This window comes from Cucumis melo, chromosome 11 (genome assembly GCF_025177605.1).
Source record: "Cucumis melo cultivar AY chromosome 11, USDA_Cmelo_AY_1.0, whole genome shotgun sequence".
NCBI lineage: Eukaryota > Viridiplantae > Streptophyta > Magnoliopsida > Cucurbitales > Cucurbitaceae > Cucumis > Cucumis melo.
This window is the reverse complement of record NC_066867.1, coordinates 32297318-32355678: the sequence shown is the minus strand read 5'-3', so window position 1 is coordinate 32355678 and position 58361 is coordinate 32297318. Positions and strand designations below refer to the sequence as shown.

Here is a 58361-nt window from a genome sequence, read left to right as displayed (position 1 = left end):
AATATTTTTAAATGATTGAAATTTGACAAAATCTATATTTTATTATGGATTGACTCGCATCACTAATAGATTTTTTTTACTTAATATGGTCTATTAATAGATTTCTATTACTCAATATAATCTATTACTAATAGAATCCAAAAATTGGTTTTAAATTTTGTTATATTTGTCATTGTCCTTTTTAAGAGCATCGGTTGGTTGGAGTCGTGTTTTTCGATCAAACTAAAATTAAATTCATTATAGTCATGGACGTTAGTGTTCAAATTGACTTTGACCATGAAGGAGTACAAACCCGTTGGTTAGTTGATCAGTTAATTTAAGACTTTGAAATTTAAAAAAAATGTTGTCATTTTGGATTTTTTTCAAACCATCACCAACCAAACCCATCCTCATCTCCAACCGATAACTTTTGGTTTGGTTGATTTTAATCTATTAGCTCGATTTTTGGGTCTATCGCGCTCACTTTTATTCCCAAAATTATAGGAACTATTACGAGTTTTTGTTGAACAATAAAGGACAACAGTTTAACTCGCTATATCATAAGGGCTAATTTTGTAATCTAATTTAGTGGGTGTTTGGCCTATGGACTTCATAGTGGGCGTCAATTAACTAATTGTTATAGTGTTCACTCGCAATTATTTAGAAATTTCATTTTCCTTTCTTTTTCACATTCAATAATGAACTCCATCATCAACTCTGTATCATGAACGACCATCATATTAACCCCCAACTTCATAACTCAACTCAACTGGGTTATTGTTAAGTAGTTAAGTGTGGAACTTTAATTGGCTCGTCGACTGTGTACACTTTTTTTATAGCAGTAAAAATGTGGTCTTCTAAATTGAGAAACCAAATGAAAATTAAACTCAAAACTTAAGAAAAATCGTTTTTATCCCCTAAAGTTAGACAAGTTTTTTTTTTTTTTTTTTCCTTTAGTGTGGTGAGGGTTGAACCTCCATATATCTCTTAGGAATAGAGTGCATGCCAAAATCACCAAACTCACCTTGTTTTAATAGGAAAAAGTTAAACCCAAAATTTAAGGGGAAAAAAAGAACAAAGAATCCCACACTTATGATGGTAGAAAGGAAGGATGAAATTACAAAAGGGGACGGTGAGATGCACACTTTGTGTTTGTTTGTGATGGTAAATATTTTGTAGCTATAGTTATTCGACACGTCGCTATCACTCAATCATTCTCAATTTTAAAGTTATCACTTTTCATTACTACTTAATCTAAATTCTCAACATTAGTATTAGTGAATCGTCCGAAATCACCTTTTTACTTTTACCTTTTCTAACTGGTCACCTAACATATAAGAAATTCGAGGGAATAGCTTTAATTGATTGTTCTCGATTGAGGTTGACTCATTTTTATTGTACATTCAAATTATCGATTATTCGAGTTCTCTTTCTTTTATGTAATTTCATTATCATGAGGATTGAGATTGTTTGTATTTTTTTTTTCAAATCATATGATCCTTTGAATTTGGTTCACCACATTCGTTTGTGTTTTCCAAACCATGTAATCTTTCTTAATGCTTTAAAAATTTTAAGAGGTGAGCCTAATTGATAAAGATTTGATTCCTTATAAATATCAAAATCAATCATTACAAGCTTTTTACTTCCTTTAAATCTCAAGAAGAATGGATGCTTTGTAAAGTTTGGAAAAAGAAAAAAAAAGGGTCTTCTTTAGCGACGAGAATCCTCTAAGAATGCCCAAAACAATCAATAGTTTGGATGTGCTAATCGTGAAAGATGAAACCTTTTGAAGGTTAATTAATTTTGATAAATTTTCATCCATTTGTAGGGTCTTAATAATACATGCTTATAATGTCAAAAAGATCATACTTCAACGTAATCATTCTCTTCCGACTTTAAAAACGTTAAAGATTTTTAAATTTTAAATATTTTGAATCTAATAATAACTTTGCATGTTTAACTATTTTTAAAATCAACAAATATGATAAACATAAAATTAAATCTAGATCACGAAATTATAAGTTCAATGAACATCATAACTTTCGAATAAGTCAATGACCTATTATAGATCTAAAATAAAAAAGTTTAAAGTTTTGTTAGATAGAAAATTAAAAGTTCAAAGACTTATTAGACACTTTTTAAAGTTAAAAAACGAGATACAAAATTAAAAGTTCATACATTTATTTTATAAAGTACAATGAATTATAACACGAACGTGAACGTTGGATGTAGAACTAAACTTGAAATTTAGCCATCGAACTAAACTTGAAATTTAGCCATCGTAATAAAAATTACATCCTTCTATTCTATGTAAGTGGCTTTTCTCCCTATAGATCCCATAGAAGTTAGTCTTAGCCACATTACTAATATATATATATATATATATATATATATATATTTTTTCCTTCTTTATAAAGTATATTTGCAAAAGAATGTGTTGCAAAAAAGTTATGATTGTGACAATTGATTCTCATAGAATTACATATCAATGGGTTGGTTTTTATTATTATATTAAGATTCCAAAACAATATGAATTAATCTCAACCACTGAAATTTTTACAAAAATTCTCTAAGAACTCTCTTTCTTTTGCTCTTTTTCCTTTCATCCAAGTGGGTTGAAGTATTGTTATGGAATCAAATCAATAAAATTTCCCCTTAAAAGTACAAATCATCCAATCTCTCTTTACTCATTCAATTTACTCATTCACTACATTTTCTTTAAACTAAAATGCATTATAATGGTTTACTTGTAGCCAACAAACCTATCAATTAATTGAAAGCTTTGTCACAATGCACTTACTATCAAATTTTGGATCATACTTAAATGGTGTGGAAATTGTTTTTCACTATGTTGATAAAAATAGAAGCATTTAAAAAATAACTAGGAAGATTTTTTTTTCTTCAAAAAAACAAAATAAAATAGAACCTTTGTATAGAAAAATAAAAGAATATACAAAGATCATACAAATGACCAAAAAAATAGAATTAAGGGTATTCTTTTTTCTATTTAAAAATAATTCGTTTAGAGGTTGATGATAAAACTTTTTAAAAATAAATTAATAGGATTACTTTAGAAACTAGCGTGAAGAACAAGCATTTTAAGTGTTTAAACATAATTCACTTGATTCTATATTTTTTTTGACTCGTTTATTGAGTACAACTAGGGTGGAGAACGAACCTTCAATCTCTAAGAAAGAATGTTGTGCCAATTAACGTTGAGTTGAGTTTACTTTAGTACTTGATTAAAGGTATTAAGTAATAAATGGATATGATATGAATATATATATATATATATATATATTTACAAGATATTTAGAGCAAAGGGATGGAGTTGTAAATGCATATACATGATGAATAATACTGTACAAGTTGAAACTGAACTTGCAAAGATCAACATAAGGATTGACCTAAAGCTGTGGTGTAATTTTGAGCTGTTTCTAAGGTCATTTATTCACAAGGAAATTTCTAACATTCACTAAACCAATTTCCTCAAGAACATGACTTTATCAACCCCAAGTTGTAAAGAAACTTTTCTGATCTAGATCGAAAGAGATTACCGAGCGAAAATCTACTGCTTTCTGGCGATGGAGATTTCATGCAGAATTCGTCGTCTTTGACACACAGTACTGTGAGACCGATCTCTTTTCGAACTGCTTCAATCATCTCACTCTTCACTGGATTCCCAGATGCATCAGTTACATAGAACACATTAACAGCTTGAGTACCTCGTGTGGTAACTTCAGCTCGAGTGACTGAAAGACCGTTTTCTCTAAAGATTCGAGTTACATCAGAAAGAAGTCCAGCCCTGTCCTCGCTGCAAAGTTCTAATCTTATACCCTGAGAATTTAGGAGAACACAATCACATAAGACTTGAATCGATAATACAAATCTTATTCAAGAAATGTAAATCAACATCGTTTATCACCTCGGATGTTCGTCTTCGAATGGCAGCCTCTAAGCAATGGATTACTCTTTGCCTCTCTGCTTCAGAACTAATAGGACTTCCATCCATATGACGGATATAATACTCCTGCTTAACAAATGCATAGTCAATTGATTTCCGGCTTCACGCATAGGATAATTAAATGAAACTAAGTTACATCAAATGGATCATGGAGGAGCTGCACGAGCCATGAATAGATTAGAAGTTACCTGAGAAGCCTCTGGTCCTTCAGCAATGACCGTAGCATGGTACACAACATACTGCATGTCTGTTAGTGTGCAAACTGTATCAAACAGCAACTTTGGGCGGTCGGGAGACCTCAAGTTCACAACGGTATATCCCTTATCAGCACAATTCTCGACAGTCACAAGGGGTTTTCTCCGCTCACTTGTCGAGCCACAGTCCAAATCATCTTGATCGTAATCGCGGTCTGCATACATCATTTGGTGCAGCCTCCTTTCCTTGTGAGTAGAACCCACCGAAACAGCAGTGTTGGCACTCCTCTTATCTCGATCCCCCTTTAATACGAAGAGGAGAAGCTGTTTTATCTTACCAAGCCGATCAGGATCACTGATTGATAACCCAGTAGCCTCGTCGGTGATGTAGACAACAGAAGCCATTCTTGAATTATGAGTCCAAACTTCTGCAGCTACCACATTGCATTTGAGGTCTGCTAGAACAGCAAAAACCTCAGAGAGCAAACCAGGCCTATCTCTTCCAGTCAATTCAATGGTTGTATGTTCCTCGGCAGCTTGAACACCAACCGATCTCCTCAATGACCTGAAGCTCCGAGCCCTTGGCCCAAGAGACTGCAGGAAGAAAATTCATTCATAAGCACAAATATAACATCTTATACAATCTCAGGACATGCAAATTTCTCAAATCAACCAACATAAAAACTGTCAAGCAAATTCTTACTAATAATGCTTATTTGATCACACATTATGTTAATTTTTCAAATAAAAATTACAATTAAATGATAAGTTAGCCAAAATCAACAAATTCAGCAACAAGCATACATATTATATGCAAATCAAAAGCAGGAAATTCTGAGGCTGTAGAAAGAAAGAGAACCAGAGAGTAAAATCAAACTGAATTCCTATGGAAAGCTAATCTAGAATCAGAACCACCCTTTTCCTAATTTCCATATTTCCTTATAATTCCAATTCAAACAGAAACAAAGGAAGCCTTTGAAATTCACCTGTTGAATGCGCTCAGCAACATCATTTTCAGAGAGCTTATTCCCATGTTGATCCGTTACATGAAACACTGAAGAACAAAGAGAGAGGGAAAAAAATTAATGAACAAAATGCTCACAAAATCGGAGACCCTTTATTTCAATTCACTAAACTTAAATAAAAAATCCAGTTTCATGGGAAGACATAGAATCTTAGCTCACCATCCATAAACCATTCGCCGTCAGAAGAAATGTAAGCTCGTCTAATTATGAGATTCAAATCATTAAGAACCTGAACCACTTCCAGTAAACTCCCTCGCTTATTAGCACTATCAACCTGAAAAATTTCACAACTCAATTCCAATTAGAACAAAAACCCAAAACCCATCTTGAAAATAAGAATTGAAGTAGAAAAAAAAAAGACCTTAATCAGAGTAGCTTTTCTGCTGGAATCATTATCAATGGTAACCCTGGAAAACAAAACCCATTAAAGAAAAGAAACAGAGTAAACAAAACCCATAATGAAAATCGAAGATTAAAGAGAAAAAGAGACCTGGGAGGGTTCATACGATTGACGAGCTTCTCGAACTCGTCGTCGAGAGGGAGAGAAAGGGACCAACAATCCATAAGAAGAAGAAGAAGAAGAAGAAGAAGAAGAGGGAAGTAGTGGAGATTTGTGAGTGAGTTTTTTTTAGGGAAAAAAGAAATGGATGTCTCCTCCGAGTTTCTCTGAGATACCTTTGGCTTTGGGAATTCTGATTTCCAAGTTGCCTTCTCTCTCTCTTTCTGTGGTTTGAAACTGACCTTTTCTCCTCTCTCCACTGTCTCTTGGTGCCTCTTCAGAGCTCTCTCAATTGTTTTTTCTTTTTCTTTTTTCCTTATTTTCCTTTCTTTCTTATTTTTCTATATATACACATACCCATATATGTAAAGTTTGGTTGGATCCACGACTATAACTCAATTCATATATAAGCATCTTAGTAAAAGATCTATAACTTCACTACTTTGACTTTTTAGTTGTGGAGTGATGTTGGATCAATTGAGTTATGTTCATATTTATGTCTAACATTTGGTTAACTCAACTAATATAGACGTTAAGATATCTAATTTTCGTTGTTTAGTAACTATGTTAGTATTGAATGTAGTCACCCATTAATTTTAGGGTATATAATATATCTACGATTGTTAAATATTTGACCAAAAACTTGTTTCTACTTCCAAACTATTTTATGAGGTTTAACAAATCATAAATAGTAAATGTTAACCTTCTTGAAATTGTAGGAACAAATTTGTAGTTTACCCTATTTTATTTTAGGTCTATCTAAGTCAACCAACTCGATTCCATAATTCCCTTAGTCAACTTGTAACTTTTATTTATTTATTTATTGTAAAGGTGATGGAGTTTTTATTTTTTTTTCCGTGAAAAGGTGATAAAAAATTGAACTCATCCACCTTTTTATCTCATTACATACGATTTTGTACATCTTTTTACTCATGTAACATAAAAGTTTCAAGACCAAAACATCATAAAATATGAAAAATAAACCGTAGTTTAAATTTTAAAGGTACATTTAGTTGATAATTTGAAGTATCATAAATAAATAAATAAATAAATGATAATAATAATAATAATAATATGATGTATCTTAAAATTCTAAACAAACTATAGTTTTAACCCAAAACCCAAAATAACATGTTATACTAAATTAAACTTAATATTTTTGTTTTAAAAAATTAAAATATGTATTAGGTAATATATTATAAATTATATAACATTACAAACTATAAATAAATTAAAAATAATTTGTTACCAATTAATATTTAGGGGTCAACTACAAACATTTCAATTTTTTAAACTAAAATCTAATCTTTAAATTTGCTTCCAAACATGAATACTCTTACTTTTATTTCATCTAATTTTCTTCCATAATAATTACCTTAATATTTAGAACATATTTTAGTTTAGTAATCCTTACTAGATTTTTTTTCTAACAAAGAAAATCTCTAAATCGATGTTTAGATAAAAGTAAAAGTAAAAAAAAAAAAAAAAAAAAAAAAAACAATAAATATTCCAAAAAGATGTTGGTACTACTCGTAGGGCATGGGGTATCTTTTTAAAAGAATAACTTAACATATAATATATATATATATATATATATATATATATATATATATATATATATATATATATATTAAAAAAAGAAAAAAAAAAAAAGAAAACTAAATATGTGAATTTCATGTACGGTACGGGCAGCACTGTCTTCGGCTGGGGCCCGCACCCACTTTTGCCACTTGGCACTTTGGTCGTCTTCTTCTTCTTCTTCTTCTTCTTCCTCTTCCTCTTCCTCTTCCTCTTCTTCACTTTTACTTTTAACCCTTTTCTTTTCTCTCTTTATTATTATTTGGAAGGTTTTTTGTTTTCTTGGGATGGGGGTGATGGTTCACGAGAATGAGAAGTAGTGTATAATATGAAGTTAAAAATATTGGATATGTGTGTGTTTGTGTTGTCTCTATTTATAAAACATAGAATAAGGTTTGATGTGTAGTCCATATTTAAATTGATAAACTTCACATGTTAATTGTAGCTTCCTCGACTTCTCAACATCATGCTTCCCCAAATTTCATCTTTATACTAAATCCCTTTTCTCTTTCTTTTTGTTTCTTCTTTTTGGAGTTTTTAAGGACACATAGGCCTTACAATTGGTACTACCCTACTACTACTACTACTTCTTCTTCTTCTTCTTCTTCTTCTTTTACTTCAAACTCCCACTTGTATTTAATCCAAACATAGATGTTTAAACCTAATTTTAGTTTATTGTTTCAATGCTTAAATTTGTGTACTTCTTCTTTTCTTTTCCTAGAACAAAACTAACAAAAATTATTATTATTTTTAAATTGAAACTAAGTGGAATAAGTATAAATAATGTTTGTGTGTATATATATATATATATATATATATATATATATATATATATATATATATATATATATATATATATATATAAAGTTAAAAGTTTTAGATTTTACTCCCAAAAGAACCTAACGTTTGTATTATTAATTTCGAAATATAATTATGAAGTTCTTTTTAAAACATCTCTAATGGTGAATGCATACCCTAAATGTATCGTATGAAAATGTAGTGAGATTAGGTTGTCTATTGAGATACCTTTGTGACAAATAAACAAAAAAAGAAACCTTCTTGTTGTCCTTTGAGGTAGGGCACCTCATTGTGCTGTAAGATAAAGCATTTGTCCTTTTATTTTCTAGCCTCTAAATTTTAATTTTGCAGCTACAATAATATATATAAAAAACTTAGATATCAATATCTTCATATACAAATCTTGGAATATGCTTTAACTTACGAAGGTGAGTGGTCATATAGTGAAGTATTTTTCTATCGGGTGCAGAGTCTCAAGAACATGTGAGATTGCACTAAAGTGGACTAAAAATCTTTGTGCCTATATCTATGCTCTCTTAATTAATAAACGCATAATATTTAATTATTCCTACTCATAAGTTATCTTGTTATGAATGCATCTTGTTTGACTTTGTGTATGCATTATGCGTTAGATTCACTTCAAATCTTTGTCGTTTTTCTATTATTTTGTAACCGACACAAATCAACCCAACCATTAGATTTTGCTAACGATATAACTTCAAAACAAGCCCGTTAAATTTAACAAACTTTCTATTATTTTTTTCTACGTATAAAAACTATGCATGCATGCATCACTTTTAATTATCCATTGTGTTAATCCTAATTATTGATGCATACATAAATGATTATCAAATAATGTATTATAAAGTTTTATACATGATATTGAAGATATGGAGTGGAGGGGAAAACCTAAAAGTATAAATTAAAATTTTTGTATATAGTAGTTATTATATGTGTGTATATATATTGAAAAGCAGAAGTGGTTTAGAAGAATTAGGATAGTTGTTTGACCACTTGGAGAATACAGCCAAGCTTTGTTTTTGAAGCTTTTGATCCTCTCATTTTTCTATGATGATTGTGATAAGATTCCTTCCTTTTCCTCTTCTCTTTTTTTGTGTTCTCTTACATATATGGTCTAACTAAACTACATACCTTTAAAAAAACAAATTCATTTTCTTTTTCCAACTTTCAATTTAAATAAATTCATCCAAATGAACAATAACCTTTACATAATTCTACATCAAATAAGTTGAAACCATTTTCTGTTTAAGTTATTTAGGTGCATGTTTGGAAATAATTTTTTAAAAATTGTTGATTAAACAATAACTTAAAATCCACTTAAATATGTTTTAATTTAACACTTTTCAACATGGTTTTTATGCTATTAAAATTTATTTGATTGATTAAAAATATTCTATGAGAAATTTTGAAAATGAGAAAAAAAAAGTGCTTTTAATTATTTAACACATAACACACTAAACCTTCTTTAGTGATTTTTTTCCCCTCAAATTACCTACCATAAAAAAAATATTGATTTTTGGAAATAGGTTACAAAATTGTAACAATAATAATAATTTTTAAAAAAAAGTGTGTGAGAAAGAGTATTATTAAATTTATACATTTGGGTTGATAAATGAATATATATATATATATATATATATATATATATATATATATATATTATAAATTGATTAATAATGACATTTCTTGCAAATAATATGGATGAAATTTTAATTTCACCAAGAGATAACTAGAATTGTAGTGAACAACAAACTAATGACATCTTAAACAATGTAATAATAATAATAATAATAATAATAAATATACTATTTATTTTTCTGTTTTTTTTAAGAATACAATATTAAGAGAAGAAAAATACGAACCTAAGAGATTTTTGGTAATAAATTTATTGTAAAGTATGTCATTTGGTGAGTTTTTACTCTTTGAATGTTATATTTGGTAGTTTGTTCTTTTTCTACGTTTTCATGTTTGAATATTACATCATTTTTCTTCGGTTACTTTGGGAATTTTTTACGGTTAAATTTGGGGGTTTTCTTTTTCACTTACTTACTTTCCATCTCTAGCTTTATTATTACGAGAATTCTTTTATTAAATTTAGGATTTCAAAAAAAAAAAAAAAAAAAGGAAAAACCCATTTTTTTTCCTTAAACTAAAATTTTGAAATTGAAATAAAAAAAAAAATATATATTTTTAAAATGATAAAACAATAAAAATTTCTAAAGTTTAAAAAACTTAACCATAAAATAAGCCCTAAATCAAGCAACATCAAAACATAGCCAAAACAAATTACCAAAAATGGCCTCGAAACTGAAAACCCCACCAAAGTAGTCTTAATTTTTCTTTTTGATTGTAGCTATTTTTCTTGAAATTTTTAATTTAATCTTCTAACAAAAAGTTTGGTTTGAATAGAGAGATTAGTCTTAATACAAATAGTGTTAAAATTTAAAAACGTGATCTAAGTCCATTAGTCATCTAATTCCATAATTAGATTCTGATCACTTTAATACGTCAAAACAAAAACTTTAGACTTAATTTTAAGGCCGGAAATAAAAATTGATTTAAAATATCATTTTCTTTCCAAATTTGATCATATATATATTTATATACATAAAAAAAAAAAAAAAAAAAAGAAGAAGAAGAAGAAGAAGAAGAGATTTAAAAAATAATTGGTGTGTTGGTAGTGAAGGTGGCTTTTCTATGTGTATCCGAGTCAGCCCCACGTATTCATGTGTGTGTTTAAAGAAATCCACTCTTTTTAAATGGAAACCAATGTGACAAATTCCATCATTCTATATTATTACAAATATCCTATAGTTTTTTTTTTTAAATATCAAATAAATATTCCAATTGTTTGTTTATTTATTTATAATTACTTTTCGTGTTGGCTCTCATTGTTCTTTAGATTGAATATTATCAAGAAACAAATATATAAATGTGGAACCCAATTTGATTGAAATAGAGTCAAAAAGTTGAATTCTAATTTGGAGAAATTTTGGCCACTAATACTCAAGCTTTGCTCCATTGGGTCCTCTTATGTATAGATAGGATGAAAAAGTTTGCAAAGATTCTACCATTATATGAAACATTTATACATTCACTTATATCATCACTCAAACATTAAATTAATAATATTATGAAAATTTAGCCATCCAAATACTCTTTTTTCTTTAAAAAAAAAAAAATTACTTATGCTCTGATTTTCATTTGATTTTATTATTTTAATTCTTGAATTTTGAGTTTGATTTGATTTTGATTCGTCTATAATAAAATATTACAAATTTACTGTTTTGTTTCAATTTGGGTCTTTAGATTTCAACGATTGGATTTTAAACCTGAATTTTTCACTAAATATTTATCACTTCAGTCTTTGGTGTTAATGTCTGTTGATCAATTTAAAAGAATTATTCTTTTATTATGAATAGATATCCAAGTTAAAAAAACATTAAAATCAAATCGTGAAAATGTGTATTTAGTGAGAATAAAAAGAGATAAAAAAAAGTGTAAATATTAAAACTTGAAAAGAAAAATATAGCAAACAAAAGTCGATATGTATAACTAATCAAGTAGCTAGGGTTTACTTGATTATAACTTTTTGATAGAATATCATTATAAACATATAATCGTGGTGAGTTTCCTTCCCTTGAGATAATGTTTCTTTGGGTTCACCAATCAATCTCTCGAATACCCATTTGGATTTAATAAGCTATGATATCATATTTGATAGTTTGAGGTTTCAACTCAAAACCAAATAAAAATGAGATGAGAGAAATTACTCATCTATCTTATAAGAAAAGTGATTCTCATTTGTTTTTTCAATGTATAATTCTCAACATCCTATTTATATATATTTAAATTAATTTGTTAAAAAAAAAAAAAGATGAGTGGAACATATGAAATAATTCCAATACTAAAGTTTTTGGAGAATATTCCATGATAGAGTGTTTGTGAAATGGCATTGGTCAACCCATCGAATCCATATATACTTAGGAGATTATTATTTATTTGTTTTGTTAGGAAGAAATTTGATAAGTTTCATAGCCATTTTATTTAATTTTATTAAGAAATAAAAGGGCTTCCAAAGAATAAAACCTTTTTGTTTACCTCATCTTAACTCACTCAGGATTAATATTACTTTGTTAACTCAAATTATCTGATTAAATAAATTGAATTTTTATAATCTCTAACCTTTCGTAAATGAAATTATTTAGGCTTAAAAGTCAAATTTTGCTTTAATTCTTTATTTTATAAAATTGACATTTGACCAATTTTTTTACATGTTCTAGAGAAACAATGCATGTATAAAATTAATTATAATGCAATGTTTAAATTGATTTGTTTTTCATGATATTGATCAAACAAAAGAATGTAAATTAATATCCTTACAAAAATTTAAAACTTAATTAAGTTTATACAATCAATCTGTTTTTTTTTTTTTTGTTTTTTTTGTTTTTCTTTTTAATTAAGTTCTTATGAGTGTTTTCTAATTATTATTTTCGATTTTAACCTATCGTTTTCATATGCTTTTTTTCATTCCCTTTTAAGTTCTATAATTTATTTTGTTTTTTTTCTTCTTTTTCCATTTTTCTTATCTTGTTTGGAGATTTCTTCACAACACTTTTGAAATTTGTTTTATTTTTATAATTATACTTTTAAATATTCTATTATTTTCTCTCTAATTTGACCTATTAACACCATATAGAAAAGAATTTTGTAGAAAAATTTCCTAACGATCCACCTAATTAATATTAAAATACAACGTGTCTATCACATTAGATATGTCTTATGTAAAATCGTCGTATATAATAACAATTAATCCGTCAATCTATACTATTCAATTCATATATTTTCGTTTTTGTTTTCTTTTTCAATTACGAATATCTCCTATTTTCGTTCTTTTCGTGTGGGACCTAAATAAAATTTGGCATATCTCCATCAATATAAACAACTACAATATTCTTCCTTCTCCCATGGAAAAAAAAAAAACGTATAGAATATTAACAAAACTTCGATATAATATAATACCATATACGGAAGGATTTTCATTAGGTGTAGAGAACCGTTACTGACAACAATCAATAAGTGAAATCTTCTTTACAGGTAACATCTCTAACTGCTTAATTATAACAGACAGTGCGACTGTCTAGATTTTCTATTCACTGGTTTTCTCTTTCACTTCCCGCGTGGGATCCATGTCATATCCAACGAATCTCCACCAAACTTAAAATACAAAATTTGAAAATTGAAATTTATTTTAGAAAAATAGTAAATAAAAAGATGAAAAAAAAAATAAAAAGGGTAATAAATGAGAGGTTGGGAAGGGGAGGGGGGGTGAGGGAAGGGCACATGGGGTGGGAGCAGCATGGCATTGTGCTCTGCCCAAACTGTCTCATTCCTTTTCACAGGAGATTCACATGCCACACCCCCACAACCAAGTGGCCTTTTTTTTTTTTCTTTTTTTTTTTCCTTTAACATTTTTTTTAAAAAATTATTAAATTGGTATGAAATTTAAAGTTAAATAATGTGCATATTTAGTTTCAATATTATTTTAATACATGTTGAGTGAGTTAGGAACTGTTTCCTTGTGATCATCTTATGTGAAAGTGTTTGCTACAATTTTTGGACTTTAGAACAACCCAACCCAACCCAACCCAACCCAACCCACCACATCTTCTCTTCTTCTTTCTCCTCATTCATTAGTGGATTTGCTTTGTTGTTATCTCATGATGTAATTTGGTTGTGATTTTGTTTCCTTTTAAATAAATTGTCTAACAACATTTTGTCCCGTGCTAAATTCATTTTATTGATTTAGTCATAAAGTTAAAAAAGAAAGAGAGAAAGAAAGAGATTTTCTTTTTGGAAATGTGTGTTTTTAAAATATAATTTAAGAAAAGGAAATAGAAAAAAAAAAAAAATAAAGGAAGCAAAAGGATTGATAGTGAAAGGCATTGATGGACCGGTCCGATCCGAAAGAATTCCAATCTTTGATTGTGTGGTCCAATGATCAACTAGATTTTGGTATTTGGACCACTCTTACAACATATCTGAATCACTAAATTAGGTCCACTTCGATCCACTACATTTTTCGTTCCATTGCTTCATCCACATGTTTCAATTTTCCTAATTTATGAGTCTACGTTACTCGATAATAACTAAAAAAGAAAAATTCATTAGTGCTATACATATCAATACTAATTAGATGAATATACAATTTAACTTATATAAGTACAGAGCGTGAAGTATATGTTAAAGTGGTTTTGGTTTTCATTCATATACTTTCCATAGTTTCATTATTCAATTCAAAAGTTTAAGATGAAATGTTATGGTAAAATTAATCATATTAAGTACTTCCATACTCTAGCAAATTTGTGAAAATTAATATTTATTAGAAAGTATTTTGTCAAGGTAAATGTTATACTGGACAAACATTTCGATCAAATTTGATTTTTAGATAGCCAATTTAAAAAAAGATTATACTTTGATGGTCGAAAACTATTTCTATATATATAAAAAAATATCACCAATAGACTATAATTTTTTTCAATATTCATGAAAGAAAATGTGAAAATAAAAATTCAAAATTTAAATAAGAACGTACGTTAAAATTTTGATTACATTGAACATGAAACTCTTATAATACAATCTAGCTTCCAAAAATATTGGAAAGGGAATCAAAACAGAGGGACCTAATTTCATGAACAGAGAAATACTCTTCAGATTCATGAATCTTTGTGATCTTTTGCGTTCTTAAATTATATAAGAACAAATTATTTTGATCAAATAAAAATAAGATCTCCCCATTCTCACAAATTTTAATAATTTTAATAAACCACCCCTTCCATAATATATTATCTAAATAAGACAGCGGCATACATGTTGATACGTCGACCACAAACCATAATGTCCATAAGTTATTCGCTGATGCAGATCTTTGCAACTTCCACACTTCAATTTGTTTTTTGACTTCGTCCATGATAGATACATAAATCTCGTTGTTAAAAGCACCAACAATAGCAAAATTAGCTAACTTTGGAAGGTCAATAATTCTAAAACTTTCTTCTTCAACATCCAAACAAAGCATCCTAGTTTTTTGGTCTTCGTGTAGGCAAATCCAATAGAGTACTCCATCCAAATATACACCATCTTGATCGATATACAAAATAGGCAAATAACTAACATTCCTCCATTCATTTCTTTTTTTTAAAGTTAAAATTTCAAGGCAGCAAATATTTTCCTCTAAGAAAATTCTTGCTAACTTGTATTGGTTGGATTTAATACCGAACCCTAATCCAAATCCGAAGCACAAACATTCTTCGTATCTTGGAAGTGTAACATACTCGTTTGTCATCGGATTTATTACAGTAGCAACATTCGACCCACTATAATATTTTTTTCCCTCGATAATACACAACAATCCATTACATGAATTTGTGATTCGAATATGGGAATTACAGATAGGAAAATCGAATTTAAATGAAGACAAAAGATTCATGCCTCGAGAGGATTTGTGATGATCAAAGTCGACACAGTCCATACGAAGTTGACGAGGCTGCCACGTGATGAACAAAGTAGAAGAAGAAATTGTATAGTTCAAAATTAAACAATTCCAAGCTTTACAAACCTGCCTTAAGAGGGAGAAATTTACCATGGAAACTTTGGAGAAAATTTCCTCAATTATATGAGATGGAAGCTTGGAGTTTATGCTCATTGTTTCTTCGGTTCTTAATGCCAAATGAGATCGAAGTTGAGAATTTGAGATTGGCCTCTGCCTATTTATAATTAAACAAAACCTTTTCCATATTCCTTACGGAAAAGGGAAAGTTAATATAATTACATTTTACGTAATGTTGCATAATTACGTAATATAAAAACGTAGTATAATAGCATATAATCCTAAATTTTACATAACACTATGGTATAATCCATGGGAAATTGGATCTATCTGCGATCCTCTTCTTGCTTTGTTTATTGGATTAACAATGGCAACCAGACCTGCTTGATAAGCAAACCCAATCAAACAAATTCTTCCCGTAGCGCCGCGGCCTGCAATCGGAATTTTGTGAAGAAGAAAGCAAACCCATTTGCTGTTGTTGATGTTCATCCACTTTTTTGCCTTCATAAACAATGGTAACCTCGCAAAATTCTGGTGCTTTCTTTTTCACTATCTCTCCTGTCCTCATTCTCTTCCCTAATAGCCTATTAACAAATCCCACATATCATATGAGAATTCGGAAAGAATTTTCTTTTTTGTACGGACAACCCAATAGCAGCAACGTAGTACGAACTATAGGGATGTTGTTTCAACCATATTACCAAACAGTCAAGAATGTGATACTACTAGTTGGTTGAAACGAGTAGTGCGCTCGGGCTCGGGACATGCATCCCTTACATAACAGTGGTCTGTAACATCAATCAAATTTTAGTTTTTATTTGTTTTTTAAGATTGAATCGCATTTTTAAAAATGGGTCATCCGTACAAAAATCTTAAAAACTCAAAATGAATTAAAAAAGAAGAGATCCAAACCTAGTGGAAAGAGGTGTTTTGGTCCCCATAACCAAATTTGTGATATTGAGCACTGGAATTAGTCGAAGGATTGCTTTGGTTGTTGTATTGCTCTCTAAAAGCAATGTGTCTACTTTTACCTGAGACAATATGGGGACAAATTAGTATCTCTATTTTGTGTTTTTCGGGCAAGTTTAGGAGGACTCCAAAATGGTCATGAAACCACTCTGAAAATCAGTTTTGTTCCTTCCAAATCAATTTTAATACTATGAAAAATGAATTTACATTTTGAGTGATGAGTTATGTTTGAGTGATTAAAACGTATGATATTGTTTTGACAGGAGAGTCGGAGGAACTGATCTAATAACACCTTGGCATCAGTGCATAAGCGGATGTATTTCTCCAACAAATTTCTCCTTCTATTGTTTTCTTCATTGATATACACTCTTAATTGTTCTCGGGTCAGTTGGCTTCTTGCTAATCTTCCAACTGAAACCAAAATTTAAAAAAATGCTGCAACTCAGACAAATTCATGAACATAGATGAATATCAAACCAATGAATATGCTAACTTTCTCGTGATCATATCTTTTTTCTCGTGTGTCTGAAGAGATTCTCCATTGTGTAAACAAGGCGAGGATCACATTAGATTCAACACATTTTGCTCTTAGTGTTCTTTCCATCATCTAAAGAATGATTCATTCCTACAATCTAGACTTGAGTTTGACTCTTTTGGAAAGAAAAAGATAGTCAAAAGAGGCAAAAGGAACAAAATAATGGCATTTCACTATGACCCGTATTCATCAAACATCATCTGTAGGCATATTATAGAAGAAAAATAACCTAGAAAAGTTGTTGATGACTGATCTGCGAATCTTTGATTATGATCTGAAAGATGGAAAAAAAAAAGGAAAGAAAGGTATAAATCTTGATTACCTGGTGTAGGGATGTAGGTGAGAAGAGGAAAAACATGGACGAGAAAGACACAACAACCTGGTGAGACGACATGATTAAGGGCCCATTTAAGCACATCTATATCATCTTTACCCACGGCGACGTAGACGTCAGTTGCAGCACCGTCTCTGCTACTAATAATAGTCTTACTTTCCTCTCCGATCTCAACGATTTCTGGCGACATGATCCTTGCACTGAAACATTGCAGTTGCAACTCTGTTGGTCTCCCTTGAAAGTCCTCTTCCATTCTTAGCTCTCTCTCTTTCTCTTTTGCTATAACAATGAGAACTGATATGAGAATGAAAATGACAAGAATGTGTTTTAGTGGGGTGAAAGTATACAAAAGAGAAAAAAGAGAGAAAAAGAGGATAGATTCTCTTGTATCATGGGCCTGCAACTTCATTGTTATGTCAACATTTGTTTTTTTCCCCTTGTTGTATGTCTTTGGTTAAGTCAAATAGATGAGATGAAAAAACCAAAGAAATTCTTCTGATTTGCTTCTCTCAAAGTGAAAAGTGTGACCCTTATTTCCTTAGCTTTAACCACATGAATAAAGAACTCTTATCAGTTTGATTTTTCTGTTTCCCTCTCACTTTTTTCATCCTTTGTAAATTATATACTGATCTCTTTTATTTCTTTCTTTCTTTCTAAACTGACCAACAACTTTTAGAGTAACAAAGATAAAGGAAAATTAAAAAAAAACATTAAACAAATACATTTATGTCTCCAATACCAAAGAAGAGAGAGAGAGAGAGAGAGAGAGAGAGGGAGCAAGAATTTAAAAGTGGGTCCTTGTCAAAATAGCCTAAAACAATTAATCTTTTACATGTCCATCCTTATGTGGGGTCCTATATAGAATATTATGAAGGGGTGGCAAATACAGCCACCGATAATTCTTCCTAATGTTGCAAAGTCTTTCCAACTTCTCTTCACTTTTCTTCAAAACAACAAGATAAGCCTCATCTAAAAGCACGTAAAATATGACTGTGGTAGGTGTTGAAGATTTTGATTAAAGTGTGGATTAGATACATCAGTAGGCTGCTGATTAATACAAAAGCAGATGTGAATGTTACAGAGTGAACCTCTTTGAACAATGAAATAAAATGAATAAATAAAGTGAAAAGTGGCTTGCTTTGATAATGGTTCTACGAACCATGATGTTTGGTAATGGACAATTGAATAAATTCTATCTATAGCTAATGCTTCCTGACGTTATATTTGTACTCCAACTGCTTCCATCTACTTGCCTCTGCTGCTTGACCACCACCATTTCTTCGGTAATCTGTTTCTAATTTCCTCGTAATCTTGATGTTAGATTGTCTTGAATCTGTTATCTGATGTTACATTATTTACGATTTTGACCTTAGGGTTTAGAGAATTGCAGTATATAATTTGAGATCTGACATCCTGTAGCCAATACAATATGTTCAGATTATCTTTTGCTTAGGTTTTTCGCTCATCTTTTAATATCGATTTCTTTACACCTGAAATAGACTATAAGCACATGTATGTTTGTACATTTATCCAACCTCCAAAGACTCCATCCATTTCTTCTTGGTAGCGAGCTCGTAAGAAGAGGGGATAACATTAAGGTTGTTGAACTCTTCTTTCCTGTCAAGGTAATAGCTATGGTTATGAACTTTTGCAAAAAAAGGGTAGTGTATTACTTATCATTTCACTAGTTTTTATGGACAAATCCAATCCAATTGTCTCCTCAAAATCATGTTGGTTGGAGAAAAGTAGGAACTTTTTTTTTGGTCATCATGTTAGCTAGTTTAGTTTCTTTGTAACAAGCACGTTCTGAAGAGACATCTATGTTTGTTGTTTGTTGTTTGTTTCCTTTTTTCCTTTTCTTCTTCTTTCTTGTGGCTTTCTGCAAGTTGCAGAGTAGAATCTTGAGTGCAAGATTGTGCTTTGTGGAATCTATGAAGTCTCACATAGACCAACAAAAGTGCGGTGTAACAATTAAGATCATGCCTTGGAAAGTTGGCTAGAAGATGCTACTACCAAAATGGTAAAGATAACGATCAATCCAATCGGTGAACAAACTGCGATAAGGAAAAGGAATGAAAGAAAGAAAGATGATGTCATTTTCCCACCATGAAATGTCACTATTCTCCATTTGTCGATTATCAAAAGGCACTCATAATATAACAGTACCAGACCTATGGCTTCAACCTTCAAGGCTCATTACAAGCTGATTTAGATGGAAAATGAAGCTTGTAAATTTTCCATTCTACTGCAAAGAAGATGTCGTAAAATAATGACGAGTTGCTAAAGTGAGCATGGGTCGGCAGAACCGTAATTGATATGTACTATTCTTTGAGATAGGAGGTTCAGATTTTTGTCATAACGATGAGTTAGAAGAAACTATAATATGTTATTACACCGTTAGTATGTTAGACTTCCGCCATAAATATATATTGTCACTTTGCATTTTAGCTGTGTGAATTCAATTCAATCTGACACTGAACAAATCCTAGACTTTTCAAGCCATATGTAAGATTTTCAAAAGATTTATTTTATTTCCATCACTTTCAATGTCCCACCACGTAGCTTTAAGCCTTTGACACTCGTGGAAAGTGGAGAAGTGCCTTATTAAACACCTCCAATGGATTTAGTGGAGTCAATCAATTTTGAAACATTCTTATTGATTTCCCTCTAAAATTTATAAATTCAGAGCATAAACTCAAACCCCAAATAGCCAAACAGCAAATATGTACAGAAATCAAAAGGCAAGAGCAATTCTTCTTACTGCTACCAAACTGTTGATGATTCTATTATGTGCTGGCTGGATTTCTCTCTGGCTCTTAAAACCAACAGATCTTTGGACAAAAAAATGGCATCTTGCTGAAAATAGTGCCCGAGCCTCTCTATTTGGATATTATGGTATGAAATTTGCATGTTTTTCATATTCATCTTCCTTGCAGATACAACTCCTGCTATCCGTTATATAATTGATATGAATTTCATGTTTTTCAGGTCTCAACTTTGTAGTCTATACTTTTCCTGTTATTGTTCTTGTTATCATTGGACTAGTTTACTTAAATAACAAACCCTCCAATCCACAAACTTTCAGGAAAGTTCAACTTGGTTGAAGTTCATTTGAACAGTTCAAAATTTCTATCGGACCTTTTGATCTTTTTCTTGAATCCTTACTCTTTTTTTTTTTGTTTTTTTGGCTACAGACAAACAAAGTTCTCAACTTTTTCGAATGCTCTCTCAAACCCACTTGTTGTGAACAATTATTTGGGTATTTTATCTGGAATTGAGCTTCTGGGTATTGCTTTATTTCTCCTCTTCCTGGCTTGGACATTCTATGCTAGAATTTCTAAAGATTTCAGAAAGTTGCTACCTGTTGAATCACTCAACTTGAAGATGTGAGTCTTTTTTGAAGAACAAACTATTGAATGTTTTATTTTTATCAAAATGGATTGAATTATTGTCCATTTTGATGATTTTCAGATGGGAACTCAAGTATTTAAGAATAGCCACAAGGTTTGGCTTGCTAGCAGAGGCTTGTTTGGGTCTACTTCTTCTGCCTATCTTGAGAGGGTTGGCTCCATTTCAGCTAATTGGCATTCAATTTGAAGCTTCAGTGAAATATCATGTTTGGCTTGGAACTGCAATGGTGTTATTTGGCACCTTCCATGGCATAAGCACCTTGTTCATCTGGGGGATCAGCAACAATATTCAAGATCAGGTAGCTCTCCTTTGCTTTTGTTGTTACTAATTCTATTACTTTATAGACAATGTCAATGATACCATTTGAATTCTGGTTTGTTGGAACAAGGTGTGGAAATGGCAAAACACCGGCCGGATTTACATTGCCGGGGAGATTACTTTGATTACAGGATTAGTGATTTGGATCACTTCCTTGCCTCAGATAAGGAGGAGAAAGTTTGAGATCTTCTACTATACACACCATTTGTACATTGTTTTTTTTGTATTCTTCTTGTTTCATGCTGGAGATAGACATTTTTACATGGTGTTTCCTGGATTGTTTCTCTTTGGCATTGATAAGATCCTCCGAATCATTCAATCGAGAATTGAAACTTGTGTCGTGTCTGCTCAAATCCTCCCATGCAAAGCTGTGGAGCTAACTCTGCCAAAAGATCGAAGTATATATTTCTTCATCCATCTCTTTCTTTCCTTTTCAGATTTATGAAACAAAAAGTAATAGTTGTTTGAATGGCTAAGTTTGTTTGCTACGGCAGGGCTGAAGTATAAACCAACTAGTGTTGTGTATGTGAAGATACCAAGGATTTCTAGATTTCAATGGCATGCTTTCAGCTTGATTTCCAGCTCGAATGTTGATGATGAAACAATGTCGATTGTTGTTAAATGTGATAAGTCATGGACAAGGTCTTTATATGACGTGATAAGCACAGAGCGAGAGGGAGAATCAGATCAGTTGAAGTGCATCTCCATTGCAATTGAGGGCCCTTATGGACCTTCCTCCATGGACTTCCTAAGGTTTACATACACAAAAAGTGTTTCGGTTCAAATGTACATGATTAATGTTTCGGATACTCGTTTCAAATCGTGCATAATCCAAACACCTAACTAATTTCATGCAGATATGATCACTTGCTTCTAATTGCTGGTGGAATTGGAATAACCCCTTTTTTGAGCATTTTACAAGAGATCAATTCTATGCAAAACAGTAGTCGATTCAAATGCCCTGCAAGAATACAACTTATACATGTCATGAAGAACTCCCAAGACATTTCGCTACTCAACTCGATCTTACCTTTACTACTGAACCATTCGAACAAGAAAATGAATTTGCAGCTTAAAGTATTTGTGACACAAGAAGTACAGTCTGGTGCAACTGTTGTAGAATTGCTAAACAAGTTCTCTCAAATGCAAACCATACAATCAAGCACTAAATGTTCAAGCTATGCAGCACAAGGACTTGAAAGCTTCAACTGGATGGCTGCAATTACTGGATTAACATCTATCGTGTTCCTCATCACCTTGATCATCTTCAACCATATTGTCATTCCAACCAAGACAGCCTCTAAAAAGACGAAAGATAGAACTCCATCTTGGATCTCAGATCTACTTCTGATGTCTTCCTTTACTTTAGCTATCTTATCTGGTGCAGTCGTTGGGATTGTTTTAAGATGGCGAAGATTGAAGAAAGAAAATCTAGCACTCATCCAAACCAAAACCGGAACACAAAATGCAATTCCAAGTTCAGTAGTAAGAGGAAGTAGACAGGAAGAACATGAAATATACTACGGAGGAAGGCCTAACTTCAAAGGTATGGATGGTATCTCTTATAAAAACTCATTTTAAGCACATTGGGAATTTGCATATCCAAAACAATATATGGTTGTAATTTGTTTGGGATTGAACAGAGATATTTTCAAATATCAAACACGAAGACGAGGGAACTGAAATCGGCGTGATCAGCTGTGGACCGGAGGCGATGAACGTGTCTGTAGCATCAACATGTAAGCAAATTTCACAAGGTTTAAGGAAAGACTCAAAGAAAAAGAAACCACAATTCATTTTCCATTCCCTCAACTTTACACTTTGATGGAGAGTAGCCAAAGTAGAAGACAGAATGAAGCTGCAGCCCAACAGAAAATATATTTCTTCACTAAGAAGATGTTTTTAAGCACTTAGAATAAAGAAAACACATTATACTCCTCGGCATCAAATGTCAAAACCTTTTCATTTAAAGAAATAGCGAGATTTCGAACAAAATTTTACTCCATCTCTATCAAGCAAGCTTTCTTTAGTACGTACAAGTGACTTTTGTTTTCTAAAAGCTTGATTTTAATGGTATCATTTTGTAATTACATATACTTTTTAAGTTCATTTATGAAGCAAAACCTCCTAGTTTGGGAGTCCCTCTTTGTTTGATTTACATGTTTGAGAAAGTTGAAGCCTTTTGTTATTTGTCTTCATTAATATGCATATATAGAGAGATGGAGGAGCCAAACATAGATGCATTTGCAAATTAATAAACAATTTTGTATTTGGTTCACTATTTTTGAAACTTTTGTTCCTTCCTCTCTATTTTCAAATTATGATTTTCATCTTTTTTTTTTTTCTTTTACGCAAATAAGAATATGTTTTGTAATCGTTTTGATTTTTTGTTTTTAAAAAATTAAGTTTATTTCCTTTCGATTTTTTATCATAGTTTTCATCATTTTTAAGTAAAAAATGATTGAATTCTCGGTAAAAACAAAAAACATACACTAAAGTAGATAGGAAAGCAAAGAAATTAAATGATGATTTTTGAAAATATTACATTTTATCTATGGTTGTCTGTTATATAAAGATAAAGATAGACATATCAAGATAATAATATATGTCACAAATAGATTAGGATATTTTGCTATATTTATAAATATTTTTTGAATTGGTTCTCATAGTTTTTCGACTTAAAATTCAAATATTAACTTTAAAAAATTTATAAAAAAAAAGAGGAGAAATTAATAGTGAAAAAGGGAAGAAATAGTAATAATATATGATGGTGAAATTATTGGAGAATTATGGAGATTGAAGGAATTGGCATTTGGTTGTCAATATTGACCACAAATTTTGCAATGGATAGATTGTTGTTTTCTTCTTTAACTTACCATCCATTAAATGCAATGATGGAACAAATTTCATTTTCCACATCAACTTCACAAAAATTACTAAATATTACACTCATTTTCTTTTCTACAAATTATTTATATAAATTATTAAAAACAAAACAAAACAAAACAAAACAAAACATACACACACCTCAAAATTGAAGAAATGAAAGTCAAATTCAATCTTGCAATTAAACCACTGATCTTCTCCTCAAAACTTCCCACCTGCATATTTTAAAAAAATAAAAAATCACACTCTATAATTATATATATATATAAATAAAGAAGAAAACAATAATCTTGAATGGATAACTTATAGAAGAACCTTAACATTATTTTGTTTTGGTTAATTTATTCCCAAGAACAGATTATATTATTCCATTAAAATAGAAAACCCAGAAGTGTTGTGAAAGACTAAATTTGGGATTTATTAAAGAAAGATTTTAAAGAAATTAATTTTATTTTCTCCAAAATAAAGCAACTAAATTTCTATATATATATTTTCATTTAATCTGTGAGATTAGAATTGCCAGATTTGAAACAAAAATGAGTTCAATTATTTTTAGTTGGGGTATTTATTTTTATTTAAGAAAAAAGAAAATTGAGGATGAGGAGAAAAGAATTAACCTTGAATTTGAAGAATCAAACACACACACTGAAAATTATGAACCAATCTTTGAATCTTCGTCTTCTTCATTTTGCCCTTCTTTAGTCCTAATTTTAGACCTAGAAATCCGAAAAGAGTTTCCATTTGGAAAACCCAAATCATCAAATCCTTCGTTCATCATCATCATCGTCGTCATCCTTTATCTCGATTCTTGAGAATCATCTTTCTCAGGAGCTTGATCCTGCTCCAATGGGGGTGCAGAGGACTCACGATTTTGGCCAATTTGATGATAAATTTGCGAAAACGAAGGCGGATTCAACATCCCTCTCAAATTATTCCCATCCTGCGAAAGCCCTAACTCCAACCCAGGTATTTGTTGATGTTGATTCCCAATCATGCCCGGAAAATTCACCGATCCCAAATTCATCCCCTGAAATTCAAACCCATGAAACCCAAACTTGGGCATAATCGACCCCGGATTCTCACTAACAAATCCAGTCCCAATCCCACCTAAAGAGGGCCAAAACCCCGGGGTGGCCATGTGAGATCTACTCAAATTAGCACCCATCATCGCCCAATTGGTCCTGGGAACCGCTTCGATTTTAGGGGTTAAAGAAGCAGAGACAGAAACAGAGGAGTCATGATCGGAAAGGGAAACACCAGCAGCATGAAGAGCAGAAGCGGGGATAGTACCGGAGCCAGTGGCAGCAATAATAGAAGGCTCAGCTTGTTGAAGAAGCCATTGAATGGTCTCCCCATCAGTTTTATGACCCAATTCACGAGTTAATTGAAAGACACGAGCAGCACAAAGAGCAGGCATACGGATTCTACGACCACGGCCATCGACTTTTTTATGACGGTCTTTATTAGAGGTACGTTTAGGAGCCAATTGTTTGTTGTTGTTGTTGCTGTTGCTGTTGCTGTTGTTTTGATCTTTGTTTGAAATAATGAGAGTGAAGTCTTTGATATCTGAAGAAGGTGTAGGTAATGGAGGTGTTGTTAATGGAGATGAAGAAGTTGCAGGAGAAGGAAGTAATGGGTGATGCTTGTTGTTGTTGTTGTTGTTGTTGTTTTGGTCTGCCATGTCTGTGTGTGGGGATGGGGAGGACCCAAAAAGAAAAGTGGGTTCCTCTTTGTGTGTGGACTAATGAAGGGGTTTAGGAGAGGATGAGATTTTGAGATAAGAAACAGATAAAAATGAAGAAGATGGGTCCGTCCTCTTTCTTCTTCTCCTCCTCCATGATTGAAAAGCTTTGGTTTTGGCTTGGCTTGGATTTGGATTGGCTTGGCTACTTCATCAAATATTGATGATGATACTATACTCTTTTATGACTCAATTCTAATTCTTGTTGGATACTTTATTTCTCTCTCTCTCTCTCTTTTTTTTTTTTTTTTATTACAGCTCTTCCTCTCTATATTTGATTGATTGGTTTGCTCTCTCTCTATTCCAATTTTTCTCCATTTTGTCAAAAAAGTGAGAAAACTAAAGTGGGGGTAATGAATCTATGTTTTACTATCTAACATTTGGGCTTTTTCTTTTTCTCTGATGGACAATACTTTTCTACACAACAAAATTTCTTTGGCTTTATATACCAAATAAATAAATTTGTATAATTTACTCTTAATAGTACAATCCTCTAAACTTTTAAGAATATTAATACCAAAAAGTCAAAAGTTTCTCGTAGATGTGAACTTCTTAAAACTATTTTTTTTTTAAACCTTGTCAAGAAAGTTGCAAAAGTAGGGTTTAGTTAGAAACCAACAAGAGTTTAATAAGAAAATAATATATATTTGATATATACATCACAATTTATTTAGAATATATTTTGATTTTCTAAAAATAAACCATGATAGGTGCATTATCACAACAATTGGTACAATATATCCTCTTGTATATTGAATAACATATGTGTTTATATTTTCAATTTTAGCATATTTCCAACATAAAGAAAAATCATGGTATATGATATGTATATTTATATATTTTAGTATATTGTCACTAAAGCATATCTTTGACATCTTAAGAAAGAGAGATATTGATTTTCATATAAGAATATGGGGAAAAGAAAGTGAATAAAATGATATAAATATAATTAATATCAATCAAAATTAGTAAATAACAAAAAGAAAAAAAAAAAGAGTCGAGAATTAAATATTTTGAAAATTTAAAAAAATGGTAAAATTATTAAATTGGTCTAAAATAATTAAAGCTAAAGTCTCTACAAAAATTTCACGTGTAAAAATCTCAATTTCTTTTTTCTTTTTAAATATTTGGCATTAGTGTATCTTTGTTGGTCTATTTACATTACATTTAGTTGATGAATAGACTTGATAAAAAAAAAATGATGAATAGACCCTACTAAAAGATTGTCGTGGCTAAAAATGTTGTGTAGATATTTCTTTTTTCAAGTGTATTGGATCTTTGACATTTTCAAAATCAGATAATTTCTTTATTTGTGAATGCTAAAATTGGCTTGCTATAAATTTATATGGGTTGGTTAATTTATTGGGAGTTGGTAGAAATCTTAATGGAAATTAATGACTCATTTAGAATAACTTAAGAAAAAAAATATTTTTAAAAAAACTTATTTTTATTAAACTTTTTCGATAAAAGTTGTTTAAAATACACTTTGAAAAAAATACCTTAAATCATCTTATTTAAATAATAATTAATAATAAAATATCAATTAGATAATAAAGAAAAAGGATAGAGTGAGAAAAGAAAAAGAATGATAATACAAATTTGAGTTTTATATAAATTTATATGAATAATGCACCGACCACTAAGCAATATATTGGATATGAAATCTACTACATACTTTTAAATTTATAATTCAAGAGTTGAAATTAGACCAAGTATGTGGTCAATGTTTCATTTTTTTTAAAAAAGTGTAAAACTAGTATTTTTAAATATATTACAATTTTACAACCTATTTAAAATGAATAGTGACGTAGATAAAGATAGATTACTATCGATATCTCATAAACACAAATAGTAAAGTTTATACTATCTTAGTCGTCTATTATAATTTATTACAAATAAGTTGTGATATTTTATTATATTTGTAAGTATTTTAGTAAATTTGTCATTTAAAAATAATTACCCTAGTTTTAAACCTACAAAATGAAATATAAAATGGTTATCATATATAATAAAAAACAATCGTCTAAAATATGATTAGAGATATACCTTAATCTAACTCTTGTTAATGTTTCGCGTTTGGTTTTCTTCTCTAAAACCGTAAACGTGACAAAGGAATAATGCATGATAATCATGTACTATATGTCTAACCATTTAGGAAAAAATGGTTTCATGATGTTGAATGGGAAGCTTAATGAAAATTCAAGTGCTAAGATTGAGACCATTTTTAAATTAAGTACTTTATTATTACTATATCTATGAGGTTTTTTTTTTTTTTTTTTTTTTGAAAAAAATGAAGTGAAGTTTAATTTTGAAAAATAAAATAAAATAATAATAATGATATGTTTTAAACAACTTATTTTGGTGTTTGGGAATTGGCTTAGAATCCACATGGTTCTTCATCAAGGAAATATAAAATATTAACCCGAAAACAAGTTTAATCTTCAAAAACCACATCATTACATTCTAAGCAACTAATTTTTTAAAGTAAAAAATGATTCAAATTATAAATAACAAAATCAAGTATTCACATTATTTCGGGATCTTTTCAAAAATATAAAAAAAACGGTAATGTATTTATGTTGTATAGAACAATTTCGAAAATAGAAAAAGGTTAGAAGGCCTACCGTATAAAATATCAAAATGTTCCGTCAACTACGCCATCAACAACGTGCGTAATATATTTGCGATCATTTAGATTTGGCTATTGTTTAGTATACGATTGTTTAGATATGACTACAATTTATTTTTTCAATTATATCGTTTAATTTGGTTACACGATCATTTAGATTTGATCGTTTAGATTTGGGTCCCGATTTTTTTTCTAATCTTGGTAGGATTGTTTAGATTTGGCTAAAAGTTTTTTTAAAATTCTTTTATACATGATCGTTTAGATACACGTCGTTTAGATTTGTTATTTATTTTTTTTATACACGATTTTTTAGATTTGCTATTTTTTTTGTATACGTTTGTTTAGATTTGGTTATCCAAATTCAAACAACTTAAAAAAAAGGAGAGGAAAAGAAGAAAGATAACGGAAAGAAACCACAACGAAAAAAAGGCGACGTAAAAAAGAATCGGAAAAGAAAAAAGACGAAGAAAATATTAAACGATGTAAAAAAGAATAAAAAATGAAGAAAGGACATTGAAAGAAAATGCAAAATCAGGAAGGAAGAAAGACGATGGAAAGAAATCGCAGCGAAAAAAGAAGAAAAGAAGAAAGATTTAAGGACGTAAAAATATAGTTGAAAAATAAGAAAGATTATGGAAAGAAATAGCAGAAAAAAAAAAAAAAGAGAAGAAAAGAAGAAAGACAGACGAAAGAAATCGCAAAAGAAAAAATATGAAAGAAATTGAAAGAGGAAGAAACGATTTCATCGCGAGGAAGAAAAAAAAAATGGAAGGACAAATCTAGAATATTTAAAAAATAACTAACTTCGTGAACTTTGTTAATACTTGATATTTTGTTATATTTTGTTATATGTATATAAGTTTCCCATAAAATAATTAATAATTTTAATTTTAATTTTTAAAAATAATTTTTTTTGAAAGCGAATTGTTATCGAGGATAACATATAGAATAAACACACTTGTTACATCCAAAAACAATAAACTAAAAAATCAAATCCAACCAATTATCAAACATATTATATATATATATATGAAAATCAAAACAAAAGATGTGGAGATGGGTAAAAGCTTACCTACCAAAATGAAATAACATTTTATTCCAAAAAGTAAATTGAAAATGATGAATAACATTTTTCTCACCTATTAGCCTAATCTCAGTGCTATGATATGAAATCTTTTGATGACATTATCTTGTGGGAGTAAGTTCTTCCTTTTCTTTCTTTTCTTTTTTTTTTTTAATTTTTATTTGACAAAAAAGAAAAAGACCTACATTTATTTATTTCACAAAAGTTAATATTAATTAATTAATTAATTAATTGTACTTTATATATAGGGGAGGTCTCTTTTATGGTTGAAATTATATATTGGAAATAGAAGCACTCCTTATTTATTTGCAATTACTTTTTTAGGGCATGAAATGTTTTGCCCAAATAAACTTTATGTTAAAATTTGGAATTAGTGCTCCCCATAATCAATCTCTAGCTCACATATTCATTATTGTTCTTTTCTTGCACCATCTCTAACCAAACCAAATTTCTTTACCAACCAAACTGCTTTTTCTTTCATACATCATTTTCTTTTTTTTTTTTTTAAATTTGTATTCACCATGAAATAACATTTAATAATAATAATAAAAAAAATCATCAACATGTTTTCTTGATTTTATTTAATCTATACCTTAATTAAACCTAATAATTTCTAAATTGGGAAACTTTTCTCCCTCCATGTCTTTTTTATTTTTTAATGTGTATGGATGATGAACCAAATATTCTATATCTCTTTTTTTAAAGGGTAATGGGGGGTGGCAAGAGAATATTTCCCAACATCATTAAAGTAACTTTTCATTTAATTTTTAGAGTTGAAATTTCAATTCTATCATTCATTCATAAAAAAATTTGAGAATCAATTATTTATTGGGTAGAATTTTAAGTCTTTGAATTTTAAATCATATATATATATAGGTGTGATGGGATATATGAAAGACGTGTATGAAAATTATTTTTATTGTTTTTTATTTGTTAGTTAAAAGAAAAGTGAAATTAAAGTATATTGAAATTTTCATCTTCTTAGTCTCCAAATTTTGGAAATATGTCTTTTATTACTTCTTTTTTTTTTTTTTTTTTAATATATTGGGTTTAGTCTCCAATTATTTTAGAATGAGTGTATTTAATCCAAAAATTTAAATTGTGTACATTTTATTTTTTTTAAAACATAAGTTTAAGATATTCTTGCAATAAACATTTTGATTTTAAATTATTAAAATACATTTTAAAAAATTAACTCTTCTCACCAAATTTATTTGAAAATATATATAATGTACAATTTAATTTTGTTTTGGAGCTAACAAGAGTATGTTTTAAAATATAGCGACTAAACGCACCTTTTTAAAAGAAAAAGTAATATCAAATGATAACAAAATTTAGAAAAAAATAGTTTATGACACGTAAATTTTTTTGTATATTACAAATATGAAAAGTAATTAGATATATCAAATGGCTATCAGAAGACTATCTATTTTTAAATTTACTACTTTTGCAATTTAAAAAATAATATGGATCATATTATCATAATTTTTTTTCTATTATTGTAAACGTGCCTCAAAACTGAAAATGTAATTTCTCTCTGTATATTTTTGATGACTTATTATTATTAATAAATATTTTCTTTTTGTCATGTGTTATATTTATATTATATATATATATATATATATATATATATATATATATATATATATATATATATATATATATATGATGATAATGTAATTATATTTAATTGGGGAAAATTGTGTGCCACCTAAAGTTTGCTCAACATTAATTAGGCATAGGACCACTTAGTTTTCCATCCTCCTATACTTTCTATATTTATGTAATTTGGTTTTCATACTTCTTAAAACATTTATTTTGATCTTGAAAAGTAACATTTAGTACTAGTATACATATATCTATTTTCAAAATTAAATTCTAATAAAAGTTTCATACTCACCACAAAAACATTTTGAAACAATAAACATTGACAATAATATATAAGAGATTTGTATGCAATTTAGTGTTGTTTTTAAAATTATAAATAAAAAATGAAAAAAGAAATAGAAAAAAATAAACGTGTATAATAAAAAGAAAAAAAAATTCGAAGGAATGGAGTAAAACATATCTATGTTAAATTCAAAACTATATAGAAACTAAAATATATAAAATTCATATAATTTAAGCTATATAGAAACTAAAATATATAAAATTCATAAAATTTATTTCACCTCTTAATTTTATGATTTGGTATCTGATTTTTACCGATATTTTAAAAAACTAAGTTTTTTTTTTAAAAAATAATTTTTAAAACTTGTTTTTTTGGTTGAAATTTGCTGATTAAGAATTCAAGGTTATAAGATATTGCAATAAACTTAATTTTCAAAATCTAGCTAAAAAAACGAATAAATTTTTCCAAACAAAAGTGATTAAAAATTTGAAAACCGAAATTATCTTAATTTTGCTATTTAAGCAATTGAGCTACTAAATTCCGAATATAAAGGAGGGAGAGAATGAAAAGGAAAACACATATGATTGAAATGAAATGAAAGAAGAGTTTTGTATTGTGGATGAAAAAGACTCACGTGTATGGCTAAGAGGTATTGTTGTTCATTGCCATGAATGAATGAATGAATAACAAAAAGAAAAAATGGTTAGGTTAGATTAGATTAGGTTATGGGGCCATATTATTCATCCACAAAACACCTTTGTGTGGCCATCTCCAACAACATTTGATTCCTTCCTATAAATGTTCATTTTCCACACCTCCATCTTCATCACTTCTTATAGCCATGTAACTATGATGACTTTGCGTAATTTTAAAAACAATTCATTAATATAAAATTATATATATGACTCCGTTTGTTTGATAACTACTTCTTTTATGTTGTTTAAAATCATGCTGGTTATCTTTTCGCAATTCACACTTTGGTTGAGAAAACATGAAAACATATTGATAAAAAGAAAATACCATAGAAATCCTCTTTATTAAGATTATTTTCATTTCCTGTTAAGAAACATTCGGATTCTTGTTCAATGAATTATATACATTGATGGTTGAAAACATAAGCCACATGTGTGGTCTATTATATGATAAAGTGTGAAGAGTACAAATATTTTTGTTCTATATCTTGACTTAAAGTTTAATTTGAGGTGTTTGATTGAAGTGGGTAGATTGAGTTTGTGGGTTTCTTGTTTAACAATTATTAAATTGTTGAAATAACACATAAAGGGGACTATGTATATTTTTTTGGTTTCTTGTTGGATTTTTTTTTTTTTTTTTTTTTTTTTTTTTTTTTTTTTTGTAGATGTACAATTAGGGTTTTGGTGAAGCTACTACTCCAAATTTGAATTTGTTAACTTCTTCCACATCAATTATTTTTTAGATTTGAAATCACACTTATATAGCTACCTCATTTAAGGCATATTTTTTCATAATTTATATGTATTTTTATTTTTTAGTTTTTTTATTTTTTCCAAAATAGAAAAAAAAAACAAACTTTTTTACTTTTAATAGAAAAAACCACTAAAAAAATCCTTATACCTTATTTTCCAACGGAGTATAAATATATTTCTTTTACGTTTTTTTTTTATTTTTAAGAAATATTTTAAATTATAGGTAAATTTCAAAAACAAGAAAGTTACCTTTTAGTAAAATTATTGTAAATAAAACTATTAAAAATATCTATAAAACATAATAAAAATTATTCTATCGACCACACAGACGATGTTGATAAATTTTTATTAGTGTATCTACGAGTTTATGTACACAAATAGAATTACTACCTGTGTTTACGTAAATATAATCTAAAAATATTTAGATTCATTTTAACTTTTTTTTTTTTTTAAAAAAGTCTATATTTTAAAAAGATTTTTTCAATAATAAAGAAATTCGATAAACTATCTAAATTTAAGTAAAAATATTTTGTTAAAGGTTTAATTTTTCTATTTTTAAGCCTTTTATTTCTCTAAAATTTTTGGAGTCACATGATGTTTTTCCTCTCTCAAAATTAAACATTTTTCCAAAAGTTTCTCTCTCTAAATTATTTGTTTTTAAAATTTCTCTCTCTAGTAAATAAATCTCTAACGTATGCTTCACTCTAAATTTTTTCTCACTATATGACTTTCTTTGTTTTTTTTTTCTTTTACCAATTTATCTAACATATTTACTCATAACTTTTCTTCTCTCCACTTTTCTTAAATTTAAAGTCTATTTTCTTTATCATTTATCTATTTCCCTCAAACTTTTATAATTTCTCTTCTAAAAACAATTAAATATTTTCCTTCCATGCCTCTAAATTTACTCTCTTACTTTTCTCTTTTAAAACATTGGTATTTAATTATGTCTCCATTTTTTTTATTTACACATGTCGTGACACATTTTTCTCTCTCTAAAACGTCTCTTCATCTCTCTCATTTTTTAAGTAAAAAAAAAAAAAAAAAACATTATCTTATTAAGAATTCTAACAAAATTTAGAAATCTTCGTTAAAATGAGACCTAAGTTTTTCATTAGAAGTTGAGATTACATATGTGTTGATTTAATTAACTTGTGACTTATTTGTCAATGACTAGTAAGTGAAAGTCACATGTAGTCTAGTTTACGAATATAGGATGAATATATCTTGTCCATTTAAGTACAACAAAGATTAATTTTTATGAAACATTTGGCGTGATTAAGTTTTTAATTTCTCTACTTTTCATTCCTTAACAAGATAGTGGTAAAAATTAACAATAAAAAAAATGTATGGTTCAAATATCTTACTTCTCCGTCATATTAAAAAAAATACAATGGAGATAAAAATCCAATGAAAAATAGAAAAATTATATTGTTACGTACGTTGACGTATAATTTATGAACTATATTCTATAATTTCAAACCAATTTTCACCCGAAAGAGAATTTCTATTCTAGTGAAAATGTATAGGTAAACAATGGTTAAAAAAAACTAAAAAGATTAAAAGAGGAAAGTGGTAAGAAGTTATTTTAAACTTTATGTTTTATTTTCTATGGAATTTGATGGTGATTGGTAATGTGACAAAACACACACAAAAGAATTGTCAACTTATTTGGGCAGGAAAATTGTAATAGACTTTTCTTCTTTTCATACTTGAATATTGAAAAAAGTTGGGGGAATTTTTCTTTTTTTCTTTTGGAAAAAATAAAAGTGAGAAAATTTAAAATAAACTTGGAAAAAAATAAAAAAGGTGGGAAGAAAAGAAGAGATTGATAATAATGGGTAGGTGGGTTACATTTGTCCTCTTCCTCCATGGTTTCACATCTTGTGTTGCCCATCAAGGGAACACCAATGGGACCCTACTCTTAAAGTTTGCTATTGACATATCACCCACCCTTTCCTACAATTCTTTTTCATTTAATACATACTTCTTTTTAATCAAAAACACATTTCTAAAACCTATAATTCATCGATCGATCGAAGTCGATCTTTTTTCTTTGACTAATTGATTCAAAATTACAAAATTTGAAGTTAATATGTTAGGGTTAGAAAGTTTGTGTTTATGTCCAAACTTAAGTCTTATATCCTACTAACAATTATGTCATTTGAGTTCTTATAACAATTCACTTAATTAACTTTAACCAATGGTATTTCCTTAATTACTATAGAATAATGATGTTATCAAATTTTAAAGGAAAAAGATTTTCATGGACATTGTAATAGTTTCGTTCAACTATATATTATACAATAATATAATACAAATATGCATGTTGAAAAGATTTTGATGAAAGTTTAAGAGTACGTAAAGAAATAATACACCACTAAGAAATATTTATATATATAATTTATGTTTTGTATAAATGAAGAATATATATATATATTATTACATCTTGAATTGAATTGATTTTGAAAGTCTTAAATATGAAGAAAAAGAAAAAGGTGTTTTATTAAATCACGAGTCTCGAGGAGTAGAAACCCTTTCTTTCATGAAATCATTGTCCTTTCCTATTGGGAATCTATTTGTGTGGGGGAGAGACAAATTTCAAAATTAGATCTTTTTTTTTATTTATGTCTTGTTTGTTTCTTACTAAATTTAATTCCAATTATTTTCATTTCATATATATATATATATATATATGATTATCAAAATCTTATATTACCATTTTTGTTTGAGATCTCATTAAATATATCTTGTTTTTTTGGTACAAGAAAAAATAAATTGTTGTGAGTACTCATATTTATTTGTGTTTATTTTGTTTTAATTTGTAAAGAATCAAATGTTCTGCTTTAGACTTTGATTTTTGTGAATAATAATAATAAAGTATTCTTTTAATTTTTTTCTTGGGTTCATTTTTAATAAAATATTTAACATGACATCTTTGGTTGAATTTAAATGAATAACATATGATTTATGTCCAATGAAGTGTTAAATTTTTAAATATATTTAAGCTTATGTCTGGGATTCGTCTTGAATTGACTTTTGTACATTTTTTTCTTTGTTTAAAATCACGCGAAAATACACTTCTAACGACTTGTAATCAATGAATAAATTAAGTTTGATTTTAATTTATGCTTTTTAACCACATTTTTTTATTATAAAAAAATTATTTTAAATGATTAAAGTCATTTTTCAAGTGATTATATAAAAAATAAAAGTGATTTTTAGTATCATTTCTGAACATTTGAAATTGTTAAATGATTAATAAATAAAAATATTTATTACCAAAAAAATTTAAAAATAAAATTATATGGTAATTATTTTAAATGACAGAATCCATAAATATAACAAAACATCACAATTTATCATTATCCGTATCTATCATTTTTTTGGTCTATCATGACACATGTAGTAATTTAACTTGGTCTATCATTATTGATAGGTTGTGATATTTTACCATGTTTTTGTATATATTTGGTTTATTTTGCAATAATTTAAAACAAACTTTAAATAATATTTGTTTTAAAAACTTAGGATGATTTCAAGTAAGTTTTTAAAGATTTTTTTTTTCTTGTAGTTTGTTTGGACACTAAAAGCTAACATTATTTTTTCTACTCATTTTTAGTACAACTTCTAATCTCAAATAAATAAATACATGTTGATCATCTTGACACAATCTTTAAAAGTTCACATAATAACAAAATAGTTGAAAAGTTTATAAATAAAATAAAGTGTACTTCTATGGAGTAGAAAATACAAAATAATTAAATGAAACATGTTTTTTACACACATTAAAAATACATAATTAAATTAAACAATCACTTTTTAAAGTCCCATTTTTAAAACATAGGACTTACAAAAACATAGAGTAAAGATGGAAAAGGAGAGAAAGAAGTTGTCTCCCACATGCATCATTTTAGATTAAATCCATCTAAAAATACTTTATTATTCAATGTGATTTCTAATCCCTTCTTCTCATATTTAAATCTCTTTGAAACACAAAAAAAAAAAAAAAAAAAAAAAAAATCATAAGTAAAACAACATATCGTTTAAATTAGTTATAGAATGTTATCTAAAAATACATCTTTTTCAAACCGAAAAACATCCACAAGATATAACCAAAGTTGTTAAGTCATGGCTAAAATCTAAATTTATGTTGAATGTTCAATGACTCGAGTTATGCATATAGAAAAAACTGAAAAAAAAAAACTAATTTTTAGGTAAAATTTTAAGTCTAAAATAAAACATTTAAAATAGTAGAATTTGATATTAAATACAAAACTATTTTTTTTTCTTAATTCAAACAATATATTAGAGAACATTTCAACCTCTAATCTCCTGATTTTAATTGATAATATATATATATACTACTTTATATCTTAATTTGATATAGATGGACCCATTAGTCATAGATAATATATAGAATATATTAGTGCAAGATTATGGGATATGGGATATTGAAAATTCTTGAACAAACACTCCAATAAAGGAAATTCCAAGATTGCCCTTGAATGATTTGAATGTTCTTAATCATACTTAAAAAATATAATTAAGTTTATGTTAAAGAGATGTTTTAGAGATTAATCTTGGTTTAAATTTATTTAATTTAATGGATTCGACGTTAAATTTTATTCGAAAAGAAAGTTTTAAAAAAAAAAATTCAACTCTCAATTTTGAAAACAATTTTAGATCAAACTAAGCTTCTAATTTTAAAACTAATTAATTTATCAGTAATACGTCCATTTTTTTTAAATGGAATCGATTTTTATCCATAAATAAAAGTTAAATGGAGATTAAAATCTAAATTTCTAATTTATATAAAATAATAATAATAATAATAATAATAATAATATATAGTTTGATTTATATATATTTGTTATTTATTTAATTAGTTAGAGATAAGGAGGAGGAAGCAATCTTTTTCACAAAAGGGAAAGGGAAAGCGATTTTGACCATTTATCTCTATTAGAAGAATTCATAATTTGGATTAAATATTAAAATAGATAAAGATGACAACAACCATATGAGACAACTCATTTCTTATATTATTTTTAAACTAAAAAATTTTACAATATTTAACAAAATTTTTGTTTCATAAATAATTATTTGGAGTTCCACCCCAATTATCAAAAGTTAAAAAAAAAATAAAAAAACCCTACTATTTAACGTCTAATCAAAAAAATCATGAAAGTCTATACGTGTGTTGGATGAAATAATTAAATTTATTCTAAGTTTCTAACTTATATGATATAATTATACGATATGCTTTATGCTTATTCTTTTCTAACTTGATTATATACTGTTTTATTTTTTTTTAAAACCATTTGCTATAGGGCGATGAAATGTCTCTACTTTCCGATAGCTATTTTAGTATGTTTTGTATTAATTGACTCTCATACTTCTTAGGAAAAAAATCAAAGATATTCAACACATTTGAATTTTAGTCTTCCAAGTTGCATCTCTTCAACTTTGTTGCGTTTTTCTAAGAAACTACTTATTGAAAAACAAAGAAACTTATTTGATAAATCTTTTCAAAAGTTTAGAAACAAAATTCTAAAGAACAAGGTAACAAAAACAAATATCATTCTTCCTTTTGTGCCCATTTTTTTTTTTATAAATAACATAAAAGTATCGGACAAAAATACTTATAAAATAAAACCTCAAATAACGTACAAAAATTAGGATTAGAAGTATGTAATCAATAATCTTTTTAAAAGAAAAAGAAAAACGATACAAATGAAACGTTGTTGAGAAGAATATTTGTTTAAATTAAGAACGTAATTCAAGTCAAATTTTGGTGTGGAACAAGAAAGTCAGAATTTTGGACCAAAATCACAACTTGATTAGTTAGCACTTGGGACATCCTAAACAATATTTTAATTCTAAATTTATTTTTTATTTTATAACCATATACGTGTTCATGAATCTCAAAAATAACATCCTTATTGCACGATAGATAATGTTTAATTACAAATTGTCACAATATTTTCTTAAAATTATTTAGTACAATCATTTTTGGATATAAGATAGAAGATCGTGTCAATTACTATTGAATTGAGCTTATTTTATATTATTTTTCTTTAACTATTGGTCGATGTACACATTTTATAAAATCTACGAGACATGTTATAAGTTGACATATATCCCAAGATTAAATTCGAGCACAAGAGTAAGAACAAAACTGAAGAATAAGTCTAACTTTTCATGGACTCTAATTCACATGATCCCAAAAATGGCCCAACTCTCCTTAATTTTGTACAAATTAAACCACAGCCCACGATACCTAATCTCACTTTCGTAGTAATCCTAAGAGTGCCTAACCAATGATTGCAAATCGTACTAGATCGAACGTTAAACATAATAGCAAGTTAAACTCTACGAATTAATCTTTTACCTTACCATTCGGTTTGAAGAGTTACCATAGAAGAATGTTAACAACAAAAATTGTTTTGAACAAATTTCTAATTTGACAAATCAAACTCACTTCAGAAAGAGTTTGATAATAAATTAAACCATATATCTCTAGTTCTGAAACATATATCTATATGCTAGTTGAACTATCTCGTCGTCGTCGGTATGAAAAAATTAATTAATTGATAATTAATTGGAATCAATGAGGTGAAATCAAATGTCCAGAAGCCTTGGCCTTCTTTCTTTAGATTTGATTTATCTAAATATATTTAGCTTAATTGATTACAGGACTTAATTAATTAGAAGATTTCTACTCCAAGATTAAAAAAACTACTACTCTTTTACGACCATTCACATTAAAACTTGACCCATACAATTGCTACTAACTATTTTTACTACAAGTTTTTAATTTGGCCATCTCCCAAGACACATTTCTTCATTAAATTGAAAATTTAAACCTCGTTCATATCATATCAATCGAGTCGAGCGCCTACTAGAAAGATTTTCATATCTATTAATGAAAAAAAAAATGGCTTTGATGATGTGGATCATACTTGGCCTAGTGCCCTAGCATGTGCATATATATCTAATATATATGTCTCCAATCTTACATTAAGCTTTTGTTTTCATTCTATGTAAAACATTACAAAATCAAGTTTTAAGTAATGTGTATTGGATTTTCAAGTTGGTATAGATTTAGTAAGTGTTGATTATTGAAAGATTGGTTGTATAGATGAATTAATAGAGAATTTTAATTTGGTTCTAAAATAAACCTTATTTTGAAGCCTTTGGAAATTAATTGGTCTAAGAAATTAAACAATTATAATTACTACCTTTGATTTATAAAGTAAAAGTTTATAATGCATGATATGCATGTCCTTCTATGTTAAGAAAGGAATTTCAAATCCTTCAATGGGTCCTCTCTTAAAATTGCTATCTCATGTAGAAGTGCTCCACAAAAAAAAGTAAAAGAAAGATTTATTTCTCAACATCATGTGAAGGCCATTTGGTACATACCGTAGATAACAAGGTTTTCTTTTACTCAATTAAATAGAATAATATTGCAACGAATTTGAATGTTTTCAACCATGAAAGAACGAGTATGTTTATATCAATTACCGCTAGTTATATATAATATATTTTTTGAGGTGCGAAAATAATTTTGAATTTCTAACCTCAAACCTCAAGATCTATAGGACAAATTATGTGTCAGTTGAATATTGTACTCATATTAATTAGTTACGTTTATGTCTTGCACAATTCTTGTCGATATATCATTTTCTTTTTTATATACACGAGTAATGTTGAAATGAAAGAAACGATTGAAAAGGAGTTTATATAGAAATGTTGAAGTACTTCAGCATTATTTGAACTAATAAAACTTACAAAGAAAAATGAAAGAGATAAAAATAGATTTATGGTTAGATCATATATAACTAATAATATATCAATAGGGTTTCATCAAATAAGCTTAAACCACTATGTTCTCATGATATATACACATATCAGCTCATTCCAAAATTCACTATCATAAAGCTTAATTCAACAGTAACCAAATTTGTAATTAATTAACCGTCTTGATTTTACCTACAAATTGTAATTTTAGGGATGTAAAATTCAAGAGAATTTGACCATTGCATTTTTTTTTATCCCAGACATCGAAAGATCAAACGATTAATTATTACATTAAACAAAATAAAAAGGAAGACAGCAAACTCTGCTACAATGAGAAACAATCCACAGCTTCAAGCTTCCTTTGCTTGTTAACTCTTGCAATGAAGGCTTCAACTCTTTTGTTCAACTCCTCATTGGCGAACTTGCAATCGCCTTCGTTCTCTTTGTAACTTTATTGATTTTTCTGTATTTCTCATATCAAATATTACAGCATACATGTATATTTATACACAAAATTAAGGTTAAATAAGGGAAGAATAATAGTGTTAAATACAGCATAATCTCCTCCATGATATTTGAGCATAATCTCCTCCATGATATTTGAGCATAATCTTCTCCATGATATTTGCTCTAATTTCATTAATACCCTCCCTCAAACTCAAGATGGGAGTGTCGAGACCACCTTGAGTTTGTGAATTAACTGAGTGAAACGAGGAGAATGGAGAGCTTTGGTGAATATATCCGCAGGTTGATCGGTGGTAGAGATGGGTTGGAGATGAAGTGTGTTGCTCTGTAGGTGGTGGCGAACAAAGTGACAGTCATTCTCAATATGCTTTGTTCGTTCATGGAATACATCATTGTGTGCAATCTGAATAGCACTGTGATTATCACAATGAAGAATAGTGGGTGATGTCTGTGGGGCCCCCATATCAGTAAGAAGCCAACGCAGCCAAATTAATTCTGAAGTAGCATCAGCCAGTGCACGATATTCAGACTCTGTGCTGGAACGGGAAACAACAGATTGTTTCTTACTTCGCCAGGAGATAAGAGCGTCACCTAGATAGAAGCAATAGCCAGTGGTAGACCGTCTATCAGTAGGATCACCCGCCCAATCAGCATCAGAGAAACCAGAGAGAACCAGGGAGGATTGGGAGGAGAACTGTAGACCATGACCCAAAGTACCTTTGATGTAGCGAAGAATGCGAAGGACGGCAGTGAAGTGAATTGTACGAGGGGCAGCCATGAACTGACTAACAATATGAACTGCATACGCAATATCTGGACGAGTCACAGTTAGGTAAATTAGGCTGCCAACTAGTTGCCTATACAACGTGGGATCTTCAAGGGGAACACCATCAAAAGGAGTGAGACGCACATTCGGATCCAGAGGTGTTGAGAAAGTGGCAGAATCAGTAATACCAGATCGATTGAGGAGGTCAGACGCATATTTTGCTTGAGATAAATAGTAGCCACTAGATGATGAGGAGATCTCAAGACCAAGAAAATAGTTGAGATTTCCTAAGTCCTTCATCTCAAAATGCTTACCCAGGTAACATTGCAAATCAGATATGGCTTGAGGGTCATCACCTGTAATAATCATGTCATCCACATATAAGAGAAGGAGAACAATACCATTAGGCGTCTGACGAGTAAATAAGGCGGAATCATGAGAACTGGAGGTGAACCCGAGTTGTGTAATGGTTGAACTAAAGGTTGCAAACCAAGCTCGAGGAGCCTGTTTGAGGCCGTAGAGAGCACGGCGAAGAAGGCATACTTTCTGTGGTGGTGGAGTAGTGCCAGGTGGTGGTTTCATATAGACTTCTTCAGATAGGGTTCCATTTAGAAACGCATTTTTAACATCCATTTGAAGAAGGGGCCATTGTTTTGCAGCTGCAATGGCTAGAAGACTACGGACAGATGTCATTCGAGCTACTGGAGCAAATGTTTCTTCATAATCAATCCCATATTCCTGAGAATATCCTTTAGCAACAAGACGTGCTTTGTATCGTTCAATAGAGCCATCAGAGTGCGTTTTTATTTTAAAAATCCACTTACAGCCAATAGGTTTCTTACCAGGAGGTAGGTCAACATAATCCCAGGTGTGAGTTTTGGCTAAGGCTTGAAGTTCATTATCCATTGCTTGCTGCCACAAAGGGTTAGTACTGGCTTCCTTATACGAGGAGGGTTCAACTAAAGACATGATAGTAGAAAAACAATGGTACTCTTTGAGATGAGAAGGAGTTTCTCTTACCCGGGTGGATCGTCGGACAGGTGCATGTTCAGGTTCCTCACAGGGGACAGATGGGAGTTCCGGGAGTGCGGAGGTAGTGTGCGATTCAGTGAGCTCAGATGTGAGTGGGGGACAAGATGTAGTGTTGGATGGTGAATCAGGAGTGGGAAATAGAGGGGTAGAAGGATCAGTAAAGAATGAGTGCGGACTAGATAGAGAGGCATGAAATGAAGAAAGACTAGAAAACATACGATGTTCCCAAAAGGTGACATGGCGAGAAATACGTAATCGTTGAGAGATAGGATCCCAACAACGAAAACCTTTATGTTCGGTGCCATAACCCAAGAAACAACAGAGACGAGCACGAGGTTCCAGTTTGGTATGTTCATGGGAATGTAATAACACAAAGCATGCACACCCAAAGACTTTGAGATGAGAGTAAGTTGGAGGAGTACCGTATAGTCGTTCAAATGGGGAAATATTGTGTATGACCTGAGATGGAAGGCGATTGATGACATAAACAGAGGTGAGGGCAGCCTCTCCCCAAAATTTTTCAGGACAGGATCCAGAAAGGAGTTGGGCACGAACAGAGTCTAAAATGTGGCGGTGTTTGCGTTCCGCTCGTCCATTTTGCTGGGAAGTGTGAGGACATGAGCGTTGAATCAAAGTGCCTTGTTGTGCAAGGAAGGAAAGAAAACGAGAGTCCTTATATTCCATTGCATTATCTGTGCGAAGAATTTTGATTTTGCTAGAAAATTGTGTTTGAATCATATTTGCAAAATCAACATATATTTGATATAAGGAGGAACGATTTCTGAGAAAGTAAATCCAAGTGAATCGAGAATAATCATCAATAAATAACACAAAATATCGATAACCATTAACAGTAGGACATGGAGCAGGTCCCCAAATATCAGAGTGAATTAGGCCAAAAGGTTTATCACATAAAGAAGCAGATTTAGGAAAGGACAAAGCAGGTTGTTTCGCCATTTTGCAATGTAAACAATCAAAAGTATTAAACTGAGAAACATTGTTTAAAAGACCAGTAGAAGTTAAACTACGAAGTTTATTAGAGGATGCATGACCTAAACGAAGATGCCACTGAAATAGAGTGTTATCAGTGACGGGAGCAGAGATGGCTGGAAACACAGGAGAATGTTGTAGGGATGTGAGCTCAAATAATCGACCCACCTTCCGTCCCGTACCAATCACTTGTCCCGTCTGAGAATCCTGAACCTGACAACCATGAGAGGAAAAAATAATAGTAAGTCCGAGATCACATAATTGACCAACAGAAGCTAGGTTGAATGTGAGATTTGGGACATGATAGGTGTTGGAAAGTTTGATGGTGGGTGTATTAACGGTGCCAATGTGGGAAATAGACATGGAATTACCATCAGCAGAGTGGATCGGGGGAAGTGATTGAACAGGAATATGAGATGATAATAAGGAAATGTCAGAAGTCATGTGATTACAACAGGCAGAGTCAAGGAGCCAAGAGGTACCTGGGGTGACAGCAAGAGCAGTAGATTGGGAAGAGATCACCTGTTTCAGTAAATCATGAAGATCAGTCAACTGAAGACTCGAAGGTTCAGTGATGTCAGATGTAGCAGCAGCAACAACAGATGAAGAACCGGCTTTATGGGAAAATTTGGGTTTGTGTGAATGACCAGGAGGGCGGGGTGGGCGTGTTGGACAATTATCCAAAATATGACCTCGTTTGTGACAATACCTGCACTCAATAGTAGGACAGTTAGCAAACTTATGACCATGAAGTTTGCAATTCTTACAGAAGATGGTCTCATTAGCTTGTCGGAGATGAGTAGTTGCAAGGGCGACATCAGAGTGCAGGGAGGAGACAATGCCAAGTCTTTTCTCCTCAAATAAGATTTCTTGAACAGCAGCATCAAGAGATGGCAGAGGATTACGATGTAACAGAGCAGCACGAACGGATTCATATTCTGGTCGGAGACCCATTAATACTTTGATGAGACGAATATGATCAGGGCTAATTTTTGCTTGATCCAACTGAGTCCAAATAGGCTGAAGGGTGGCGAGATATTCATTCACAGATTGTCCCATTTCCTGATTGAGACTAACAAGTGTAGAGTGCAGCTGATAATAATGAGCCAGTCCTATAGACTGAAAACGTGTGTATAGAAAATCCCAGAGTTCTTTTGCACTATCAAAGGCATCAAACTGAGTGTGGATGGCTGGAATAGAAGTATTACCTAACCAAGTGATAATTTGGTGATTTTTGCTGTCCCAATCCTCAAGTCTTTCAATGTACTGAATATCCTCTGCACTGGTTTCATGGACAATAGGTTTGACAGGTTTGGTAATATCTCCCGTGACGATACGCCATAATTTTCGACCTATTAGAAAACTCCTCATTTGGTGGGCCCAGGTAATATAGTTTGTGCCATCAAGGATGGTGCTAATGGGGCGAGCTACGTCATTTTTCTCCATCTCGTCGAACAGAGGGGGCGGAATTAATCTCACGGCTGATTTCAAGTGGTATACAGGAATACAGGAACACAGATTTCAAGTGGGCTAGTGGAGATCTCAAGTGGGCTAGTGGGCTAGTGGGGGTGATATTTTATATGGTTTATATAGTGGGCTAGGAAGGTAGAAGTGGGCTAGTGGGCTAGTGGGCTAGTGGGTGTCTAAAAAACGTGGAACTTGGCAGATCTGGACCTTAAACGATATGGGTACAACAATTTGAAGCCAATCGAAGAAATGACTCGTGGGTTTCACCGCCACGGCTCGCCAGAAGTGACGGAGAGAAAGTGGGTTCGTGAGTAATACCTTGAACGTGAGGGTGTCTGCTCGTGTCAACGTGAATTCATAGGTCTTCGCGGACGGACAGACAGAGATTGAGGTAGAGATCGCAAGGTCTTCGCGGACGAACAGAGGCTGGAACGGTCGACGATGGCGGACGAACAGAGATGGAGATCTGGGTATTTATGTCTTTGAGTAGCAGATGAACAGAGGTAGACGTAGAGATCTGTAGATCTGTATCAGTTTCGTCTACAAAACTAGTCCTCGCCGAACAATGGCTGAGGCGGGCGAGTAATGGTTGAGGCGAACGAATCAGAGGCTGAGGCAGAGATCTAAGATCTGGAACAGAGGCTGAGGCTGAGAACTGAATGGAGGATGAGCAAGGGTCGACGGCTGAATGGAGGACAAAACAGAGTTTTCCGACGACAAACAGATTAGGGCTCTGATACCATGTAACTTTATTGATTTTTCTGTATTTCTCATATCAAATATTACAGCATACATGTATATTTATACACAAAATTAAGGTTAAATAAGGGAAGAATAATAGTGTTAAATACAGCATAATCTCCTCCATGATATTTGAGCATAATCTCCTCCATGATATTTGAGCATAATCTTCTCCATGATATTTGCTCTAATTTCATTAATACTCTTTATCGATAAAATCGACACCGTTGTCATCGTCGATGGAGCCGATCCCTTCCTCTTCCTTTTCTTCCACAGTTTTCTCAACCAATTGTTTCATATTTTCGCAAGGATTCAAGTACTGCTTCATCTCCATAGTCCTCTCAATGTAGTATTCATCATACATTATGTTCATAGAAGCCGATTTTGCACTGGTGAGCTTTTGTTCTCCAACGATGTAGACAACAATGAAGTTAACGATGACAAACAAGCAACTTGGGCTGAAGAACGAGGGCGGGGTAATAACGATTTTGATTATCGAGGAAATCGTGTCGGGAGGAAAGTAATGAGATTGAGAAGAAATTAGCCAATAGGTAAAGAAGAAGATGATGATGAGAGAGCGAAAAAGATTGAGATTGTAGAGGAAGAGTTGGCTTTTCTTGTAACAATATTTTATGGCAAAAAGCTTCTCTGCATTGATGACATCCATCTTTTAGGGTTGGGATTTAGGGTAACCTTTTAACTTTGGGAAGTTTTGGAGGGAAACTTTTTAAAGAAAATCACCAAAGCCCCTATTGCTTCATTGACACAAAGATGAAAGGATTGTATACATTTTTATTTATATAGTGACACATAAAGTTAGTTGATCATTGGGTTAGGTTTCTGAACCCTATCTAGGGTTAAGTAGCCCAATTTATATTTGGTAACATGGGATTTTTATATTCTAAAATAATTGTATGGTGAAAAAAAAATCCAACGTGTAATTTTGAGACTGATAATATAAGTATTGTACCATCAATTTTTTACTTTTTAAGTATATATAACATATCTATACAACATTTTGATGTATCAAAATTTCATGGAAATTCGCTCGAATTTTTTATCATAATTTTTTTTTAGCTTTAGGTTGAGACATATTTTATAAATGAAGAGGAGATGGAATGATTCATTAAATCCTCCCTTAGAATTCAAAATATAAATAAATTATATATATAATCCAACTTGTACAACCAAATTTAATATTCTTATTAATGCATGCACACCATAAATTTAATGGTAAAATTAAGACATCAAAACAATAGGTTCAAAAAAAATACTAAAGAATAAATTTATTGTATTGTGAGTAAGATTTGAATTAAGGTAAAGGGATTACACTGTTAAAAATATGCATGAGTTGAAATGAGAAATAGAGCTTAGTAAATGAAACATTTTATGGTATCATTTTAAAAGGTTAATGAATGGTTCACTTAATAAATTTCTATTAGTTTAAATGCCATAAGAATATAATTATTGTTATTGTTATTTTCAATTTGAATAATAATACATTTTAGGTTTTCCTTGTAGACAAAGTAGAGAAGGAGATATTTTGATGGGTGGGATTCAAAGAATATATATATAATGTTACACTTTAATAATTGTGTGGTAACTTTTTGAAAAGTGAGACTCAAAAAGAATATTATAATCTCATTTTACTTGGTGTTTTTTTTTTCTCCCCTTTATTTCTTTTTTCTTCAATTTCTTCATCATGGCTTAATTGATGATTTTGAGTCTTTGTAATATTCAACTTAGAATCTAATTTAAATATAAAACCTTTGGTTTTTTTTATACCCATTTTTCTAGAAGTTGTTATGATTTTATATATATATTGTGCCTATTTTCATTTCAAAGAAAAAATGGAATAGTTACAACTATAACAATTATATTCAAAATAATTAAGTATATAGCAACATTCAAAAAAATTACAAATATGACAAAATTTGTCAAAATCCATCGATGATGATGAACCACATAACAAATGTTGGTCTATTACTAATAAACTATAAGAATCTATCCATAATAAAATTTTCTCATTCATATACTTCATTATATTTGTAATTTTTTAAAATATTGTTTCGTACTTAATAATTATTCTAAAAATAAGAGAAAGAAAGAAGATAGTCTGTGGGAAGAGAATCACAAATTGAACCATGAGAAAATTTGGGCCCATTTTCAATGGAATAAAGGGCCCAAAACCAAGATGATTCATGGAAAATTTAACTGAAATTATCCCTATAGTTGGTTGATTTTAGGGGAATTGTGATGTATAACTTTAAAAATTAATTCTCCAACTCGAATACGGATATATTTGAAAAATATAATTGACCAACAAATCTATGGTTCAAAATTTAGTAAGAGAAGAAATAATAATTAAAAACCCAAAAGTAGAACATCCAAATTCACAATTAGCTAAAGAGCATCCCATTCAACAAATTAAAGCTATATATGTTTGATAATAACATATTTACTTTTCTAAAAAGTATAAAAATAAAAAGACCTTTACTTCCCACTAAATATGTATGGGAGAAATATTGTATTGTTAAAAAATGTAAATAAAATTTCAAAAAAGGAAAAGAAAAAAAGGGGGGGGGGGGGGGGGGGGTAAAAGCATTAGAAAGAGATTAGATAATATTACATTTATAAAGAGAATGAATATGATGGTGACAAAGTAGACTATATCTTAAAGTAATAAGTGGACTATCATCTTTAAGTAAAAATTACTCCAATTCATCATCACATCACTTTACTCTATTTTTATAATAAAGTGTTGTTATCTATTTTATTTGTTAGGTAAAAATAAAGGAGACATTAGTAGGTTATTCCCCATTTTTCATTTCTTTGTTCTTATTTAACTTAAATACAAATTAATATATATTTTTTTTATCATAACTTATTTCATACACCGAAGAGTAACGTATGGGTAGTATTACTTTCAAATATTTAATTATTTTAAAAACGAGAATCAAACAATGAAAGAAAAAACTCGATTTCATTTTGGTATAATAAGAGATATTCATTTTCATCATGAATAGTACAATAACAAAAACAATAGATTAAAACTACAACGAGGGAGAGATCGAAATGAGAAGATGAATAACAAAATTTCTCTTATATAATATAATGAATTTACATAATAGAACAAGAAAAAACATTGTCATCACTAAAAGTTTGATTGGGGTAAATATGAAGCAAAGAATATTGAGGAGGATATTTAAATGCAAAATTATCCAATTTCTCTTCATTTGAATCTTTGTTGTTGTTTGATTTGTCTTCTGGTTTCCCATCTTTCTTATTATTCAAAATCTCAACTTCTTTTCCCATTTTCTTCTTAATGCATTCCATTAGCTTTGGAGGATCAATCATTCCCTTCACTATCACTTTTGAACTCTCTCTATGTGTTTCCACTCTCATTACTCCTACATCCAAATCCATAATAATAATAATATTCATATTCATATTCATATTTTCACATAATTCTAACAACTACATGAAAAATAAAAACTATGTTAATTAAGTTTGTTCCATATATTTAAGTTTTTTTTCTATGAGAAAAATAATCCTTTTTATAATTAGTAAATAATGCATTACTTATTTCTTACCTTCCATTTTTCCAATGGTTTCTTTGATGTCATTTTCACAGCCTTCACAATGCATATTCATTTTTAGTTCCACAGTCTTCATTTGAACCTACAAATTACCCAATAATTCAATACATAATCTTTTTTTTTTTTTTTTTTTTTTTTTACATAACTAAACAATTTTTTGTCAAGAAATTATTGTGTCAAAATTTGAAAAACTAGATATTTGATACAAATTAAATCTATCCATCAAGTAAATGAAAAAAAAAATAATAATTAAGCTCACATGGGTTTAATTATTTCCATTAATCATTTTAAAAAAAAAATCATACTAACTTAATATCGAAACTTATATGAACAAGAAAATGTGATACAAACTTTTTTTAGTAAGTAATCTTAAATGATTTAGTAACAAAAAGAACTAAGAAAGTTGAAATATATACTAAAATAAATGCATATAATTTTAAGGAAGATGAATACTAAAAAATAAAAAAGAAAAAATTACCTCTTCCTTTTTAGGTTGAGGTTTGTTTTGTTTGGGAGTATCAGGCAGGTCCTTAGGAGAAATAAGTTCCACATTTTTTGAGTATTTTTTCTTAATTTCTTCCATTATTTTCTTTGGATTAAGATCTTTTCCTTTTATTACTACTTTCTTATTTTCCATATCAGCTGCCACTTCCTCCACACCTACATATATATAACCCAAAAAACTAAATGGATGACAGAAGCTGAGAGCAACATATTTATAAGTTTAACAAAGCAAAAAGAAAAAGTGAAGAGTTACCATGGGAAGAAGCTTTCAAGCATTTAGAGAGTTTATGTTGGCAGGCTTCACAATGCATATAAACTTTAATCACAACTTCTGTTATGATCTTTTTCTGTTGTTCTTCTTTCTTTCCCTTTCCCTTCTCTTCTTCTTGCTTTTTATTTCCATTCTGATTTTGACCCTTCAATGATTAGATTAAAAATGTAAAATAATGATTAGATTAAATATGAAAATTTAAGGGTTTTTTTTTTCTTCTTTGTTCATACCTTTCCCATCTCTTCGTGTGATTTTGAAATTCCAGTGTTGAAAAAAGAAAGTGTGATGAGAGGATAATGTCATCCCATTGTGGCTTTATATATAATTACTTGAACAAATGAAAAAATATATATGTAACTGACCTGTTAATTAATTTTTTTTAATGGATACTATATTAATGAATTAGAGTTAATAATTATAGAACAATCATGGAAACAAATTTAAATACAAAATTAAGAAGAAAACGAGAAAAAAAAAATATATGAAGATATATATATTTCTTGATTTCCAAACTGATGAGATATACTAATTTTGTTCTTGAGAACAGTTTCTTCTTTCTTCCTTGCATAATTAATAGTTATTTCCTCTTATATTCCATGCTTTAATTGTTAATTAAAGTTAATATAATGTGAAGTAAAGTAAGTTTTAAATATTTAATGAAATTTCCTTTTTTATTTTTAAATAAATAATGTTATCTTTTACATTATTCATTAGATAAATTCTACAAAACATTATCTATGTGGCTTTACATATAATTTTTTTAATCTTAAATTGTTTCCATATGTTCCATGTTCTTTTCTTTTTTTTTTCCCTTCATTTTGATGATATGTTTAATATTTGTTTTTCTTTTTCTTTTTAAATTGTACTTATATAGTAAAGTGTTTTAAAATATAATCTTAACTTTAAATTAATGCCAAATTGGCCTTTCGGTTATTACATTTATTTTAAACAAAAAAATTAAATCTCTGATCCTTGTATTTATTTGAACACTTTGAAGTTTAGATTTTGCAAGCTTTTATTTCCCTAAGATTTAATAACTTCAATTACTAGAAATAGAAAAAAAATGTAATTTTGTTTTTTTTTTTAATGATAGAAATGTCAGGTAAATTTTAACCGAAGGATGTAAACATTAATGAAAAATTTAAAACATTATTTAAAAATTAAAACTGCTTAAAAAAGTAATTCACTTACTAATATAAAAACCCTTCGAATTAAGTTATGAGATTCCTTCATCAGTATTGAAAGAAATAAACACTAGAGTTAATCATTTTGAAACACAAACTATTTAACTTTACTTTCATATAATTTAACTCGAAGATAATTGACACGATTGTTCACACGAGATTTCAGGAGAAATTTAATTCGTGGAATCGAACTTTGTATTGATTTATGTATTGCGGATACAATCTCTAATATTTACTCCTTTGATTCTTTCTCTCGGATACAAAAAGTAAAATTTAAAACTCCGTGGTCTTCGATCTTCAAGAAGTTGTAACTACAAGTCAGTTCGAGCTTCAATCTTCTGGAATTCAAGGAAAGTTTGATCTTCCAAGTCTTCGATTTTTCAGAAGGTTGATTCCGAGGTTGATGATAACTTGCACGTCTTGAGAGGCTTCAGAAGTTTTTGTCTTCAATTCTTCAGAGCTTCGATTCTTCTCTTCAATCAAAGGTCCCCCCTCAAGATGAATGAGAAGGTCTCTATTTATAGAGAATCTCGATGGGCTTTAGGTGGGCTTGGGCCCATTTGCTTGTTGGGCGGGCTTAGGCCTGGGCCCATTTGCTTATTGGGCGGGCTTAGGCCTGGGCCCATCTGCTTGTTGGGTTTGGGCTTGGACCCATTTGCTTGTTGGGCTTGAGCTTGGACCTGTTTTCTTGACAGGCTTAGGCTCGGACCCATTTGCTCGATCGGTTTGGGCTTGGATCCATTTGCTTGGTGGGCTCGAACTCGACCCACTTATTTGCGCAAGCTCGGGTCCATTATTTCTTTGGCCCAATTTTTTTAGGGCCTTGAACTAGGTTGGGTATGAGAAAACTTGACTACCTAAATCCAATCAAATTATAATTATCTCAATTTTGCTGTGATGACGTGGCGTGATTTAATTGGTCAAAATTTCCTGTTCAACAAATGCCCCCTTTTCGAGATTTGTACACGTGTATGGGTGGATGAATCTCGAAAATGATAAGCTGAAACAAAAAATACAAGTGATCTTGTTCTTGACTTTTGCTCCAGTTAATATGTCGAATTAATCAAACTATGCGTTTGGACATAAGTTTGATTAAAAATGAAGTTTTGATATAGCCCAATATCAAATTTGTAGTGAATTTTGATTTTAATTCACAATTTATTTATTTATTTTGGAATATAGCCAAAACTTGAATGAAATTGAACCTTTTCTTTTTTACCAATGAATTTAATGGAAGAATTGAGACTTAACATTTATAAAATTGGAATATTGCCAATTCATCAAAATATGAATTTAAGTCAAAGTTTTTTTTTTTTTTTTTTTTTTTTTTTTTTGCATATTCTCTTAATTTGAATTTTTAGCGAATTGGGATAAAATTTGAAAAGTTTGCCATTTTTTTTTTTACTTCATTTCAAATCCATTTATGATTTGGGATAAAATTTAAACATTTTTTTTTAATAGATGAGAAAAGAAAATCGGGGGATTTTTTTTTTCCAAGACTTGAGGTTTTTTTTTTTTTTTTTTAAGGTTTAATTATGAAGAGGATATGGGAGGGATAAGACTTGAAATTTTTTTAACGCTTTTAAAAAAAACAGAATGTCATTTTTTTTTTCTTAATTAATCTTTAAAAAAAAAACAATAGAGGAGGTTTTTTTTTTATTATTTAATAAAGGAAAAGAATAGAGGAGGTTAGGAATTCTCTCCTATAATCTCACCTAATCTAACTATTTGTTAAGAAGATTTTTATTTAGTTTGTTGAGAAAAGATTTGATTTGCTACCTTCCATCCTTTATAAATAGGGAAGAAGCTTGCAAACAAAATTCACACCAATTCATCTTCTCTAACTTTTTTTTCATTGGATATGTGTTTGATCCTCCAATTCTTTTTCTTTATTTGGGAGAGAAAAAAAAAATCCGATGTGCTTCTTTTTTTTTTTCATGATTTGGAAGAAGAGGTGATAGATAAAAAAAAAACAGATTTTTTTTTTTCATTCAATTGGTAAGGAAGAGCACAGATGAAGAAGAAAAAGGAGACAGAGAAGAGAGAAGAAAAAAAACCCTTTTTTTTTTTTTTAAATTTTGGAGAGATTTCTTTTCTTTTCCTTTTCTTTTTTTTTTTCTTTTCTTATTTTCTTTTTTTTTTCTTCTATTTCTTTTCTTTTCTTTTCTTTTCTATATATATATATATTTTTTTTTCTTTTTTCTTTTTCATTTTTTGTTTTTTTTTTTCTTACTTCTTTTTTTTTTCAATTACTTTTTCCCCTCTTTTTTTTTTTTCACGTTTTCATCTTCTTTTTTTTTTTCAATTTTTTTCTTTTTTTATTATCTTTTTCTTTCTTTCTTTTTTTTTTCTACAATTTTGTTAAAAAGAAAATTCAACCATTTTGTCCCCATTTTTTCCAAACTTTTTTCTTTTGCAATTTTTTTTTTTTACCCCAATGTTTTTTAACAATTTTTTTTTACTTACTTACCCTTCTTTTTCATAGGAGTGAAGCTAAACCTTTTTTTTTTTTCCACAAATTCTTTTTTTTCATACGAGTGAAGTGTGTAGATGATGCGCTTGAACAAATTTGAGGATCGAGATGCCGCTTGAACAAATTTGAGGATGGATTGCCGCTTGAACAAATACGACGATGATTGTTCTATCGACTACACCGCATGGAGACGACGATGATTGTTCTATCGACTACACCGCATGGAGACGACGATGATTGTTCTATCGACTACACCGCATGGAGACGACGATGATTGTTCTATCGACTACACCGCATGGAGACGACGATGATTGTTCTATAGACGATGATGATTTATCGAGTGTGCCGCATTGAAGATGGAGTTGATGATGATTTATCGAGTGTGCCGCATTGAAGATGGAGTTGATGATGATTTCGCTGCGCTGCCTTGAAGATGAAGATGATGATGGTTTCGCTGCACTGCTTTGAAGATGAAGATGATGATGGTTTCGCTGCACTGCTTTGAAGATGAAGATGATGATGAAGATCCTCTCGGCAACATATGTGAGATGAAGATGATGATGAAGATCCTCTCGGCTGCAACATATGTGAGATGAAGATGATGATGAAGATCCTCTCGGCTGCAACATATGTGAGATGAAGATGATGATGAAGATCGTCTCGGCTGCAACATTTGTGAGATGAAGATGATGAAGATCCTCTCGGCTGCAACATTTGTGAGATGAAGATGATGATGAAGATCCTCTCGGCTGCAACATTTGTGAGATGAAGATGATGATGAAGATCCTCTCGGCTGCAACATATGTGAGATGAAGATGATGATGAAGATCCTCTCGGTTGCAACATATGTGAGATGAAGATGATGATGAAGATCCTCTCAGCTGCAACATATGTGAGAAGATGAACATGCTGATGAAGATCCTCTCGGCTGCAACATATGTGAGAAGATGAACATGCTGATGAAGATCCTCTCGGCTGCAACATATGTGAGAAGATGAAGATGATGATCCTCTCGGCTGCAACATATGTGAGAAGATGAAGATGATGATCCTCTCGGCTGCAACATATGTGAGAAGATGAAGATGATGATTTTCTCGGCTGCAACATTTGTGAGAAGATGAAGTTGATGATTTCCTCCGCTACAACACATTGAAGATGAAGATGATGATCCTCTCTGTTGCAACACATCGAAGATGATGATGATGGTGAAGATCCTCCAAGCTGCAACATATTTGAAGGGACGACCTTCTTGACAGCAACATATTTGAGACGACGACATCCTCGGTTGCAATATATATGAGACGACGACTTTCTCGGCTACAATATACTTGAGACAAAAATCTTTTTGGCTGCAACATTTTTGAGACGACGATCTTCTCGGTTGTAACATATTTGAGACGATGATCTTCTCTGCTTCAACATATTTAAGAACGGCAATCTTCTGAGCTGCAACATATTTTAGGGGACGACCTTGTCGACGATAATATATTTGAGACGACGACATCCTCGGCTGCAACATATATGAGACGACGACCTTTTTGGCTGCAACGTATTTGAGACGACGATCTTCTCGGTTGTAATATATTTGAGACGATGATCTTCTCTGTTACAACATATTTAAGAACGATAATCTTCTCAGCTGCAACATATTTGAGACGATGATCTTCTTGGTTGTAACATATTTGAGACGATGATCTTCTCTGCTTCAACATATTTAAGAACAACAATCTTCTCAGCTGCAACATATTTGAGGGGACGACCTTCTCGATGGCAACATATTTGAGACGACGACATCCTCGGCTACAATATATATGAGACGACGACTTTCTCGACTACAATATACTTGAGACAAAAATATTTTTGGCTGCAACATATTTGAGACGACGATCTTCTCGGTTGTAACATATTTGAGACGACGATCTTCTCAGCTGCAACATATTTAAGAACGACAATCTTCTCAGTTGCAACATATTTGAGGGGACGACCTCCTCGGCGGCAACATATTTGAGACGACGACATCCTCGGCTGCAATATATATGAGACGACGACTTTCTCGGCTACAATATACTTGAGACAAAAATCTTTTTGGCTGCAACATATTTGAGATGATGAAGATGAAGATCCTCTCGGCTGCAACACATGGGAGAAGATGAAGATGAAGATCCTCTTGGGCACAACACATGGAAAGATCCTTGTCTGCAACATATCAAAGAGGAGTAGAGTTCGCTGGTCAACATTTTGGAGAAGAGGCGAAACCGCACCTTACGAAGGTAAACAATTAAACATCTCTGTTGTCACAAAAGAGGCCACAGAGGCGCTAGCTACGGTTCAAAAGAGCCTGAACGCTACACGCGAAGAATTTAAGAACTTCAAGTGGAGGCTTTAACTTTGCCCCCTTTGCCCCCATTCTTTTTTTTTTCTTTAGTTGTATTCTTGTAAATACAAGAATTTGTTGAATGGTGATGAGAATGTTCTTATTCTGGTGTGACTGCTCCTAAATTTCATTTTATACTGTTTACGCATCATTTACTATGCGCTTACATCATCACAATGAAGAATAATATTTTTTTTTTACGTGCGACTGAACTTAAAGTGAATTTTAAGCTGCCTACGTACCCTTTTTATAACATAGGGATCAAGTCATAACGTAGTTCAATTTTTTTTTTTTTTTTTTTTTTTTTTGCCATTCACCTTTTAATCTCTTGTGGGCTAGGAGCACCATGCAGTTTAGGCTCTTGCAATAAGGAGCTTTGCATATTTAACACCTTTTATTTTCAACAAGAATTTGTTCATCTCCTTCATTTGTAGGATTGGTGAAGATAATAAATCTTGGTTTCACAGTCAAGGAACCTTCTGTATTTATGTCAACAAACAACTTCCTCTTCATGCGTGATGGGACACAACTGTGAATCTTATCGTCATCATTTTCTTCACGAAATGGTTTTGCCTTCGAAGATTTCATCTCTCTTTGTCGTTGATCATTTGTCATCTTTAGACGATCAAAAGAAGATGTTGAAGGTCGATCTTTCTTCGATGTGGAGATACTCAGCCTTTTGAAAGTTGAAGTTCGAGTGTAAATAAACGTTGGACATTGGTTTTCCTCTTCTTTCGTGGCCATACTCAATCTTTGAAAGACTGAAGATCGAGTAGTTGAAGGCTTGATACGATCAAAGACAGAGGTCCTTTGATTAATTTCATTTGAATTGTTGACTTCTTTAGAAGATCCATAATTGTTGTCGACTTCTACTATGCTGGCAGCATGACATGCAGTGACTTCAAGTATTTCTTCTGGATGATCCTCAAGGAAACTTCTTGGGAGGAATTCTGCCAAAGTTATCGATCGTCGAAGTTGGAGGAAGTCCTCATCTTTTCCTTTTATGGGCTTAGGATTCCACATCTTCTTGTTCCTTCTTCCTTTCTTTTTATAGGAGATGCTTCCTTTTGCATACTTTTGATGCTATCGCGACTCCTTTTGAATGGAATTTGGTTGTCTCCCTTTTTTGACGAGTGACTGTTATCCATCCTTCGCCATCATCTTTACCATGCGCTTCTTTATTTTGGGAGTTTATCATCACGATCCTTTGTTGGAATAGAACAAGTATAGGTGCAGAAGTCCCAAATTAAATCAAGTTTTTTTCTTTGATCATCAAGTTGTGTTAATGGCGGAACATTTGAAGTCATCTCGATCGCAACATGATTCGTCTGAGCTACTTCATCAATATCTAGCTCGATCTTCTTTTCACGAGCCAACTTTAGAATTAGCTCTTTCAACACGAAACACTTTTCAACAGGGTGACTAATGACCCGATGATACTTGCAGTAGTTAGGATCATCTACTTTTCCTGCTTGTTCTGGTCGTTTGCATTCTGGCAGTTGAATAAGTTGGTTCTCTAGCAACTGCTCTAACATGTCTGCAACATCAGAGTCAGGAAATGGATAAACTTTTTCCTGTCTTTCTTTAAGAGTTGACTGTCGCTTTTCATCGCCATCATGCTTTCTTTCAATTTTTGTTTCTTTTCTTTTAGAGAAAGATTTCAAAGGAGTTTCATGAACAACCATTGACTCTTTTATGACACTATTTGCAATCTTTTTAGTGTCATCAAGTTCATTCTTGTCACTCCTCGATTTTGGAATCAAGAAATCTTTTGCTCCTCTA

General features: G+C 30.4%; 4 protein-coding genes and 2 long non-coding RNA genes across 12 annotated transcripts; 3 read left to right on the top strand and 3 right to left on the bottom strand.

The window, feature by feature from the left end:
* Nucleotides 1–3248: 3248 nt before the first annotated feature.
* Nucleotides 3249–6023, bottom strand: LOC103498865 (ACT domain-containing protein ACR4-like). Its single transcript, XM_008461658.3, has 7 exons — nucleotides 5653–6023; nucleotides 5524–5569; nucleotides 5322–5436; nucleotides 5124–5191; nucleotides 4132–4731; nucleotides 3905–4009; nucleotides 3249–3816 (listed from the first exon to the last, which is right to left on the bottom strand). The coding sequence occupies exons 1-7, from the start codon at nucleotides 5724–5726 to the stop codon at nucleotides 3469–3471; spliced, it is 1356 nt and encodes a 451-aa protein (XP_008459880.2). The 5' UTR covers nucleotides 5727–6023; the 3' UTR covers nucleotides 3249–3468.
* Nucleotides 6024–15799: 9776 nt separating this feature from the next.
* Nucleotides 15800–17914, bottom strand: LOC103498862 (U-box domain-containing protein 33-like). 4 transcript variants are annotated; one of them, XM_051092053.1, is made up of 5 exons: nucleotides 17551–17914; nucleotides 17401–17445; nucleotides 16844–17047; nucleotides 16580–16698; nucleotides 15800–16455 (listed from the first exon to the last, which is right to left on the bottom strand). In XM_051092053.1, the coding sequence occupies exons 1-4, from the start codon at nucleotides 17912–17914 to the stop codon at nucleotides 16580–16582; spliced, it is 732 nt and encodes a 243-aa protein (XP_050948010.1). In that variant the 3' UTR covers nucleotides 15800–16455. The 4 variants fall into 4 exon arrangements, with proteins under 4 accessions (XP_050948010.1, XP_050948009.1, XP_050948008.1 ...); XM_051092052.1 differs by having other exon boundaries at nucleotides 15800–16251; XM_051092051.1 differs by having other exon boundaries at nucleotides 16929–17047.
* On the top strand, nucleotides 16033–18090 carry LOC107991692 (uncharacterized). Of its 2 annotated transcripts, XR_007824941.1 has the most exons (3): nucleotides 16033–16182; nucleotides 16900–17019; nucleotides 17503–18090. It is a non-coding gene; the product is annotated as an uncharacterized LOC107991692 (long non-coding RNA). The 2 variants fall into 2 exon arrangements; XR_001763914.2 differs by having other exon boundaries at nucleotides 16900–18090.
* Nucleotides 18091–18266: 176 nt separating this feature from the next.
* LOC127151756 (uncharacterized) lies at nucleotides 18267–19932 on the top strand. The gene is made up of 2 exons (XR_007824942.1): nucleotides 18267–19130; nucleotides 19398–19932. It is a non-coding gene; the product is annotated as an uncharacterized LOC127151756 (long non-coding RNA).
* Nucleotides 19933–20191: 259 nt separating this feature from the next.
* Nucleotides 20192–23392, top strand: LOC103498863 (ferric reduction oxidase 8, mitochondrial). The gene is made up of 8 exons (XM_008461655.3): nucleotides 20192–20400; nucleotides 20494–20590; nucleotides 20700–20891; nucleotides 20977–21214; nucleotides 21305–21632; nucleotides 21729–21987; nucleotides 22092–22780; nucleotides 22878–23392. Exons 1-8 carry the CDS (start codon nucleotides 20229–20231, stop codon nucleotides 23057–23059), a joined length of 2157 nt encoding a protein of 718 aa, XP_008459877.2. The 5' UTR covers nucleotides 20192–20228; the 3' UTR covers nucleotides 23060–23392.
* On the bottom strand, nucleotides 22164–26233 carry LOC103498864 (transcription factor TCP20-like). 3 transcript variants are annotated; one of them, XM_051092050.1, is made up of 3 exons: nucleotides 24738–26233; nucleotides 24262–24335; nucleotides 22164–23092 (listed from the first exon to the last, which is right to left on the bottom strand). In XM_051092050.1, exon 1 carries the CDS (start codon nucleotides 25799–25801, stop codon nucleotides 24917–24919), a length of 885 nt encoding a protein of 294 aa, XP_050948007.1. In that variant the 5' UTR covers nucleotides 25802–26233; the 3' UTR covers nucleotides 22164–23092; nucleotides 24262–24335; nucleotides 24738–24916. The 3 variants fall into 3 exon arrangements, with proteins under 3 accessions (XP_050948007.1, XP_016902500.1, XP_008459878.1); XM_017047011.2 differs by having other exon boundaries at nucleotides 22164–22958; XM_008461656.3 differs by lacking the exon at nucleotides 22164–23092 and having other exon boundaries at nucleotides 24093–24335.
* Nucleotides 26234–58361: the final 32128 nt, after the last annotated feature.

Excerpts from the sequence above, each read along its gene's own strand:
- LOC103498865 (XM_008461658.3), bottom strand. The coding sequence starts at position 5,726 with ATGGATTGTTGGTCCCTTTCTCTCCCTCTCGACGACGAGTTCGAGAAG. Across the intron at positions 5,570-5,652 it reads AATCGTATGAACCCTCCCAG|GGTTACCATTGATAATGATT; the intron begins GTCTCTTTTTCT and ends TTTGTTTTCCAG. Across the intron at positions 5,437-5,523 it reads GAAAAGCTACTCTGATTAAG|GTTGATAGTGCTAATAAGCG; the intron begins GTCTTTTTTTTT and ends GAAATTTTTCAG.
- LOC103498862 (XM_008461648.3), bottom strand. The coding sequence starts at position 17,914 with ATGAAGTTGCAGGCCCATGATACAAGAGAATCTATCCTCTTTTTCTCT. Across the intron at positions 17,446-17,550 it reads TAATCATGTCGTCTCACCAG|ATCATAATCAAAGATTCGCA; the intron begins GTTGTTGTGTCT and ends TCCATCTTTCAG. Across the intron at positions 16,699-16,928 it reads GCTTATGCACTGATGCCAAG|GTAAAAGTAGACACATTGCT; the intron begins GTGTTATTAGAT and ends ATATTGTCTCAG.
- LOC103498863 (XM_008461655.3), top strand. The coding sequence starts at position 20,229 with ATGTACAGAAATCAAAAGGCAAGAGCAATTCTTCTTACTGCTACCAAA. Across the intron at positions 20,892-20,976 it reads GAATCACTCAACTTGAAGAT|ATGGGAACTCAAGTATTTAA; the intron begins GTGAGTCTTTTT and ends GATGATTTTCAG. Across the intron at positions 22,781-22,877 it reads AGGAAGGCCTAACTTCAAAG|AGATATTTTCAAATATCAAA; the intron begins GTATGGATGGTA and ends GGGATTGAACAG.
- LOC103498864 (XM_051092050.1), bottom strand. The coding sequence starts at position 25,801 with ATGGCAGACCAAAACAACAACAACAACAACAACAACAAGCATCACCCA.